General features: G+C 35.7%; 7 protein-coding genes across 12 annotated transcripts in view; 2 read left to right on the forward strand and 5 right to left on the reverse strand.

The window, feature by feature from the left end:
- Positions 1 to 6,117, reverse strand: part of LOC112511277 (protein PAF1 homolog) — a 12,165-nt gene extending 6,048 nt beyond the window's left edge. For all 5 annotated transcript variants that reach the window (XR_003069079.1, XR_003069080.1, XM_025116841.1 and 2 more), the window contains exons 1-8: positions 5,904 to 6,117; positions 4,567 to 5,785; positions 4,227 to 4,295; positions 2,000 to 2,107; positions 1,714 to 1,897; positions 865 to 938; positions 652 to 771; positions 425 to 530 (exon numbers count right to left, since the gene is read on the reverse strand). Coding sequence is in view for 3 of the 5 variants with exons in the window: in XM_025116841.1 (XP_024972609.1) it covers positions 425 to 530; positions 652 to 771; positions 865 to 938; positions 1,714 to 1,897; positions 2,000 to 2,107; positions 4,227 to 4,295; positions 4,567 to 5,501 (1,596 nt within the window). In the remaining 2 variants the exon portion in view is untranslated. The remainder of the gene's footprint in view (positions 1 to 424; positions 531 to 651; positions 772 to 864; positions 939 to 1,713; positions 1,898 to 1,999; positions 2,108 to 4,226; positions 4,296 to 4,566; positions 5,786 to 5,903) is intronic.
- Positions 6,118 to 9,171: 3,054 nt separating this feature from the next.
- Positions 9,172 to 19,516, forward strand: LOC112511000. The gene is made up of 12 exons (XM_025116353.1): positions 9,172 to 9,669; positions 9,751 to 9,866; positions 11,964 to 12,674; positions 13,721 to 14,508; positions 14,550 to 14,604; positions 14,714 to 14,842; positions 16,146 to 16,377; positions 16,470 to 16,782; positions 17,814 to 18,061; positions 18,146 to 18,415; positions 18,494 to 18,729; positions 19,499 to 19,516. The coding sequence occupies exons 1-12, from the start codon at positions 9,516 to 9,518 to the stop codon at positions 19,514 to 19,516; spliced, it is 3,270 nt and encodes a 1,089-aa protein (XP_024972121.1). The 5' UTR covers positions 9,172 to 9,515.
- Positions 19,517 to 27,231: 7,715 nt separating this feature from the next.
- On the reverse strand, positions 27,232 to 29,005 carry LOC112511001 (transcription factor bHLH87-like). Its single transcript, XM_025116354.1, has 2 exons — positions 28,432 to 29,005; positions 27,232 to 27,725 (listed from the first exon to the last, which is right to left on the reverse strand). Exons 1-2 carry the CDS (start codon positions 29,003 to 29,005, stop codon positions 27,232 to 27,234), a joined length of 1,068 nt encoding a protein of 355 aa, XP_024972122.1.
- Positions 29,006 to 37,454: 8,449 nt separating this feature from the next.
- LOC112511739 (uncharacterized RNA methyltransferase CT0009) lies at positions 37,455 to 47,466 on the reverse strand. Its single transcript, XM_025117467.1, has 10 exons — positions 46,933 to 47,466; positions 45,883 to 46,125; positions 44,588 to 44,749; positions 43,650 to 43,759; positions 42,322 to 42,430; positions 41,377 to 41,532; positions 39,412 to 39,527; positions 39,159 to 39,325; positions 37,938 to 38,068; positions 37,455 to 37,862 (listed from the first exon to the last, which is right to left on the reverse strand). Exons 1-10 carry the CDS (start codon positions 47,359 to 47,361, stop codon positions 37,755 to 37,757), a joined length of 1,731 nt encoding a protein of 576 aa, XP_024973235.1. The 5' UTR covers positions 47,362 to 47,466; the 3' UTR covers positions 37,455 to 37,754.
- Positions 47,467 to 48,761: 1,295 nt separating this feature from the next.
- On the forward strand, positions 48,762 to 53,097 carry LOC112511667. Its single transcript, XM_025117373.1, has 2 exons — positions 48,762 to 49,690; positions 52,188 to 53,097. Exons 1-2 carry the CDS (start codon positions 49,181 to 49,183, stop codon positions 52,824 to 52,826), a joined length of 1,149 nt encoding a protein of 382 aa, XP_024973141.1. The 5' UTR covers positions 48,762 to 49,180; the 3' UTR covers positions 52,827 to 53,097.
- Positions 53,098 to 54,042: 945 nt separating this feature from the next.
- LOC112511265 (IAA-amino acid hydrolase ILR1-like 4) lies at positions 54,043 to 59,882 on the reverse strand. Of its 2 annotated transcripts, XM_025116813.1 has the most exons (6): positions 59,546 to 59,882; positions 59,382 to 59,464; positions 58,064 to 58,189; positions 56,434 to 56,748; positions 55,501 to 55,629; positions 54,043 to 54,663 (listed from the first exon to the last, which is right to left on the reverse strand). In XM_025116813.1, exons 1-6 carry the CDS (start codon positions 59,715 to 59,717, stop codon positions 54,262 to 54,264), a joined length of 1,227 nt encoding a protein of 408 aa, XP_024972581.1. In that variant the 5' UTR covers positions 59,718 to 59,882; the 3' UTR covers positions 54,043 to 54,261. The 2 variants fall into 2 exon arrangements, with proteins under 2 accessions (XP_024972581.1, XP_024972580.1); XM_025116812.1 differs by having other exon boundaries at positions 59,382 to 59,881.
- Positions 59,883 to 66,951: 7,069 nt separating this feature from the next.
- On the reverse strand, positions 66,952 to 67,861 carry LOC112511723 (ESCRT-related protein CHMP1B-like). The gene has a single exon (XM_025117441.1). The coding sequence runs from the start codon at positions 67,740 to 67,742 to the stop codon at positions 67,131 to 67,133; it is 612 nt and encodes a 203-aa protein (XP_024973209.1). The 5' UTR covers positions 67,743 to 67,861; the 3' UTR covers positions 66,952 to 67,130.
- Between the last annotated feature and the right edge of the window lie 811 nt (positions 67,862 to 68,672).

Here is a 68,672-nt window from a genome sequence, read left to right on the forward strand (position 1 = left end):
CATAAACTTTTTATTTTGGTGTTCATTTTAATAGTCTTGACAAGAACTTTCGGGTTATATATTTTGTTATAAAAAAACTTATTATATTATAATTTAATAAATTACATGAGTTAATCAAAATATAAAAAAATATATATAAACAACTCATTAAGGGTAAATTGGTCATTTTATCTGTCCAGTCCTGTCATATGATCCTGTCTTACCAAACGGCAAACAACTTTTATGTCTTGTCCTGTCATATCCTCTATGGATGCCAAACGCACCCTAAGAGATGTCTATCACCCTAATAGCTTTCAGGTCTCAACAATTCAACTACTTAAATCTTCAGTTATCTACTTTCCCTTTTTCAAAGCTGCCACTTTATAGGACTTAAAATAACATTTTTCACCAACTATCCACAACATCGTGTCCAAGCAGATCATACCTGAGCTTCATGAGCATCTCTAACGGATTTGTCCATTTTATTGTAGCTTTCTGAATCTACGGTAGGAGGACCATCAAAGGTCGCAACAACAAATTGATCATCCCACCTGCAAACACAATCAGAAATTAGCAAAAGATGAAGGATAGACAATTTCCCTTCAAAATAGAGGAATACTGATATAGAATATATTTACAAGAGTAAATGAAAATAAAATATTTAGCGATTACCGTTCAAAATCAGGAAATAATGGCAAAATCTCAACAGGCTGTAGTTTTTTGTTAGTTGCATGAACAGGATGTGACTTGCAAGCCTCAAATGAAGCCTGAATGTCCTGAATTTTCCTTTCCCTGATTAAAGTGAATGGCAATTGTCACAAAAGTTAGGCAATGAAATACAGCATGTGGTTTCTTCATATAGAATTGGAAACGGATATTGTATACCTACTATTGAGGTTATCTAGTATGTTGTTCCCGCGTCTTTCCCGTAAATCTTTTGCTTGTTTTTCAGTCAAAGACTGCAAGTTGGATTGAAGAAAAACGACTTGTTGTTTAACCAAACAAACACAAATTTGAAGTTTTGCACATAGTGATGTGTACCCACAAGTCCACGACTTAGGGTGCGTTTGCTACACCAGACAGCACAGAACAGGGATCCCTGTTACACTTCTGGTAGAACTTTTATGTGGAACATACAGAAACAGAGTGAAACAAGCATGCTCCAACCCCCATGGAACAAGGTGGAACAAGGTGGAACAAACCTATATTTTACCAATATAACCTCAAAAAAACCTAATTCTTTTCTAAAACATCAAATATGCATCACTCTTTACATATTATTCATTCTTTACATTTTACTTATTGTATTTTATGTTCTTTAAACTTTCACTTTTACTATCCTCAAAATATTATTTTTATACCGGTTTTTATTTTTTGATTAATTTATGTAATTTATTAAATATTAGTAATAGAAAAATATAGAAAAGGTACAAAATAAAAGTTGAAAATTATATTAACTTTTTATTTTGGTGTCAATTTAATCGTCTTGACGAAAACTTTCTAATGATATATTTTGTTATGAAGATATTTATTTTATTATAATTTAATAAATTACATAAATTGATCAAAATATATAAAATATATAAACAACTCATTTGGGGTAAATTGGTAATTATATCTGTTTTGTCTTATTCAATTATGTCTTACCAAACGTTGAAGAGTTATTCTGTCTTGTCCTGTCCTATCTTGTCTGAATACCAAACGCACCCTTAGAAACAAAAGCATTATATTAACCTGTCTTGTTGCCTCCATGCTAAGAGGAGATATATATTGCGTCTTGACCAGCCAAGAAACACCTTTATCCGTAGGGCGTTCCTTCCTCTTTAACCCGTCTTTTTTTATCGGGGTCACAGAGACATCCTCCTGCAGCAGCCTCTCATCTTCAGGAGCAACATGTAGTATTTCATCTTTGGGAGCACTAATCCATGAAGGAAACAAGTTGTACTGAGTTAATTGACTTGATTACAAGAAAAGGCAGACAATTTATTAAAGAAAGAACGATGATAAAATGAGTTAATACTTGTATACACTGAGATCAAGTAGGTCAAGCGGTATCCCAAGGTCTGGCTCGACATACAATTGAGGCTTGTGCACCTTCTCCAATGAAGTGACGGAATACCTAGCAGCTCTGCGAAGATTATTTGTAAGATTTAATGCTGGTTATACGCATAAACCATAGATATTACAGCTCATGGCTAGTCGGGTGATAGTGCACTACCCATCATATTATAAAGAACTGAATTCATTTCACCCGTTTTCTAACTTTCTTAGAACAAAGAATTCATCCTTACCCAACAAGCACTACAACAAAATCGAGTTTAGGACGCCAATAGGACTTAAGTTTATAGAACCAAACAATTGTGCGTCATGTGCAAAAGTGTTACAATAAGTTTATACGGTGCTTTGAGGCATCTTAACAAGTTTTTTAGGACAATTTTGAAATAAAACGCCCTAATAATTTTTAATACGACATTATTTGAAAAAAAATGTATAGGTGGCCTGTATATGTGTTCATAGACCATTTCTCAAAAGTTTCCTAACAAAATGCCACCATAACACTTTATATCTGATAAAACTTGTTAAAGATGCCCGAGAACTATCATATGAACTTACCAAAGGGCCTTTGGCCTAGCGGTATCGTAGCCCTTGGCCTTCTAGGAGGTCAGGGGTTCAAACCTCACCATAGGTGAGTTTATTTGTTGCATTTGCCGTATATAAATATTATATACTTCAAAAAAAAAACTATCATATGAACTTATTATAACACCTATTAAATATAAGAACACACAATTGTTTGGTACTAATGTACTATAAACTTAAGTCCTATTGATTTCATTTATCAAATAGAAAATCATGAAGTGCAATTTACATCATGAAGTGTAAGATCCTGCCATGCCTTCTGCATGGTGACAACTGACAAGCCCGTCATGAAGTGTAATTTACATGTGTATTTCATTTACTTGAAAAGTACACAACGAGCAGTAATTGCAAAAACTTGAAAATAGGTGTTGTGCCTAAGCTGTAATACATAAATATAACACTCTCATGTTGTTGTGATATCTATAATAATATACTAGTAGTACTGCAACGAACTTGGTCATCTAAAATTTATGAAGAAATATTGCAGTCAGAGATTAATAAATAATAATCATCTTCAAAATCATATATATGAATTGTGATACACAAATTTTCACATCAAATACCCCCAATGTGTTGTCCCTGTAACAATACTGACTACATGCAACTTTGTCAGGCTACACACTTGCACATGGCATGCAAGAGAGCCTGTAGAGCAAAGTGTGAGATGGCAATTACTATAGCCACGGAAATTATATAAAGAACACTGAAGCTGAAGATGGGGAAAATATCTCTGCCTCTCTTCTTCCTGTTCATTCATTTGATTAGTGTTTTTTGTTTCAGATTTTGCATTGCTTTAAACTCAGATTTGCATTAGTTTGGATCATTGGGCTTCAAACTGATTTTTTTATCCACAGCTTTGTTCAGAAAGCAAAATTTTCACAACCATGTCCATTATGACGAGGCAAGCATTTTGCCATAAGTTCCACAGTGATGCATCAACAGGCAGTTGCAGACTGCCAAGACGCCTAGTTGCCCATGACAACTATGTTATTAACAACTTCTACTGAATAGAGTGGCATGTTCCTTTCTAAAGTATACATGAGTGAGCTTGGAATTTTCATTGCTGAGAAGTATGCTCTAACATTTTATGATATCTATATGTGGTTGTTTTCAAAAGCTTGTATGACAATCATAACCCACATCAGGTGGAATAATAAAAGATCCACTGGAGCTGGACTAATGATCTATCTACCCATTAGTTTTTAGTTTGATTGATAGTTTGGAACACGACTACACGAGATCAAACTACGCAGTCTCAGATTTTCAATTTGGAAAACCGTTTTCAGGCCTAAAGTGGAAAAGCCTTGCCCTGCGGATTCATCCTATTAGCCTTCTGAAGAAGCAACCGCCATGTACCTTCCATCGTCTCTACTTCTGACATTTGATGAGAGCACGTTACAACTTACAACAAGACACTGATGAATACATCATTTTTCGGTATTCTATTTGGCAGTCTCAAATAATAAGCATTCGCCACCAACTAGTCTCTACCCATGGCAAGCAGCATGTGTAGCTAGGAAAATTTTGTACAGCACACATATGTGTAGGATAAGTTTGAAGCTAAAACAAATAGCAGTGCAAAAGATCATGAGAGTAAGATTGCATACCGATATTTGTCTCTCCTTATAGACAGAAGCTTTGGTTGGGATGTCGAATCCGGTAACTCATCCCGGAATCTTCAAAGAGCACAAAAGTGTAAAGAACATTCAGGATCAAATAACTATATTAGAAAAAATAAATAGGTTGCATCAGCCATCAGGTAACAGTATTATCACGAATATGCTGGGGTGCCATATCATGAAGTCAATAGAGTTAAAAAGAACCTCAATCAAAACAAAGCAACAAATGAGCACCAATGCAACAATGCTTTGCAACATAAATAGTAAGAGGTGGTATAAGGCAAAGGGTTAGAAAGAGATATAAAACTTAGTGTCGTAACATACTTACTTCAGCTTGCAAAGAAAGGTTGTCGGCTTCTTCAATCGATTTTCAATCCTTTCACCACTCAAAAATGGGTTAGCCCTCCTATCACCCATATGGGAGCCACTAACTGAACCATGTGGCTTGATCCCTGAAGATAAAATTTGGGTCTTTTGGAGGACTTTATTCTGAGACTCCTTCAACTGCTGCCTATGTTTCTCTTCTTGCCTTTGCTTTTCCATTTCTCTCTTCTTGAACAACCTCCTCTCTTCTTCAGTCTCAACCCTGCCAGGAGGACCGCCATTCGATTTTCTTGCTGGCACAGGAGGTAAACTGGATGGCTTAGAATGCTGTCTAGAAGGACCGGCATGATGGGAATGCGACGGATTACGCCATTTAGAAGCCTCCGGGTCATTGGAAGGCCTTTTGTAACCTTCGTGTCTGTTTTCCTTGGCTTGATCTTTTGTGGGAACGGTAGTAGGAGGTGGAGGAGGCGATGGTGGTTGTAGTGGTGGGGGAGGAGGCGGGGGCGCTGAAGAACTCGGAGGAGAGGAAGGTGGAGGTGGTGGTGGTGGCGGTTGCAGCAGTGGTTGTATAGGCTGATTATGTAACTGAGCATGCTGAGAAGATGGGAAATACATTTGTCCCCGTGGTGCAGGCTGGGAAGGGGGCGGTGGTGGTGGTGGATATGAAGACTCCGGTGGTGGTGGGGGCGGATATGATGCAAATTGTTGTTGTTGTTGATTGGGAACAGAGGTTCCTGGTGGAGGCGCATAACTACCCTGTTGAAAACTCGAATTGGGATAGCCCCAATTCTGAGAATACTGATTTCCTCTTGGTTGGGGCGGAGGGGCAAGTGGTGGAGGTGGAAGAGTAGTGTGATTGGGCAGCGGAGGTGGTGGCCGGCCAAAATTTGATTGAGGTGGTGGTGGTGGTTGAGGGAATGGTCTGTACGACGCCATCCCTTCAGAATTTGACTCTACGAACCACTGCTCAACTATTTTACTAAAACCCTAGCAGACCGATGGATATTACGACAAAAAATCGCAAGCGTATTGCTTCAAGAATCTAAACGAAGAATGTGTATGGATTCCTTTTTCCTAACAGGAGAGGTAATATGAAATTGAACTCACGGATTTCAATCTCTTCGATATATTCCACCCGAAAAACATTCAAACCAGCACCTCGTCTTTACAATAAGTATCACCGTTTCCCAAATAATATAAACAGACCGAATTTCAAAACCCTAGAACCAAAAAATCCGTCAAAACTCCATTGTTTTAAGAATTACTAGATTCAAAGCCATGAGAAACAGGAAACGAAATCAAATTCCTATTAAGATCGAACTAATGAAACAAACTCACAAATATATAAACGCTGGCGTCGCAATCAATCTGCTGCGCACATAATGTGTCTCAGCAGATGATTCAAGAGTTCGACGTTGATCAGTAGAGATAAATAGGCGTATCAGATTGAAGAATCTGCATCGATAAATAGAGATGGAGTGTATGTGTATGTGTTCGGATGGGGAAAGTGGCCGGAAAAGTGATCGGAGATGCAAAACCTGAAGGCGGCGAAGCTATTCATACGGTAGTACGCTACCAGGGGAAAAGAGGATGGTTCTGTTTATAAATCTAATCAACTAATCTTGTGATTAAAAATCATTATAGCTGTGGAACCGAAAAATTACATGAAAAAAAAACATATTTTAATTTGATTTATATTTTGGGTAACACGTCAGTAAATAATATTGAGTTGGATACTACATCACTCATCACATCAATATGATAACTGATTAATGTTTCAATCAGGTACTTAAATGTTTAAAATTTGACATCTTATGTACCAAAATAAAAAATTTAAAAGTACGTTACCTAAAATAAGAATCAAGTTAAAGTACGTTATTTTTTATACAATTTACCCTCAAATATAATATACAAATGGTATTGCAGTTTATTGGGAAATTACCAAAATACCCTATCTCTCCCGTCAAACTCACTTTTAAGTTTTTTCTCAATTGAATTTTCATTTTAGCCAGAGTTTATGTAAATGCCTAAACTCGATTTTCAGATTTATAAAGAAAATTTGTACGGAAGTCTGTGTAAGGATTCATATTTGCATATAAAAAAAACCTGTTCTTTTTTAATCTGAAAATAGGTTATATATTAATGTGTAAAGCATTAGTTGGCTTCTAATATGAATTTAGTTCCAAAGGTAACTAAAAGTGAATTTAATTGGGGAGGTTGACTACATTGGTCAATTTTCGAAGTTTATTGAGTGTATTCTGGTCTATGCAGTGTAAGGTTTTTTTAGATTAGACCGTAAGTGATAGGGATGGCAAAAAAAAAAAAAAAAACAGATGGTGAAAATTGAAAACCAGAATTTTTTGATCGGATTCGGGGACATCTTATCAAGGACGGGGCGGTGATCGGGGACTTTACCGGGGATGGGGGCGGTGGTCACCGGCATGGCCTGGTCTGATATGTGTATAAATATTAATTTTAATTTGTATACATACATGTCTATATATTTTTGAGATCACGTGAGACCAGCATGTTTTCATGAGACCCGTAAGACCAATTTTTACACTTGAAACTTCACAGCGTTTTTGCTGTGAAGGTTCAGTTTTTTTTTTTTTAACCTTCACATCGTTTTGTTGTGAAGTTTCAAGTGTAAAAAAATAGTCTCAGGGTCTCACGTGAACCTAAAGCATGTCTATCTATCTATTCATCCATCTCTCTCTCTCTCTCTCTCTATATATATATATATATATATATATATATATATATCACTAAAAGAAAATAATAACATTAATGTTTAAAAGACTTTTATTCAATTTACCTCAGCACCCCAAGGTAAGATTTCTAAATTCCACCAGAGGCATAACATAATCATAAGTAAAAGTAAGTTATCCAACCACTCGAAATTAACTGCACAATAAGAGGCATAATAAAGATCGAGAATCTTACTCGGTAAGTTATGAGCAAAGCTATTTCCGTTAGTGCTTATTGGACAAGAGACGCTTATATCAACTACCCAGTATGATGATCAAGAATATCACTTGATAAGGTAAATAAGGACAGTAACTTTTACCAGTAAGCACTTACCCGCTAAACGTCTGAGTAAACGACTCATCAATTAAGAAGTTAAATTCATTTTTGATGGTTTTCATGCTATTTCTGAATCGCTAAAACATCAACATATTGTTTTGATTTATCAAATAACTGTAAAAACTGTATAATTAGAAAAATAATAATTACAGATAACTTTTCCGCTATTTCGTCTAAAACAAAAGGAATAATCATAAATGACTTGTTTTTCATTGTCAGCTATTATTGTTGTTAAAGTGACAAGAAAACGGCGGAACACGCGGTTTTAAGCAATTTTATGACAATTATGTAAACATTTAAACACGTATTTACTTATTTGCCTATTGACAATTATTGATGTTTTTTTAATTAACTTGGATATCCAACCCGTTATACGAGCCGACTAATCTCATGACGACCAACTACTTTACGGGTGGCCAGGAGTCACCGCATTTGAACCTCCGTAACCACACGGTGATTTTTATTCCTCTTTGGATTTAAACCTGGGACCTCCAGACACTTTTGATATTTGGAGTCCAAGCTCAAACCAATCAGACATCACCTTTGTGGTTTATTGATGTGTTTAAGTTAATCAATCAAAAGCTACGGGCTTAATTGGAAGTCAAACACGTTAATGAAAGTTGTAAGGGAGGCAACGGTTGGCCCCAATCGGGACTGATGGGCCGAAATTGATCCCAAATTTCAAGCTAAAGGTGGTTAGAATTGGAATCGAACTTTGAACAAGTTCAACCGTTTGTTCACCTTGACAATTTTGCACAAATCCCATAAATTAGAGGTCGATATCATGTATACCGAACAAGAAATCAACTCACTAAGATCTGTGTATAAAAACACTTAGGGCAATTTGCATAGGAAAGTAACGTACTTTAACTTGATTATTATTTTGAGTAACGTATTTTCAAAACATTCATTTCAAAACCGAGTTGGATACCACATCGTTCGGCACATCAGTACGATAACTGGTTAATCTTTCAATCATTTAAGTACCCGGTTTAGATATAAAAAGAAGATTGATTTTAGATTAAAAAGATCTATGTCACTAACCACGTTAACAAATAATAATGAGTTGGATACCACATAACTCACCGCTCAACATGATAACCGGTTATCCGAGTATTTAAATGTTTAAAACTTTACAACTTAGACATCAAAATGGAAGTTTTGGAAGTATGCTACCCAAATAAAAATCAAGTTAAAGTACGTTACTTTTTTCATGCAATTTGCTTTTTTGTAACAAATAAAAAAAATATATACACTAGAGTTATTTTTTAAAATTAATTTCTTAAAATAAAAGCTGTTCAAATTTGAAATTTAATTTTAAAACTATTTTCATATATTTATTAGTTTAAAGAAACTTTTCAAGAAATGCCAAAAAGCAAAAGAAAAAAAAGCCACGAGATCAGACAAAAACACCAAGCCCTGAATCCTTTGAATTAATTCATTAAATTAACCACCAATGACATCGACGAACACGCAATTCACATGCGTATTCATATGTGAATCCTACTCCCAAAATCAAAATCAAAACCCAAAAAGTGTTTAATTCTTCCCCCATGAATTGATTCTCCATTCAAAATCAATCCTACATTCTTAAGAATCACTTCTCCACACGTAAGTGCTTCTCCAAGAATCAAAAGCACATACGTATTCATATCGAAAACCAATCACGGGTTTTCGTAATCTGTTCGTTTTTTTCACATGGATCATGTTCGTAATTCTGGTTTTAGGTCAAATTGATGGCTGAAGAAGAACAAGAAGACGACAACGACGAAGAGGATTCGCCAAATTCAGGGGTTGATTTTGTGATCTGTTTATTTCAAGGATGTAATCGGGATTAGGGTTTTCGATTTGATTTGAATTTGAAAAATGGAAAGAGGGAAACCAGATATAAACCCAATGGTTTTGAAATTTGGGCTTGCTGTAGCTGTTTCTCTTGGTGGGATGATTTATAGTTTTCTTAGAAACAAAAGGATCAAAAAACCAACAAAACCTCCATCTGATTGTTTGAAATCTCCTTCAGGTTTGAATTTTTGCCCTAATCTTTTCATCTGTTTTAGATTTTGAACGATTGATGTTTTTTATGATGATTTCGTGTGTTTAGATTGCAATAACCAGGGGATTTCAGTGAAGGAATCATGGGGTTCAAGAAGTGATCATTGTGGATTAAATGTAACATCAAATTCTTGCCGATTTGATCCTTTGGCAACTGATAAACATGTAAGATGCTTGATGCTTTTTTTAGATTTTTGATTGGTGTTATTATGGCAATTTTACCTTTCTAATAGCTTAATTATCATCTAACCACATGGCTTATTTGAATTTATAATTCTTGTATGCAAAAAAAGGTATAGAATTTGAGGAAAAGGTTGAATATTGGCCCTATTTGGGACCTGCCCCCAAAGAACCACATGTGAGCAGACACTTTAGCATTGACTTAGAGGATGAGGCCGAGGGATTACGATTCGGGATTTTACATAAAACCAAACACGAAATTGGTATGAAATCCAATTCCAAATCCTATGAAATCTAACAAAGCAAACAGGCCCTTAAATGGTACAAAACCAATAGGTGGAATAAAGATAAGGAAGATGGGACAAAAATGGTAAATTACTGAAGTACCCTTGTAAAATTAAAACTCTAAAATGCTACACTATTATTTCACCCGTCTACCTCGCTCTTGGCCGTCCAGTGATGCTTTCGTTAGGTTTTTGATTGGTGTTATTATGGTAATTTCCCTTTGCTAATGGCTTAATTTCCCATCTACCCACATGATTTATTCGAATTTATAACTCATTGTATGCAAAAAAAAAAGCTTTAGAATTTGAGGAAAAGGTTGAGTACCGGCAATCCCGCGCAACCCCACATAAAACCGTCTCCTAGGAACCACATGTGAGGAGACATTTTAGAGTTGACTTAGCGGTTAAGGCTGTGGGATTACAATTCGGGAATTTACATAAAATCAAACACGAGATTGGAATGAAATGCAATTCCAAATTCTATGAAATATAGCAAAGCAAACGGGCCCTTAAATGGTACAAAATAAATAGGTGGTACAAAAATAAGGGAGATGGGACAAAAATAGTAAATTACTAAAGTACCCTTGTAAATTATTAAAACCCTAAAACCCTGCACAATTACTTCACCTGCCTATCTCACTCTTGGCCGTCCTATGATATCATTATGCGTCAAATAGAACATCAAATCCTTGCAATTTGATCCTTTGGCAATAGATAAACATGTAACATTCTTGATGCTTTCTCTAGGTTCTCGATTGGTGTTATTATGGTAAATCCCCCTTTCTAATGGCTTAATTTCCATCTACCCACATGATTTGTTTGAATTTATAATTATTGTATGCAAAACAAGCCTTAGAATTTGAGGAAAAGGTTGAATACTGGCAATTCTGAGCGGCCCCACATAGAACCATCTCCCTAGGAACCACATGTGAGAAGACATTTTAGAGCTGACTTAGCAGTTGAGGCTGTGGGATTGCAATTTGGGATTTTACATAAAACCAAACACGAGATTGGAATGAAATGCAATTCCAAATTCCATGAAATCTAGCAAAGCAAACGGGCCCTTAAATGGTACAAAATAAATAGGTGGAATAGAAAGAAGGGAGATGGGACATAAATGGTAAATTACTAAACTATCCTTGTAAAATTAAAACCTTGCCTAGTTATTTCACACGCCTACCTCATTCTCCCCCGTCTAGTCTTGTCTATATACCAAACGCACCCTTACTGAAGTTACATGATTATCGGAATCTAAAAAACACATGTTCATTAAAGCCAGAATCACTCAAAATTGCAAAATAGGAACAAAAAAACTAAGGGCAAAACTCAAACCTGAAGATTTAGAAGGATCAGGTGGAGATTGGGAGGTGTGTTTCAGTCTTTGGTACGCAGACAGGACTAGATAAGACAAAAAAAAAACTTACCATAACACTTTTGGTGTGACGTATAGACTGTGACAGGACAAGACTGATTGGAACAAAAATGCACCATAATCGGTGGAACAAAAATCAGGGAGACATAACAAGATTGGTAAATTACTAAAATACTCTTATCCAATTAAAAACCTAAAACCTTGCACAATTGTTTCACATGCCTACATCACTCGAGTGCAACAAAAATGCACCAAAATAGGTGGAACAAAAATAAGGGAGGCATGACAAGATTGATAAATTACTAAAATACCCTTGTTCAATTAAAACCCTAAAACCTTGCACAATTCTTTTTAACCCGCATAGTCTTGTCCCGTGCCGTCCCGTTGAGTGTTATCTTTGACCAGTTTGTATGTTTCCTGTTGCAGGACCAGTTGCATAACTCCATGCCTGATCTTTCTCCAAATAGTAGGTCTAATACAGATAAAGACTCCTATCTTCTGCCCGAATTCAATGATCTAGTGAAAGAATTCGATATGACTGCCATGAAAACCAACAAGGAGCTTCCAATATCAGAAGCAGAATCACCCGCGAAAGAGATCAAGAATCTAGTAAACACGGTCAAAACCCTCAAAGAACGAGAAAGGAATCTAGAGATTCAATTACTCGAATACTATGGTCTCAAAGAACAGCAAGCCGCAGTCATGGAGCTTCAAAACCGTCTTAAACTCAACAATTTGGAAGCGGAGCTTTTCACACTCAAGATCGAGGCCTTACAGACCGATAACAAGCGATTACAGACACAAATGGCGGATTATGCGAAAGTGGTAACGGATCTTGAAGCTGCAAAAGCCAAAATCAAAGTTCTTAAGAAGAAACTTCGATCGGAAGCTGTACAGAATAAGGAACAGATCTTGGATCTTCAACAAAGAGTTGAAAAGATGCAGGAAGATGAACACAAGGGTGTTGCGAAGATTGATCCGAAGGACGAACTAAACCTTCGTAAATTGAAGGATTTGGAAGCCGAAGTCGAGGAATTGAGAAAGTCGAATTATAGTTTGGAGATTGAAAAATCAGAGTTGGGTCAGAGGTTGGAAGATGTTCAAATCCTCGCGACTTCTGTCTTGGAAGACGATGAAGTAAGATGATTTATTCATTTCTTGCATTTTCATAAACTGGGGGTCTTCATGGAAACAACTGGTTTACTCTTTGGGGTAGAGGTTAGGTTTGCGTACATCTCACCTTCCCGAGACCCCACCTCTGGGCGGGATATACCGGGCCTTTTTTGGTAACCATGGGTGTCCAGGCGAGCTTGCGCACACCTCTACGTAACCGTGGGGACCTGAAGATAACAGTCGGGAAAATAAATCCCGAGTGGCCCTAACAATGTGTTCTCCAAACCTTTTTTTAAGGAAAAGAAAAAGAAAGCGAGGGAAAGGAGGGGAAAAACCCGTGTGTTCTCTAAATCCTTTAGAGAACGGAAAGAAAAAATAGGAGGGAAAGAAAATCTGAAAGGAGTATGAGGTCCTTTATGACAAAAATACCCTCATACAGAAAAGTGAGAAAAACAAATACAAAGGGTATATATGTAAAAATGGCGTATTTCCTTTCCTTTCTCGTCCGATTCAAGAACATCGAAAATCCTTTTTTCAGTTTCTTTCCTTTTTAAGAACCCAAATTAGAAAAGAAGAGTAAATTACCTTTTTCGTCCTTGTGGTTTGTTGAAAATTGCTATGTTCGTCCCTGTACTTTTTAAATTACGATTTTCATCTTTATGATTACAATTTATTGTTGTTTTTGTCCTTATGGTTTACAACTTCATATATGTTTTCTCCCTCTTGACTCGTACTTAAAGGTAGGAAATTTGCCTTAGGGACGAAAATAACAATGAATTACAGTTACAAACCAAAGGGTGGAAAATCACAATTTCGAAACTACAGGGAGGAAAGTCATAATTTTTAACAAACCATAGGGACAAAAAACGTAATTTACTCCAAAAAAACATGATATTTTTTTCTTTCCCTGCCCTTTCTTTTCTAAAAACTCAGATAACTGAGAGACTCAAACTGGCGACCTACGGAAGCGAGCCTTTAGGGCCCAACATGTTTTTGTCCGTTTAGCTCACCCTCAAGGTTTATATCGGGCATTTTTTTTGGTTTGGTTCATTCGTTATCATCATTTGCAGACGGAAAAGCTTAAAGAAGAACTCGAGCGTTTAAAGAAAGAAAACGAAGATTTAACCAAAGAAATCGAGCGACTTCAAGCCGACAGATGTGGCGATGTTGAAGAACTCGTGTATCTTCGATGGATTAATGCATGCTTAAGGTATGAACTTCGGAATCATCAGGCGGGGCCCGGTAAAACAATGGCTCGAGACCTCAGTAAAACATTAAGCCCAAAATCAGAGGAGAAAGCTAAACAGCTGATCGTTGAATACGCTGATAAAGAAGGGGTGACCGAAAAGGGTATAAATGTCCACGAACTCGATTTCGATCAATGGTCGAGTTCTCAGGCGTCTAATCTTACGGATTCCGGCGAACTCGATGAATCTTTTATCAGTTATCCATCACCTCAAAAGACCAACAAGAAGTTCTTTGGGAAGCTTGTGAAACTGTTAAGAGGGAAAGACAGCGGCAGCAGCCATGGCGGCAGCCGCCACCACCACCACCACCGCCGCCCCCCTAGTAAAAACTTGTCTTTAGAAAGAACAGAAGACGACATGAATTCTTATAGCGATTATTCATTCGGGAATGTAGGAAATTCTTCTAAACATTCTATGGATTCTCAAAGATCGTTTCATAGGCATAGCGATATAGGAGTTCATAAACGGATTGATTCCATTGCAGAAGACAGTGGCGGCATTGGTGGTGGTTCGGATTCACCATCTTCATCGGACGGTCAGAAATCCGATCTGATGAAATATGCAGAAGTTCTGAAAGACTCTCCGGCTAAATATCGCCGGAGATCGACACTGTTTAGTTCTTTTTGATCTGGGTTTTTCCTTCTTGTTTTAGGTTAATTAGGAAAACCTGCAATTTGATTTTCTTGGCAAATGTTGTATCATATACTGTAACTTGTAAATAGTAAACATAATATGTTGGATCTTGTTTTAATGTTGAACTTGGTACTTGATCAAGATTTCTTATGTAAATTGATCTGCATTTGGTACATGGGACAGGATATGACAGAACGGGACAAAACTCATTGTTTCATGTTTGGCCTAGCGTGGGATAGAATAAGAATTCACTGTCTCACGTTTGGCGGGACAAGAACTGGGACAATGTGGGATAACATGAGACAAAAGAGGGTTTTTCTTGTTCCATTTAAAATAAGTGGAATAAGATGAGACAAGAATGAGACATAAACTAAAATATTACTGATCTACCCTAGTTTGATACATAACCTGTTTTAATGGTAACTTGTCTAGTTCTGTCTCGTCGAGTCTTAGTCGTACTAAACATCAGATATGCACTTGTTCTGTCCAGTCCCGTCAAGTCCTATCCTCTTGTCCTGTCCAGTTATGTCCAATAATGTTTGCGTACTAAATGCTATATAAACGTTTGGCCTTAAAAGTCGTCATTTTTAGTTATAGATTCTCGACCATCGAAATTGATAAACATCTTTTACCTAATAAGCGCTTACCATGTAAAAATCTTCTCTCTTACTTACTGGTTAAGATTCTCCTTGTTCTTGTTATGTCTCTTACCGGGTAAGATTCTAGGTCTTTGTCATGTTCACCCGTCATCTAGAAGGTAAGTGACATGCAATAAGTATTTGATAAACGACCACTGAGCGTCTAACTTTTATAATCAAGTGTCAACTTTTTTGTTCTACTCTCAGGGTCTGTTTGACAGTTGCTGAATGGTTTGGTGCATAATAATTCAGTGGCCAAAATGCTCAAGAGACTCTTATAATATAGTGCAAAATGAAATACAATTGTTTGATGATTATTCGGAATGAAATTAGGGTGCTGAATGGTTAAGGGAGATCCAAGATACAAAATCATTCAAATGGTTTTAGAATTATTAAGAGGCAGATTTTTTTTTTCCAAACAAGATTCACCTCTTAGCAATTCAGAAGCTTTCTCTTAATGGAACTATTAAGAAGTAAACAAATAACCCCTTAATTATTAAGTGAGAAAACTTTATATCTATTATTAAAGATAAAAATATACGCAAGAATACATCAAGATACGCCAAAGGGCCTTTGCCTAATGGTAAGTGAGTCTTTAGCCTCCTAATAGGTCAGGGGTTCAAAATTCACTAAAGATGAGGAGGGTGTGTGCGTTTATTTGTTCTATTTTGCCATTATAAATATTATATACTTCACAAAAGGATACATAATACTACGTCGTTTTGACTTGAAGAATTGTTCCGTACGGTTTCCGTCCGTCTCCATCGAAAGATTTGTGGATCGCCGGAAAAAAGAATACCGGTTGATAACAGACTTAACCGTCTCTCTCTCTCTCTCTCTCTACATAACATATATATACAGACTATATGTATATATACCGAATATTCTTCACATCTTCAGAATCCAGACGCCATTGATACTCTGAGTTACCTTTCTTCCACTCATCTCTCTGATTTCCTTCCATTATGGCAATGCAGATTGTTCTTCCAACACCACCACCACCTCCGCCGCTGCTACCACCACCACCACCACCTACTGAACACAGGTCAGCACTCTACGTCGGCGACCTTCACCCCGAGACCACCGATAATGATCTCCACATCCTTTTCAACATGATTGGCCCACTGCGTTCTGTTCGTATCTGCAGAGACCGTCTCTCACACAAATCACTCTGCTATGCCTACATCAATTTCTATCTTCCTTCTCACGGTAATCATGAAATAATCGTATCGATTACTTATGTTTTGTTCGATTGAATCGTTTTCGTTTGTGATTTTTGATTTGATTGAGAAATTGAACAGCGACTATGGCGTTATCGCGATTAAACCACACTTTATTGAGGGGAAAACCAATGAGGATAATGTGGTGTGAGCGAGATCCGGTTGGAAGGAGGACTGGAATTGCGAATTTGTTTGTGAATAATCTCGATTCGATGGTGACAGATGCGAAATTGGAGCAGGTTTTTGAGAAATTTGGGAGGATTCTTTCGTGTAAGACTGCGAAGGATGATTACGGAAAGAGCAAGGGTTTTGGATTTGTTCAATTTGCTTCAGAGGAATCGGCTAACAATGCAATTGATGCCCTAGATGGAACTACCATTGATGAGAAGATTATGTATGTCTCTTAATGCTTCAAATTTCTGTTCTTATTTGATGCAATTTGTTGGTTTTGATTGAATTCTATCTTCATATTTTGATTCATGTTCATGGGGTTTAAGTAAATTTTGGGGGTCTTCATCTCATATTATAACTACACTTGATGAGAAGATTATGTATGCCTCTTAATTCTTCAATTTCTGTTCTTATTTGCTGCAATTTTTTTGGTTCTGATTGTATCCCATCTTCATATTTTGATTCATGTTCATGGGGTTTCAGTAATTTCTGGGGGTTTTCATCTCACATTATAACTATACTTGAGGAGAAGGTTATGCATGTCTCTTAATGCTTCAATTTCTGTTCTTATTTGCTGCAATTTGTGGTTTTGATTGAATTCTATCTTCATATTTTGATTCATGTTCATGGGGTTTAAGTAAATTTTGGGGGTTTTCATCTCATATTATAACTACACTTGATGAGAAGATTATGTATGCCTCTTAATTCTTCAATTTCTGTTCTTATTTGCTGCAATTTTTTTAATTTCGATTGTATCCCATCTTCATATTTTGATTCATGTTCATGGGGTTTCAGTAATTTCTGGAGGTTTTCATCTTAATTATACTTGATGAGAAGATTATGTATGCTCTTAATTCTCCAATTTCTGTTCTTATTTGCTGCAATTCCTTGGTTTTGATTCAATCCCATCTTCATATTTAGATTCATGTTCAAGGGGTTTCAGTAATTTTTGGGGTTTTTTTTAATCTCATATTATAAGAATCTTTGCATGATCTTATCAATGAAAAGATTATGTATTTCTCTTAATTATTCATTCTATTCTTATTTGTTGCAATTTCTTGGTTTTGATTGAATCCCGTCTTCATATCTCGATTCATGTTCATGGGTTTTAAGTAATTCTGGGGGGTTTTATCTCAAATTATAAGAATCTTTGCATGATCAAATCAATTTGTGACCATTTTCTTGATAAACAGTTGTTCACAGCATTCGTCTTCATGTTCTAATGACGTTTAAAACAATGGTTTTCTTGTCAAGATCCGTGGCGAAGTTTCTGAAGAAAAGCCAGAGGAACGAACCCGAATTCACGAACGTTTATGTGAAGAATCTTGATCCGGATTTCACCGAAAGTCTCTTGAGAGAGAAGTTTTCCGAGCATGGAAATGTCACGAGTGCCGTGATCATGAACGACGCTGATGGGAAATCAAGAGGTTTTGGGTTCGTCAACTTTGAGTCACACGATAGTGCCAAAAAGGCCATCGAGGCCTTAAATGGTTCAGTAATCGGTATGAAAAGATCATAACTTGTTTATTTTTTGCATTTTTATGCTTTCTAGGCTTTAGAGCATTCAAATTTGTGTTTAAAAACAGGTTCTAAAGAATGGTTTGTTGGAAAAGCTATGAAGAAAGCCGAAAGAGAGGGGTTTTTACGGAAAAAAGACAAGACGAACGCTTCGAATCTTTTTGTAAAGAATCTTGCTCCATCCGTGGATGAAGCAGCTCTTGAAGAAACATTTCGTGTTTTTGGAAAAGTCATTTTAACGAAAGTGGTACGCCATAAGAACGGCATTAGCAAAGGGTTTGGTTTCGTGTGTTTCTCGACACCAGAAGAAGCACGGAAAGCTCGTGATTCACTCGATGGTGGGTTCCATCGTGTGTTCTTTGTCTTTTTCATCGTTAATACTCTCAATTAACTCGATTTTGGTTGAACTTGAACAGGAAACGATTACCGTGGAAAGAAATTAAATGTTTCTTTGGCTCTGAGTAAAGAAGAATGTTCCCGAAAATTGCAGGCTCGTTTTGGACCACAACTGAGTATCGATAACCATCGATATCTACCATCTTTTTACAGTAATCAGTCATTTGTTCGGTCTCCCGTCTACGATGGGCCATACTGGCAGCCAAACTTCTACAGACGTATGCAGAATCTTAAACCCAAGAGTCATCATTATCAGGTAAATCAAACCATACCGACCTAATAAATCCCAATTGAGTGTTGGTTTTAAGAATAAAGTTCAATTTTGGTCTCTAACGATTGTAATTTTCACCGAATAAACTTTAAAATTTGAACATTTAGGGACAGATGTCCTTTGAAAATTAGAATGGTAGGGACCAAAACTGAAGTTTAGTGTTTTAAGGACTAAAAGAAAGTATGATGATATTATCAGGAGCAAAAAGGAAAGGTGAAGTGGGATGGTTCATGTTTCTTGAAAGGGTCATTAGGTTGGGTATAAACCCCTGAGCCAGTTTTCAATGGTGGACTAGTGTGTGTGTGTGAATAGTGGTAGCCATGTACACGACAAGTAAAGTAGTAGGGGAATTAGATGGTTTTTGTGTCAATAGAATTGAGAGGGTAACCAAGAGATCTTCTTCTTGTAAAGACATGTCTTGATTTGTTGACTAATGATGATGCTTTTTTGTTGTTGTTGTTGTTAAACATGGGTTTTCGACTAATTCAATTGGATGGATACCAGAAAAATCTCGTCTTTAGAGAGATTTGAAGGTGATTCGTGACCTTCATTCCAACGTATTCTGTCTTTGTGAATCAATTAATAAAAATGCTCATATATGATATTCCTTAAGTAACAAAAAAGTGTACAAAATTTGATATCCGTGGATTAATCCCCCAATTCAAGAAAAAGAAGTTTAAATAGTGAATAGAGACATGTTGAGAACCAAGTATTCATAATGAATATGATAAATATTCCTCAAATGAAAATGCAGGATATTCATGGTGAATAGTTAGTTCTCAAAATATTTATCGTTCCTATATATGAACTTTTCCGTTATGAACATTAAGTTGGTAGCTTTTCCTCGCATATATATGAATTGGTTTGTGGTCTGTTCGGGTGTCCAAAGAGACACGTCACTTAAATTATGATTTTAGTCCCCTATGGTATGTTAATAATTTCTATTTTCATCCACGGGGGTTACAAATTTTGATTTTTGTTTCTACAGTTTACAATTTACTGTTATTTTTGTTCTTGTAATAATTCATACCTTTAAAGTACAAGGGACCAAAACAATAAACCGTAGGGACTAAAATAATAATAAATTATAAATCATAAGGATGAAAATAATAATGAATTACAAACTATAGAGACGAAAATCATAATTCCTAAATCATAAAGAACTAAACTGCAAATTTAATAAATACTAATTTATATATTAAAACAATTAAAAATTTATGTATATATATATAAGTTTTTTTTAATAATGGCGAATACATAATTTTTCTAAATTTTAATTGTTTTAATATATAAATTATATATATGTATACACACACATATAAGGTTGGGTTCATGTGAAACCAACCTGTTTTCGTGAGACTCGCAAGAATACTTTTCTACACTTGCAACTTCATAGTAAAACGCTGTGAATGTAAAAAAAAGTTGAACCTTCACAGCAAAAACATTGTGACGTTTCAAATGTAAAAAAATGGTCTCACGAAAACAGGCTGGTCTTATGTGATCCCAAATCATTATATATATATATATATATATATATATATATATATATAAAGAGAGAGAGACAGACAGAAAAATGGTTTCATCAGTTAGACCGCCCAAAAAAATGTTAAGCTGCATATCGAACCAAGCCACCTAATTTGACAATTTCCTAGACCGGAGTCATGTAAGATCTCACATCAGTTGGTATAAGGAACTGTATACCTTCTTTACCAGATGCGTTTTAAATACGCGAATCTAAATATGGATAAAATGAACAATATATGGTACGATTAGTCTAAGATATTACACGCCAAACCGTCAAAAATGGTATGGTTTAGTTCAATCGAATTGGTTATCACATGCCATTAGTTTTTTTTAACACCCCTATCAACCGATTTTACAAATAACTTATAATAACTACTCACACATAAAAATAGTAATTTTGATTGCTAAAATAAAAGGAAATTATGTTTTTTATACTTTTGTATAAAATTTAAATTCATAAGCCTTGTTTGTTTTTTATAAAATAGTTCTTATTAGCCTCTTATGTTTGATTCATTAAGAGGTAAGGTCATTCAGACTGTTGTTTTTTCCAATTTTTCAGAAGCACTTATGTCTTATTGTCCTCTTATCTGGTAAGAGCCGGTAAACCAATCTCTTATTTGCCTCTTATTGTTCTTCAAATCCTCAACAACGGTGTTTCTCAATCGAGTAACCTTAATCAATCATTTCTCTCAATTAATCCTTACCAAATCAATCCTTACACCTCTCAATTGATGTATTTTTTTAATAGAATTTAAATGTGTTAAATACGTTAACGACATATTTTCGTTTAAATGAATGTTAATTATAATTTAAATGTAAATTTTATAATGATTATGAATAAATATGTGAAATTGTATAAATTTTATTTATAAATTCAACGATATAATTTTTTTGGTGGGTAAAATAGACAATTTAAATAAATTTAGACATTTATCAGTTTACAAAAACAAATTGTCTTACTGGTAAGTCAACACCATCTCTTATAAATTAGAAGTGAAATAAGACTTCAAATTTCAACACCTCTTAAAGAACAAACGCCACCAGAGTCTTTAAATCATCTGAAAAAATTTCCCACGTTGTGTGTGGTTTTTTAAGTCTTTAATTTTATTTTCTAAAATTAGGTACAAATTAAATGCATGTACGCAAAGAAAAAAAACACTACGGGAGGAAAAATTTGTATATCGTAAATATTTAAAACAAACACGTTTATATACGATTCTGTTTCTATTTAACAACCAAAGAAAAGTCAGACTGTAATATTACATACAATATTAGGAATTATGTTAGTTGTCACTGACATCACAGTTCTGTTACATTATTAAACCGATGATCAAACATTTGGATCTCTTTATTACGTCATTCTGACAAATCCTCTTCTTTCGTTATTAAAAAATAACAAAAAACCGTAATCAGAAGATAGAGTTCGAACAAGTTGACATTAGTCTGTTATCATAATCTTGTCTTATCATTGTTATCAACAAAAAAGTCAAAGTATTTACGTGTTATGCCAAAACCCCATATATATAGGGTTCGGTTTTGGTGAGAAATGTGAGAAGTATAAGAAAAGATCTCCATCATTGTAATTGAATATCAACAGTAATGAGATGCACTAGATCAAAGGTTCGGATCTCTTCTTACGTTTCTCAACATAACTTTGCTTCTCACATGATCCTTCACATATATATATATATATATATACATGTACGAAGAATCGTGTGAGAAAGATAGTTAATGTGATAACTGTAAGAAGGAATTTGGATTATTGATTACCTTTAATCTCAAACTCACTCATGAATCACGCTTGATATATGGATTGATCCGGTGCATCTCATCTTAATGTGCATCCATGAGTGGAAATCACTTCTTACGTTTCTCACCTTAACTCTTTTTCTTAACGGCACCCAATTCTATATATATTTGGGAATTTTAAATACAAACTCTCTAATTGGTACAAACCATATAGACCAATCAAATGATAAATTTTATGGAAATGACGAGACTTATTTATTATAATTTGGATATTCATGTAAGATGATCACAGTTTATTCATTATAATTAACGTTTTAGATCAGTAAACAATCGAGATATTTATGAAACCAAATATTCATAAATTAGACTAAATGAACGATCGAGATTGGTTTGTATGGTTTGTATATGGAACTCCATACATATATATATATATATATATATATATGTGTGTGTGTGTGTGTGTGTGTGCGCGCGCGCGCACGCTAATCATTTGAGAACCCACAAAAAGTTTTCGTGAGATCATCTTTTTACATTTGAAACTTCACAGTAAAACGTTGTGAAGGTAAAAAAAACCGAACATTCACAACAAAAACACTGTGAAGGTTACCTTTTGCTGTGAAGTTTTAATTATAAAAAATGGTCTCACGAAAACAGACCGTTGTTACTCAATTCCAAGTCTATAATTTATGTTACATTATACAAATTTGTATTATTGTCAAGTTGGAGTAATAAAAGGCAAGTGTATATTTCATTTCTAAATTGGGAAATAAAATGAATAAAAGGTTAGCGAGAAATCCGGGTCATGTACACAAACAGAACTTTCTAAAAATAGTAATCAAACCCCAACTGATTTCCAAACATTCAATCATGACAATGCCAAGACAAATGTCAAATTTCGTCATTGGAATTTGATATTAATAATTTTATCTAATATTTTCTACCATAATAATAATTATAGTTTAAAATATGATAAATTACATGAAAAAGTAACGTACTTTAACTTAATTTTTAGTTTTTAAATTTTCATTTTGGTACCTAAAGGTGTAAAGCTTTAAATATTTAAATACCAGGATAACCGGTTGAAACATTAACCGGTTACCATTCTGATGTGGCGAGTGATGAAATGAAGTTGGATTGAATAGCAAATAATACTGAGTTGAATACCACATCATTCGTCACATCAACATGGTAACTGGTTAATGCTTCAACCTGTTACCCGCGTACTTAAATGTTTAAAATTTTACATCTTAGGAACCAAAATGAAAGTTTTGAAAGTACGTTAACCAAAATAGGTATTAAGTTAAAATACGTTACTTTTTCATGCAATTTGCCATTAAAAGTATTATAGTCATAGAACATGAAAATAACTACCAAATGGCTTTTTGCCTAGCGGTTATACGCACCTTTGGCCTTTCAGAAGGTTATGTTTGTACAAAACATGAATAGTCCGAAACACAACACGGTGTTTGTGCAAAACCAAATGCCCTGAAAATCCGAATTTTTGAGGGATGTTTGGGTTAGGACTGGGATTGGTTTTTGGCCACCGACCCGTCTAAAATATTATATATATATATATATATATATATATATATAAAGAGAGAGATGTGAGTTATTATTCAACCATTTACATTTGTACAACCAATACAACTCAATCTCAATTTTCCATTTAATTTGATAAATATGTGATTTCATAAAAGTTTTGATTGTTTCCTAATATAAAATATTAATCATAATTAATGAACTATAGTCATCTTCCATAAATATTCAAATCATAATAAATGAACTTTTATCATTTCCATAAATATCTCAATTAATTGGGTTGCATTGGTTGTAAAATGGACATAGTTGCATTTGAAATATATCATATATATATATAAAATTGTTAATAGAATGGAGATTTACTCCTCTTGCTGAGAAAGAATGGTTTTCTCCAGCCCATAAGCATAATTTTAAGTTCAACTACTGGGATTATATCCAGAGTTTTTCTAATGTATTGCTTTACGAAAATGAGAACAAAAGACATTCATTAATTATATAATTATATTTATATATTTAACTATCTTTTGAAAATTCTAAATCATAGTCGATTGTAATTTTTTTCCCGATTTATGAACTTCTTTATCGATTTCATCATGATCAATTGAATTCATCCTTAAAATTGATTAAATATATGTTTTTTGCATTTAACTATACATGAACCTGACTGACGACCCCCAACCGAAAACTCGACCAACCCGAATTCGAAGCAATCCAAATTATCCGAAACCCAATTAAAATTTTGGTTTGTCCACCCGAATCTGCCCTACCCGCAGATGCACACCCCTAGTTAGAGTCATGTTTAGAAACCATAAGCTGGTTAAACTTTTTTTTTGAAGTATATAAAATTTATATACGGTAAATAGAACAAATAAACTTACACACATTCTTCACATTTGGTGAGGTTTGAACCCTTGACTTCTCAGGAAGCCAATGATTCACATACCATTAGGCCAAAGGCCCTTTGGTATCCGGTTAAACTTATTGGCGGGACGTAATCAAATGATAATTCCATATAACTCAGTATTATTTGCCGACATAGATATATTAATCTAAAATTAGTTTTTTTGTATTGTGGTTTATTAGAAGAAATAGTTAATCTTTCAACCGGTTACTTAAATGTTTAAAACTTACATCTTAAGTATCAAAATTGAAGTTTTGAAAATACATTACCCAAAATATAAATCGAGTTAACATATGTTATTTTTTTATGTAATTTGCCGACAGATTAAGAAGATGTTTAGTTGGAAGTATTAAAATAGTAATCAAGTAAATATAAATATTTATATTAAATTAATATATTAAATTAATAGATTATTTAATAAAAATAAAAAATAAAAAGAATTAAAAAAGTAAAAAATAAAAAACATGTGGTAGGCATATTATAGGAAAGGGTCAAAAGAGAGGGATGATTTTCGAGGGGCACGCCTTGGATTGAATCAAGGAGACAGGACCCACTCACCGCCACATGGTTTACTTTTTCTTTTTATTTTATTATTATTATTATTATAATATTATAAATACATTAAAAAATTAATTTAATTTAATTTAATTTAATTTTTATTAATAATTGGTTAAATTTAGGAAATGAAAGATAGTAATTGGATTTTTACGGATGATTTTCATTACAAGTTACACTCACAATTAGGGATGGTGATTTCATCCGATCTGAAAGGGGGATGGTGATTCTCCGGTAAAATAGGGCTCAGGGTCGGGATCATCGATAGACTCAAACTAACGAATATTATTCATGAGGTTTGACGAAGTTTGACAGGGGTTTGATCAACCCAACTTAATCCAACACGAAATAACTTAACCTAAAGTAATCTGATGTCTAATCGAGTTGTATAATTGTCAAACCGTAGGTATTGGATTGCTATTATTTGAACCCAACCCAATCCGATGAACCCGATATCATTTTATTTCTTGGATTTAATATGATTGTTGAATTTATATTAATATGTACATTAGACAATTACACTATCATGTATGCTTTTCATATACACATATTTTCATTTTTCAATCTATTCACATCTTTATATAACTTATTCGTATATATGTTCAGTAACTGTGAACATATATATGTAAATTGAAAAAATTAACTAAATGTGATATACGTAAGAAGTATGAATAAGTTGTATCAAATGGTTGATGATGAAAAAGAAATTATGAGTAGAGATTAACATATTCTAGGTTAGAAGAGTATTTTAATGTACCAAAGTATCAACCCGACCAACCCGTACAAGTTGGGTTGGGTTGCACTTTGGTTCGGGTTGAGTTGAGTTAAGATTTTTCAAACCGCAAGCATTGGTTGAGTTGTTCAAATGTCTTTAACCCGATCAACTCAACCCGTGAACACCCCTAATACGTTCTATAATGACCAACCCTTCTTAAAAAACACTGATAAAATAACCTTAACTTGTTTAATCGTGCAATAAGATGATCAGTAATAGAGTCGGAAAATCTCTGTTATATATATAAAAAATTACTATTTTAACCCTAGAACTTTTTCTTTAAAATACTCAGAAGACAATGTATCATGGCATACTTTTGTTTTATGTATATGTCTATTGATAAAAAGTTTGTACTTTCTTTCAGATTATTAAACTATAAATCTGATCTGAAATTCTTATATTATTCTGAGAGGATCACAATAAAATTACTTTTTAACTTCTTTCAATTGGTTATATATATTGTTTTAAATTATTTGTATCTTATTAAATTACCGTACTGTATTTATTTTTAGAAAGTTTGTAATTTATTCATGTTTATATCAGAGTACGTTTCTACAAAATAGCAAGGTTTCAAATGGTGTGAAGCATGATGTGACGGTAAAGCCAAGTCTCAAGTTCTTAGAAGCCATGATTGGTTTGTAATTATTAGTTCCATTAAGAGACAACATCTGAATCGTTGAGAGATGAATCCTGTTTGAACAAAAAACAAAGTATGTCTCTTAATAGTTTCAAAACCCTATGAATGATTTTGTATCTTGATTCTCCCTTAACCATTCAACGCCCTAATTTCACTGTAAACAATTACAAAACAATTATATTTCATTTTGCACTATATCATGAGAGTCTCTTAATTAATCATTCTCACCACTTAATCATTTCACACGAAATTATTCAGCAACTACCAAACAGTCGAAACGCCATAGTTCTCTAAGAAGCTGGCCGTGGAGGGATACCTCCATATAACTAGTTAGCAGGTTGAGGTCTCGTTCGTTAATGAAATTGTTTTTGGGTCGGGATTTTTCCAGAGCCGAGCCAGGGGAAGCCAGGACACCTCCGGTTTTTCACATAATCAATAATTACAGTATCAAACAACTTAATATCCACGTCATCTATAATCATGAAATTTACCCTAAAATAACTAGATTTTTATTACATAAATTGAAAAAAAAAAACCCATCATATTATTACATAATTAAATATAAACTAAACCAAATTTCCATTTTGACCTAATCAAACAAGTAATGAGTGTCATCATTATCATCATAACAATCAAAAGTACAAATGATGAGACCAATAATCACCAAATTCTTTAAATAAAAAAAAAGGGTTTTTCTAGGGTTTTATCATCATCATCATGATGATGATCATCATCATTCTTGATGATTTCATAATGATTACCATGGTTTCTTGGGGTTAGCTAACTAGGGTTTCTTCCTACATCTCCTCATGATGATGATGGATCATTAGGGTACAAATTTTCATAACAAATTTGATGAAAATGGGTTTGCATGGAAAATGGGTTATGATCAAAAGGTACAGCCATTGAAGCACCAAAAAGATTCTTGTTTGTGTTGATTGGATTTGTACCATTTGCATTGATTGTTGTGCTGCTGCTATTTTGCCCTAATTGCTCCAATGCCTTCACTTGTGACCTCAAGAACTTGAGATAGTTTGCAGCTTCATCAAGCATGGAGGCTGTATCCATCTTGTTTCCACCAGGAACCAGTTTCTGCAAAACCCTAATTCTTTCACTAACCCTCTCCCGCCGCTGCCGTGCCGCCACCGTTTGTGGGTCGTTCGATATCCTCACGTTCTTTCGTTTAGGTTTATCCACCACTGTCGTCTCCGCCGTGAAACTCACCGGCCGAAAAGCTGCTTCTCTGTATATCATCTCCTTCATCTGCGCAATCGCCTCCATATCAGTTTCAGATGGATTACCTGCAGGACCATCTATTAGCATGTTAAATTTCGTTTTTGAACAAGGACCTCAAAAATTTGGGGCCCATTTTTACTTCTACTTGGAGAAAACAAATGATTTTTACCCACAAAAGTAGTTCTAGGGAAATTTCCATCAGTGATTACCTACGGATCACCCAGAAAAATACTGACTCTTCTGTAGAATCTGATGTTTTTCAAGAAAATACCACGGGATCACTCAGAAAGGGCAATCTGTTACTGATTTGAACTACCCACCAACTTTTATGCGGTTTTGTGAGGAATCATTATTTACGACGGATTTCCCAGAGGAAAAATCCGTAAGTAAAAGTCTTACATTTAGTAGTGTGATTTATGTAACCCAACGTGTAAACTCGCCTCAATAAAGACCTATTTAATTTCTTTCAAGATCAAAAGCAGCTATCTGCAAGGTGAGCAGGTGGTCATACTGGGATTAGTCGGCTCGCATAGCAGGTTGGATATCCAGGTTAATAAAAAAAAGCAGCTAATTAGTTTCGGAATTTGTCGATCAAAAACAAAAACGGCTCATTGATATTCTTTTCAACTGTCATTTTAAACATTTTTGTTGTTATAGTTTGTAAGATTTTAAATATAATATGAAATTTTATATTTTATTTTCTTTATTACTCATTTTATACGATCTATAGTTCTGATGCACGTGTAACATGACTCCGGGCGACCCGATTACCTGGTTGTTGGAAGTTGATATTTGATGAAATGGGTCGACCCGAATTCGATCTGGATCTCTTCGGTTTTGACGGGTTATTATTCTCTGAAACTCCGGTCCCCGACACGCTGGTGATCGGTCTTTTTCCCGATGAGCATTGAGAAACACCGTCGTCTATTTCTTTCGTGACGGAGTCACCAGAGGAGAGGCCACTGACATTATTATTTCCGATGATAACGTTGTTCTTCGGCCATAAGCTTTTGCAATCAGAGAAAATCACAGAAATCCTGTCTGATGCGTCGGTGGTGCTATTGGTGCCGGAAAGTAAGCAGTCCAGCGATTCCGTGGCGGTGACGGTGGCAGTGGCGGCGGTGGTAGTTGAGATGGAGATCACATTCTTTGTTTCTTGGAATCCATTAATGCAAGCTAAATTGTCAGCAGCAGCAGCAGCCATGGCGGGATCATGATCAATCCAAACGGTGGGTGGTAACTGGTGGATTAATGGATTCAGGAACATATTTTCTGAATCAAAATCCAAGCTTTGTTGATCATGATGATGATGATGGTTGTAGCATTGGAATGGCAAATCATCCATGATTGGTTAGAAACCAACTGATGGATGGATGATGGATGATGAAGAAGATGAGATGGAAACTGTTTTGTTGCAAATTAGAAGCTGATAAAATTATATGGAGACATTTTCTTTGTTAGCATATTCATATGATGTTATATATAGTAGCTTTTATATACATGCATGTATGTATATATATATATAGATATAGATATAGATATAGATATAGATATAGAGATATAGATATAGAGAGAGAAAGGGAGGAGAGAGAGAGGCACATGTAGACGCATACGCATTGGCACACGCACGCACAAGATGGAGAGAAGTACAACAAATGTTCAGTTTGAAACAAAAGTTGAAGTTGAAAGGTGGGGTTTCAAAGAGATAAGGTCCCAATCCAATGGATATTTTTAATGTAATTAAGTTATATATGTATATATATACACACTTGGAATCATGTGACACCAATATGTTTTCGTGAGATTCATGAGATCATTTTTTTATATTTGAAACTTTAAAGTCATGAGATTTTTTGATTTTATAACTCCCAATTAATGATATGGGCGTTACATAAAAAAGAAAATTACATATTTACCATTGTCATTAAATTATAAAATGAATATGAACTTATATATAAGATGGATTGTCATTGGTTGAAAATGGTTAACAAAGTTAACACAATAAATTTGGTTAACATTTGAATCTGACTCTATCTCTCTCTCTCTCTCTATATATATATATATATATATATGAAAGAAGGTATGTGAAAATTCGTAAAGAATACTGAATCTAAATATGAAGGTAGATGAAATCACGAGGTCATGAAGATAAATGAAGGTCTGCTTTTTCTATAAACAATCAGATAAAATAAACTAAATTCATTTGTTTTCGTATCATGTCAAAGAAAAATATATTTAATGATTACAATATACAGTAACGGCTTCCGTTTTGATGATTTAACATTTCGAAGAAAAAAAAAACCATTGTTTTATATGGTGCATGTCGTGAAGAAAAAATAAATAAAGAAGTAATTCTGTATCAATTTTCATGATATGCGGAGAACTGATATCAGGCATAAAAAATATCAAGAATGTGAGCTGTCATCATTTTGTACCTGCTGCAGTTAACCGGTTACCAGTCAAAATATGTATAATATAGAAAAAATGAAATATAATTAGACAGATTAATTGAGAAAAAACCGTCATCACTAAATAGAAATCAAAACAAACTTCACTTTATTTTGGTACATCTGGACCTGTGAATTTACAGACATTTTATAATATCAATTGTTAGCGTGAAAATAGATAACTTTGTAATTAATTCTATATTAAATCAAGATTGTTTAATTAAACATGTTTCGATGAATGTGGTTGTAAGTAGGGGTGCTCATAGGTTGGGTTGATCGGGTTGAAGACATTTGAACAACCTAACTCAATGTTTACAGTTTAAAAAATCTTAATTCAACCCAACCTAAACCAAAGTGCAACTCAACCCAACCCAACCCAACCCAAACCGTAGGGGTTAGTCAGGTTAGTCGGGTTGATACCTTGGTACATTAAAATATATATTCTTTAACTTTGAATATGTTACTTCTCTACTCATAATTTCTTTTTCATCATCAACCATTTGATATAACTTATTCATACTTCTTAAATCTTACGAACATCACTTTCAATTAATTATCTCAATTTGCATACATATGTTCACAGTTACTGAACATATATACAAATGAGTTATATAGAAATAGAGAAAATATTGAAAATATGTGTATATGAAGAAGATACATGATAATGTAATTGTCTAATGTACATATTAATAAAAACTCAACAATCATATTAAATTCAATAAATAAAAGGATATCGGGTTCATCGGATTGAGTTGAGTTCAAATAATAGTAACCCAATATCAACCAATACGTACAGTTTGAAAATTTTACAATTCGATTAGACATTGAATTGCTTCGGGTTGAATTATTTCGTGTTGGGTTGATCGGGTTTTTAAGCATCCCTAGTCGTAAGCTCCTAAATCGAGTTGAAACCTTCCTCGAGTGAAAGTTCAAGCTTGCATCAACAAAGTTGATTATCGAGCTCAAACGAGGTTCAAGGTTAACAATTAACACGACTAAACCAAGTTTGAGCTCGGTTCATCCCGTTCACAACCCTATATATATATATATATATATATATATATATATATGTTGTTACCAGCTACTCATTCATCTCTCTCTCTCTCTCTCTCTCTCTCTCTCTCTCTTTCCGAGAATAATTAAAACTAAAACCACAAAAGACTAAGAACCAAGAAAACTGATAATCATATACGTGAAAAATACAGTATTATTTCATGATATGATTAATTTAAATGTATCTTTTTATTTCACATTATGAAACAATACTATAAACAACAGTATTTTTTTCACTATTCTCCACACACGCGCATACACACACACACACACACACATATATATATATATATATACATATATATATATATATACACACACACACATATATATATATATACACATATATATATACACACACATATATATATACACATATATATATATATACACACACATATATAGGGTTGGGTTCACGTGAGACCAGCCTGTTTTCGTGAGACCCGTGAGACCATATTTTTACACGTAACCTTCACAGCAAAAACACTGTGAAGATTTAAAAAAAGTCGAACCTTTACAGCAAAAACACTGTGAAATATATATATATATATATATATATGTGGACTTGGGATCATGTGAGACCAGCCTGTTTTCGTGAGACCCGTGAGACCAACATTTTACACTTGAAACTTCACAGCAAAATGCTGTGAATGTGACTTTTTAAAACCTTCACAGTGTTTTTGCTGTGAAGGTTCGACTTTTTTTTAAATCTTCACAGTGTTTTTGCTGTGAAGGTTACGTGTAAAAATATGGTCTCATGGGTCTCACGAAAACAGGCTGGTCTCACGTGAACCCAACTCAACCCTATATTATATATATATATATATATATATATATATATATATGCAGATGGATGTATAATAATTAAGTATAAAAAAAATGTGTGGAATTAAAAGCTGCAAAACTGGTGTTCGGTGGTGTATTTCATGCGGTCTGCAAGTTTAAGAGTTGAGCACTCACCAGAATCCACTTTCTCATCTCCCCTTTTAATCATACTTTCATCATAACCAATTTTCATTCATTATTTACTCATTTCTTAAATATTTTATTTCATATATTATTTTTTATTGCTAATATACATATATACGGTCGGTAGGGTTCACGAAATACCAACATCTTTTCGGAAAACCACTTTTTTACATTTGAAAAGTTATAGCAAAACGCTATGAAATAAACTTTCACAGTGGTTTTTTTTTAATACATTTACAGTGTTTTGCTGTGAAGTTTCAAGTGTAAAAAAGTGGTTTCACATGTCTTACGAAAACATACTGGTCTCACGTGAACTCAACCCTATGTATATGTATATGTATATGTATATGTATATGTATATGTATATGTATATTGAGTGCACATGCAGCCCATGACTACAGCTCAAATGAATGGGTTTCCATTTGAAAATTGCAACTTCAAATTCTTGATTGTCAACTCCCTTTTTGTTTTCTTTTGTATTCCAAAGGCCAAATAACTTTGTTTCCACCTTCGCCTTTTTATTTAAATCATTTCATAGATATATTTTTTATGTTTAAAATAACATATGTTTTGCTGTTTTCTTTTTTGAAGTATATAATATTTATAAACAGTAAATAGAACCAATAAACTCACACATCCCCTTTACTTGTGGTAAGGTTTAAACTCTTGACTTTCTAGGAGGCCAATGACTCACATACCGCTAAGCCAAAGACCCTCTGATTATTGTTTTCTTCTATATTTTTATATAAACAACTTTATGGCTACTACCCAAATGTAGCAGTTGGCCCAATATTTTTGTTGAGCGGGTGCATTTTTAAGGTTGATCAAATATATATGTTGAACACCCAATCGCTATTGTGTTATGATTATTCCTTCTCTGTGATAAATGTGTGATAGGGTAACGATTTATCGATTTTCCTTATGATAATCACACGGTGATAAATCTGTGACAGCCAAACAGGGTAACAATTTCTTGATTTTACTCTAAGCATGTGATACCACACAACTGTGATAAAGAAGGGAAATGAGCATATATTACTAATTCAGGGTCTAATTTCTCAATTTCTCCTTACAATTATGACACCGTGATAAATCTGTGATGCCCAAACAGAATAACGACTTCTTGATTTTGCCCTAATCGTGTGATGCACACTCTGTGATATCGTGTGATATAGAAGGAGTCATTGATTGTATATGTTGTGTATATGATAAAGATGTGATACGTAACACATACCTCTTAGAAATCCCCTTCCTCTTCTTCGTCTACGCCTCCAAAGTCGACTGATTTCTTTCTCCTTAAAACCATCGACCCTATTATGTAATATAATCTGATCATGTTATTTTATTTTATATTCCTATTTTCAGTTTTACCCATCCACGTCTTTCTTATTTTTCTCGTTTGAACCCTTATATATATATATAGACTTGGCATCATGTGAGACCAAGGGTTTTTTGTGAGACCCGTAAGACCAATTCTCAACCCTTGGATTAGATCTACAATCTGAACATTCATAATCACAAAATTGCCACGAGACTTCTTAATAATCACAAAATTGTCACCATACAACTTTAAACCATTAGATCATTAGCTTATAAAGTTGATCAATGAATATAAATTGGTCTTACAAGTCTTACAAAAAATCTTTGGTCTCATATGAACCCAACCCTATATATGTATATGTATGTGTGTGTGTGTGTTAAAAAAAAAAGATAAACAAAGGACAAAAATATGGAGAAAGAAACATAAGAGGAAACCATATATGGGTGTCAATGTCTTCATAAATGATGCGCGCGTGTGCTTATTACGATTATCACTTTCTTACATCATCCTTCGTGGCACGTGAACACCATCAGCTTCCTCACACGTGGCTTAAAAATATTGGTTGGAATACAAACAACCAAAATATACGTGGCACATTATGTGGACGCCTAACTTTCGACAATACCAACCGTTTGATCGGAGCATTGCCTCAATGTCGTTCAACGTTAAACAATATCATAATTCTTTTAGATACTTAAACAAAATCATATCATCAATTTTTTAGGTTGGATTTACGTTTTATTTTTCTTCATGAAACAATATTTTTACACTTGAAACTTAACAACAAAATGTTATGAAGATAAAAAAGTCAAACTTTCACAGCAAAAACATTGTGAAGGTTTATTTCACAATGTTTTGCTATAAAGTTTCAAGTGTAAAAATGTTGTCTCACATGATCCCAAACCTCAACCTTTAACGTCGTAAAAAATTAGTACTCCTTTTGTTTCAAAATAAGTCTCAATATTTTTATTTTAGTTTGTCTCAAATTTAAGTATCCATTTTCAAAAGTATCTAATTGTTATGTTTAATTATTTAATTTACATATATATTTCAAATTAATATATTTATTGCTACGATTTAAAGTTACGATAATGATAATAATTGTCAAACATTCAAATATTTAAGGTGTCGTTTACCTAAACACTTTACTCAGTAAGTGTTTATCGGTAAGATTCAACACTATCACTTATCTTATCGAACATGATTTTAGTCTATCAAAATAACATCGTATAAAACAATTTACCTAATAAACGCTAACTAGGTAAGAGTTGTCACCTTCACTTACAGTTACAGGATAAGACTCTCGATCCTTGTCATCTTCTTATCGGATAAGATTCTTAATCATTTTTGTGTTCATTCGATAAAGTAAAGTAACCCAATAAGCACTTATCGGGTAAGCTAATAGGTTAATCGACATTGATTACAAGAAAATAGAGGAGAGTTGGGATGATGTGCTAGTCATGGGGAGGGGTGTTCAAAAAAATTGTGGGAGAGGTCAAATCAAGTTAAACCATAACATTTTTGATGGTTTGAGCGATTTGGCAGGTGAGATCTGGTCTGAAAAATTATACAAAAACCTCTTGGTTCGGTCTGCTCTGTTGCAGTTTGAACGTTTTTTTGAACAGTCTGAACCGAGTCTGGACCAAACTGACCACCAAAAATACATATATATTAGTTATATCTAGTTCATGTTCTAGATCAGAATTAAAAAAAAAAATAGGTTCAAGACATTATTTTTTAGTTTTCATTTCAAATCGTCCTTCAACTTGCTCAATATTTATCCAAAATTTCAACTATTGTTATTGGATTTGTTTAACATTTTTTCAACTTGCTCTGTGCTCTTTTGGTTATAGAGATAGACGTATATTTTATAATTCAATATCCTATTTTTTAATAATATATATATGTAGAAATTTTATGTTGATGTTATGTTTTTCTAAGTTGAAGCAGACCCAAACCGATTAAATCGGTTAAACTAGACCGCCTTTTTATGGTCGGTTTGACCGGTTCGGTCACTTGCTAACCGGTGGGTTTGAGAAATTTTATGAACCGCAACTACCGTTTGGTTTATAGTTTGGGGGGTTAAAGTTAAACCGTCCAAACCGGACCGCAAACGCCCCTAGTCATGGTCCATCAATTGCCAAGTCCCCCACCTCTATCAAAATCTCTCTTGGTAATTTTGTCGAACACCTTGTCTACAATACCATTGACAACAACAAAATGAAGACAAATTCCAAGAAACAAAGAGATTTAAAACAGATTTACCATAAAGAAACAGCTCACAGTTGCCAGTCCGATTTTAATAGATCTCGTCATTGTAGGGGACCCCGATGGAAAACCCACCCTTATCTTCTTTCAGAAATGATCGATATTCGGTCACCATCGCCAACAAGATTCCATTTCCATCCCTAACGAGCTTTCTGGAACTTGCAGATGAATCCCATACGTACAGATGCTAAAATCCCTCTAGATTTGTAAATTAATGATTGGGGTGTCGTATATGAATGCAAGATTCATCGTTCTTGATATGATCATCGGTTCATCGCCACCATAATCGAAAGAAGTTTCTTGTTAATCGTTAATTAAATGGGCCTGGATTTAGAGGAATTGGGCTGAAGAATGAAGCTTGATAAAGAAAGGCCCATATATAAATAGGGGAAAAAAGAGCACAATGATGGTCAATAAATCGGTTTTGGTATCAAATCGGTCCCTTAAAAGTTATAATGTTTTTATAATTATGATTTGACGAAAAAATAATGTACTTTAACTTGATTCTTATTTTGGGTAACGTGCTTTTAAAACTTTCATTTTTTTACCTAAAATGTAAAGTTTTAAACATTTAAGTACTCGGATAACCAGTTGATGACTAATTTTAAATTAAAAAAATTATGTTACTAACCACGTTAGCAAATAATACTGAAGGGCCGTTTACCAAATACTTACCCTGTAAGTGCTTACCGGTAAAATTTAACATTATCATATACTTACCGGGTAAGATTTTAGTCCACCAAAACGGTTTTAATTTACCCGGTAAGCGCTTACCGTGATAAGAGTCGTCGCCCTCACCTACCAGGTAAGACTCTTGGTCCTTGTCTCATTCTTACCGGGTAAGATTATTGGTCCTTACTATATTCATGCCCTTACCGTGGTAAGAGTCGTCGCCCTCACTTATCGGGTAAGACTCTTGGTCCTTGTCTCGCTCTTACCGGATAAAATTATTGGTCCTTGTCATATTCATCCGGTAATGTGACTTGGTGTTCACTTATCAAAGTAAGCATTTGGTAAACATCCCCTGAGTCGGATACCACATCAACATGATAATCGGTTAATGCTTCAATCAGTTACCAGGTTACTTAAATATTTAAAACTTTACATCTTAAGTATCAAAATGGAAGTTTTGAAAGTACGTTACCCAAAATATGAATCAAGTTAAAGTACGTTAATTTTTCATGCAATTTGCTCTATAATTTATAACAACTTGGGAGAATTAAAAACTTGGTCCTGCTTAAAACCGGTCCCAGGTCATCAAATCATAATCTGTTCTAATCCGTCTCGAGCTGGATCAAACCTAATTTGGTCATCTCTAGTCCAAACTTCAAAGAGAAAAATGGTTTGAAGCCCAACTTATCACGTTGAAATTCACACACAAAACGATAACGAAATTTGTCTTTAATATTTAGCGTGACAATAAAAAGTTTCCAGTATAGTGTAACAAACGTTTTAATACTTTTTCGATGTTGTACCTAATTTAACCGGTAAACAAGTTTTCAGTACTCAGAAATTACAATATAACTTGACAATTTAACATCTATGTCATCAATTGTTACAAGATATACTGATTATCAGTTAAAATGGATACACAATAGAAAAAACTGGATGTCTTATGATAACTGAGGAAAAAAAATACCACTATACTGAATAAAAACAAACACAAATTTTGCAACATTTTACCCGACAGATTGTAATAGTGATTTTTTGACCACCCAAGTAGTTTGTTTTTTTTTATAGTGTTACATAAAATAGCCATCGGGATTCAAACCTACAACTTGTAATGCTACATGCAATGACACTACCAATATATTGCAATCTGCACCTACACTTTTTTCTCAACTTATGAACGCACAAATCAAATCTTTTAACGCCCCCAAAAAACTTCCATTGTACTGGACAATGGAACGGGTGCACGGGCAAGTCTAAATCCGTCCCATGAATCGTGTCAACGAGCTTGGAAGGTTGGATTTGAAACAAACCCAACCAAACCAAATCAGTAAATCCCACATAGAACAATAAGGGTCGAATAGCAATTAACGAAGCTCCAACAGACAAACACATTCTATATGCGGAGTGTGAGGAAACATGTCGACGGGTTGTACACTTCTTAGTCTGTAACATCCTTGTAATTTTTGTTCCACCTACATAAAACCCCGTAAACACTCAAATATTGATGCAAGGAGTTGAGCAAACTTTGTCGTAAGAGTGGTACTCACCGAACCGTGACAAAGATAATCAAGGTCACGTGCACATGTGGCAGGGTTACATGATACATAAACGATCCGAGGTGCCTTTAGCTTTAGCAAGTATTTGATCAAGTTAGTATGCATGCCGGGTCGGTTTGGATCTGAAGACGGGTACAAAAAACAAGTTAGAAAAAAAAAAGCAAGGTAGAGAGCAAGAAATCTTGCACAGAATCCTACTTTTGACGTCGTGTTCTGAAATATGGGAAGGAAATATGTCAGTTTTACAAATATACCCTAATTTATTTCACAAATATTGTAATTGATGGGTAGATGTGTAATTTTATAAATATTTTTAATTGATATTATTTCTTTTTCCCCTTTCCTCTTACAATTGGGAGAAAAGTTTTGAGAGGAAAGTTGGCATTATTTCATTTCCTTTCCCTTCCCTATAACTCAAAAACACGATATTTTAGTTTAAAAGCACATGTAATTTAGCCGTGTTCATGTTCTCTTATTTGGTTAATGTTATCGTATGAACCTGACTTGTTGTCCATATATAGGGGTGGTTCAAATAAAAAGGCTAAATATTATGAGAAGGTAAGAAGGGATGGTTAAGAGAAGATTCGTATGTGAATCCATTGAAAAAATCTATTTAAAGATGCAAATGTGAACTGAAATTACAGATTATTCATATGGGTTCACATATGCATCCTTCAAATGGAATTTTTTAATGATTCACATATGAACCTTCCTTCAACCTTCCCCTACCTTCTCACGATATCAAGCCTCCTTATTTGAACCTCCCATTATATATATATATATATATATAGGCGAAGGATCGTGTGAGAATGAGAGTTAAGGTGAGAAGCGTAACAAAGGACCTGGACCTACGATCACCTTTAATCTCAAATCCACCCATGAATCGCGCTTGATATGGGATTGATCCGGTGCATCTCATCCTAATGTGCATCCAGGGTGGAGATCCCTTCTTACGCTTCTCACATTGACTCCCTTCTCATCGGGTTGGGTTCCGGTGAGAATCGAAGTTATGGTGAGAAGAGATCTCCACCCTTGGATCAACACTAATCAGATGCATCGGATCAATTCCTGTGATAAGCGCAATTCATGGGTAAGGGTGAGATTAAAAGTGATCAAGGTTCAGATCCCTTCTTACACTTCTCACCATAACTTCCATTCTCACACTACTATATGTGCAAGCCAAGTAAATGTTCATGCACGAAGAGGGACAACCTGATATGACGATGTCTGGTTTCGGAAAATCTTTCCCAAAACTTTCGCTAATTTTATTGAGATCCCCTTGGATAAATGTGGCATTGTGGAGACCATTCAGCTTGGCGTTCCGACGGGCATCAGAGATGGCTTCAGGAACTACCTCATAACCATAAACATGTTTTACCCTGAAATAACAAAATCCAAAGGAGAAAATCTGTTCAGACGCACGCATTCGATACATTCAACCCAAGAGAGAAATAATTGGTCATACTTTTTAGCTAGAGTCAGGCCAATGGTTCCAGTTCCACAAAAGAGATCGAGAACTATTTCCGAGCCATCTCCTTTGAGACCGGCAGAATCTTCTACTAGCTTGTATAGAATCTCGGCCTGCACGATAAATCGACAAAGTAGTCATTATCGTTACTACTGAGGGTAGCATAAGTGTATAACCAAATGAACCTATTAAGGGGCTGTTTGGTTGGTTTTCCATTAAGTCCTGTATGGATAAATCTATCCATGTGGATTAATTTGTTTTTTAGTACAGATTAAAATGGATAAAAAAAATGAGTTCAAAAGTAAATTTCATCAGTTTTATTACAAGTTATCGAACCTCTGAATCTATGCACTCTTTTTTAATCTGAAATACTTATACAAAAAAATGCGGGAGAGATAAAAAAGATGCAGGGTCATTTGTCAGAAATGTCTCCACCTGCTGCCAACAGTCTTTCTTCGGTAGGTCGGTGGCTACCTAAGGAAACTCCGATTCGATCCGCCCCCCGGCTGGGAGGCATCTACCTCATCCCGATCACAAGGAGAGGTTCACTATGATGGGGGGTACTTCTTTTTTTCCCTTCCGGAAAGAGACTTTTGAATTGCGAGGTACCATTACGAGCTCAATATATACGAGTGTTATTCCGTGAAATAACTCGAATTTCAAATCATTCACTTGGCCGTTCGATCGAGTCCATCCCTTGAAGTCGTACCCTCCCAGGATGCATGAGTCTTCCGCCGATTGACAGAAATGCCGTTACGGTCTCAAGGCAGCACTTCCATCCGAGTACACACTAATATATCTATCTCTATCCGCATTAGCGGAATCTAAATCCAATGGGCAGGATCTCTCTTGTTTGGTTATTCCTAAACGAGTCATGAAGGGTATAACGAACATACCCTGTCTCCACATTTGTCTTTATAGATCGGGAAGGTTTTTGTTTAGGATGGGTTTTTCATAGATGGAAGGAGCATGTTTTTTAATTGGGAGGGACAGGCTTTCTGCAGAAAGCGTCTCACTAGAAGCTTACTGAATAAGCACTTTCTATATCATTATGCCATTACCAAACAGTGAACATATAGCTGACCGAACAAACTATGAATTTCATTAAGCTCATTAAGCTGCAAACAAACCGGTCCTAAATTCCACTTGAAAGTAGGGTCTAGCAGCGGTGGACCCAGGATTTTTGCCAAGCGGATGCACCTTTAAGGTGGATCAAAGTCCCGAACAAAGTCTCTGAATGTGTTTACAGCCGAATGCCATTGTTTCAAGGGATTTTTTATGTTTTTTGGTTGATCTCGAGACTTTTTTGATGTTCTTTGTATTTTCTAATATCCCGAAGCACCCCTCAAAGTTTAGTGGATGCACCTTTCATACCCAAAAGAAAATTCTACTTACGAAAATAAGTTGAGCGGGTGCATGGACCCCACTTTGGGTTTCATAGGTCCTCCCCTAGGGTCTGGGAGGGTTAAGATGTACACAGACCTTACCTCAACCACTAGGATTGGGAGGCTTTTTCCGTGAACCCCCACCCCTGGCGAGACGCAAAGGTGTGTACAAGCAAGCAATAAGATAGGAAATATAATAGGTAATCGGACAAATAACACGTAGATGACGATGCTTGGTGTCGTGCAAGCACACAACAATGGTAAAAAATGTAATACAAGTAGAAACTAATGTATACTCCCCCCATCCCAAAATAAGGGTCTATATTACTATTTTAGTTTGTCCTAATATAAGTGTCCACTTTCAGAAGTAAATGTCTACTTTTCCATTCTACCCTTTATTATGAGATGAAGAAATTTATCTCTCTATAATTAAGGGTAAAATTGTCCTTTTGTTAATGAAAAAGTGTATTAATTATATACTCCTAAAACCGTGTGCCTTTTTTCATTGTGAACATTTATCTTGGGACAGAGGGTACCAAATGATGAAAGTACACTTGATTTCTATTTCAATACATACCTGGTGCGCATTTGTTTGGAAGAAAGAGTTCGCTGAAATTTCGAATGCTAATCCTCTTAAGATCTCGGTGATAGTAGCCTTCCCATACAATTTGTACTCTTCCTCTCCAAGAGACATGTTACCAACTTTAGTATTTACATTGTTCATGATGCTTACCTATCCATCATAGTTGTTAAACAAGGGAAAATGATAAATTTACCGAATAAAACGACTGAAGATCCCACCATCAATTCTTCATTAAATGGAACCAAACCAAACCAAACAAGAGCAGTATATCCCACCCGCGCCCCGGGGTAGAGCTGATCACGGGCGGGATGGCCCGCTAGACCCGCCTTGTCCGGCCCACTAGAAAAGTAGGCTTGGACTACCATTCTCGAAGAAATGGGCGGTCCTGGACTAACTTTTTAAAATTAATGGGCAGGCATGGGTGATGCAAAAAAGTTTTTGGGCAGGCCCTCCCGGCCCGTTTATATTTTTATAATAATCAACTTTTATAATTAAAATTTGCAAATAAATAAAATTGAAAATTCTTGATGCTTATCAATTCCTACTCAATTTTTCTAAATTATGTTGTTATGTATTTACTTTTAGTTTTAAGTAGAAAAAATTGTTGTCTATTTTGAATTATTTTACAGAACTTGTGATTTTATATAAGTTTTGTTTTCTTAAAAATATAAAAAGACTTTTAGGCCTGTTAGCTAACAAGCCCTGCCCATTTATGGGGCGGGTAATGGCAAGTTTTCAAGCTCGTAAAAAAGTGCTTGGGTCTGCTATATTAGGCCCGTTGGACAAGAAAAATAGGTTAGGCCGGCCCAAGCCTGCAAATGATCTGCTCTAGGGGGATGTACGCCTATTATGGACATAAGATACCAGGAAATGTGATAAATGTATCATGGAGCATCTTCTTTATGAAAACTAACAGAAAGTATGTGATAATCTACGTACCACTTCTGGGATAACTGCAAGCTTGTCAACAAGGGGCTTCAACAACTCTGGCTTGTAGGAAGACGTCACAAAATTAATCATAAGTTGAGGGAGCCGAGTCTCAACATCTCTGGAAAAAATAGTAGACTTTTAATTTGGCGTATGTTAGGATTGGTCTATGATACTTAAGTATACAAAAAGAGATGAAAACCTATTACTCCCTCCGTCCCAAAAAAATTGTCTACGTTTCTATTTTAGTTTGACCCAAAATAAGTGTCCACCTTAGTAAGTGTTTACTTTCCCATTCTACCCTCAATTATGAGATGGAGAAAGTTTCTCTCTATTATTGAGGGTAAAAGTCTCCTCTAGTTGATTAAAAAGTGTAATAATTACACATTCTTAAACTGTGTCTCATTCTCATTGTGGAAATTTATTTTGGGACGAGGGAGTATAAGTTTTATTGGAGCACAACTAACACTAGTTTGTCTTGTCTAGCATAATATATGTTTAGTGTAGCTAAACTTTGAGGAAAACAAGTATTAGCAAATACATGAAATATGAATTGTTGGTGCGATATTCTATTATGCTTGACGAATATGAACCCTGTGATCATTTGACACATCATCGTTAGGACTTAGGAGCATTGAAAGGTCGGTGAGTGTAACATCTCAGGCCAACCGTACTAAATATTGTCCGCTTTGTCCTCACCTGGACTCACCGTTTTAAAACGCGTCTAATAGAGGAGGTATCCCATCCCTTATAAGGCAAGATTTGTTGCTCTCCCCAACCGATGTGGGATCTTACAGTGAGAGATAACTCTCAGGTTCGCAATATATTTTTGAAGGAATGGAATATGTCAAAGGAATTGGAATAGAATGTTATCAAGTTTGACCAAGCGTTTGGTTGGCAGGAATTGGAATATAATCTGTCAAATGAACTGGAATTTGTCTTTTTAGTTTACGGAGGAATCAGAATGAAATGATGAAAAATGACCAAAATACGCCTCTTTGAATTTTCTTGTTTATTTTTATATTTATTTTTCTTAACTTAAGAAACTTGGTTTAATGGGTAGTTTTGTCATCTTAAGAAATTTGGTTGGAATAGAATTCAATTCCTTTCATACTATAATGAAATGATGAAATCCATGGTTGGTAGAATGTATGGAATTCAACTCCATTTCAGGGGTAAACCAAACGCTGGAAAGGAATTTGGCCAACAGAATTGACCATTCTCATTCCACCAGATTCCAATCCTCCGAACCAAGCACACCCTCATGGTAAAGTGATATCAATAGACAAAAATCGGGCATCAACTCAACATTTCACAAAAAAATGAAACAATATTAGTACCTTCCGCTTCTTATCATTAGGTGTTTCAGAAATCCGGCATGAGAGTGGCAATCATATGGTGACAATCCTAGTTCTTGATTCCTCCAACAATCTTGAACAGCTGCAAGAACCTATACATCAGAAATGCAACTTAAATAGAAAGTATGCTAAAGGATTGCACAATTGTACTGGTTATTTCCGTATAGAGGATTACTTGAATCAAACACACCATCAACATCGCTAACAATAAGAAGATCCCATGATTTACCCTTCTCTTACATTCTCTCTACACGTTTGTTGGTTGGATCTATGTATATCCAAATCCTGGGGGCAGACCCACTCTATTTCATACGGTGGCACGGGCTACCGTTCGTTCCTCCATCGTATTGTAAAAAATATAGGGTAGTGAAAGGTGCCACCGTATCATTTTGTTATGTGTAACCATATATATTTTGAAACTACAATGATGACACAAGTTTCCTTTGGTAGAGTTGGTTTGTATGGCTTTTCTCGCACGCCAGGCGCAGGTCTGAATCCCACTTATGTCATTTTTTTATCTTTTTATTATGTTTCTGAAATTTGTTGCAATAAAAGACTAGAATACATGACCTCACATACGAAAAGAAAGGAACCAACCAACAAACCAATGATTATTTTGTAAAAAATATCTATATCTTCGTTTTTTTAGTAAAATGGTGCAACCACTTGAAAAAACTCCTAGGTCCGCCTTTGTCCAAATCAATGGACAACCAAATTCGAATACATGTGTCCCTGCATGTATACTTATCCACCATATATGCATAATTGTCTAATAGTGTCAAATAAGGGTTGGGTTCAGGGGGAAACCACAAAAAAAATGGAAAACCGAAGAACGTCCTAATAAACAATTCATATGTACTGTATGCACAGGTATATAGAAGTAATTAAAAATGGTTCCATAGAAGCCAAAATATTATTACCTTATTCGCCGGTTCACTTTGTAAAAAGCACTTGTCGACATTTAACACCTTATCAAAAAAACCAGGAGCATGCAATCCCAAAGCATAGACATTAGCATCTTCGCTTCTCTCATGTAATTGTTCTTTGGGCAGCCATCTTTTGGGACCAAAGGAAAATTCCATCTGCATAACAACAAACCGTTCCTTCAGTATTTCTTCTCTTCAACACGAGAAGATAACATACAACTTCTTGCTTGTATTAAATAACAGAACACGGGAGATATAATCACACATGTGAACACACTATGAGGCAAACTAGCATGTGATAGACTGCTTCATTCCTACATATATATGACTGGTGAGAAGATGTGATTTTTAGATCCAAGGCATTTCATCACACATGCAAAATTATAGTTCGCAATCGAATTGCAATCGTCCTCCACAACATAAGAGCTCAAGAGAGGTGATGATGCTAGGATAAGAACGACCATGTGAGATCCCACATCAGTTGGGAAGGGGAATACCAGATACCTCCTCTATCAGACGCGTTTTAAAACCGTGGGTCTAAGTGTGGATAAAGCGGACAATATCTAACACCTGGTGCGGTTGGCCAGGGATGTTACAAATGGTATCAGAGCCGCGAACCGAACTGGTGTGCCAGCGACAACGGTGGGCTCCCTGAGGGGGGTGGATTATGAGATCACACATCGGATCAGAGGGGAACAAAGGTTTCTTTATACAAGACTGAATACGTCCTCTATCATCGCGTTTTAAAACCGCGAGTCCAGGTGTGAATAAAGCGGACAATATCTAACACCTGGTACGGTTGGCCGGGGATGTTACAAATGGTATAAGAGCCACGAACCGGACTGGTGTGCCATCGAGAACGTTGGGCTCCCTGAAGGGGTGGATTGTGAGATCACACATCAGTTGGGGAGGGGAACAGAGGTTTCTTTATACGGGACTGAATACGTCCTCTATAATCGCGTTTTAAGACCGTGAGTCCAGGTGTGAATAAAGCGGACAATATCTAGCACGGTTGGTCGGGGATGTTACAAACCAAGACTTGCTCGGGAAGAGAAAATTGAATAAGATGGCGGTTGTCAATTTGCAAGAAAATTTGATCATATGATTACGTGTTCATATTATATGTAATCATGTATGATCTTGGAACTTCTCACTTTCTTGCAAATTGATCAACTTCTAGCATGATCCTCCCTCTTACTAGGTATATGTGTATGCACAAAGAGAAATAGCAGTTTGACAACAAATAAATACATGAAAATGTGGGGAAGCGGCTTTGAGTCTTTACTGACCTTGTTTCGGTAGTGAAATTGCATATCACATGGAACAATGGCCTTCATTACATTATCAAATTCTGGGTCCTTAAAAGAGAATTTTCCAACATGTACCACCAAATCCCGGACTTGATCTTCCTTAGCTCTAACCTGAGCTTCATATAGTAGACTTTGTGTCTTACAACCTCCACAATGTGAAGCATATTCACACGGTGCTTCCACCATATCCATATGAGGACTTAGTGTCTTCAGTTTAGTCACCTGCACTTCTAACAAGGCCCATACAGCATCAAACTTCAAATTTAACATAAGCAAATGGTGCAGGCTATATAATCAAATTTTGTTTATTTACTCGGCATTTTAAGAAAAATCCTTGCCATCTGTAGGGTTGTAAGGTCAGAGTTGTAAGCAGCATTTCTTGTCAAACACCAAATACATGGAAAAACTCACTAACAACCGTTACAAAACAGCAGATTTTGCTGGTCTTAGCCTTCTTTTAATCAAATCAGAAGCAAATCAACTAATCAAGCAAACATATAAGCAAACTGATAAACAAAATTAGAAGCAAGAACAGAAATCAATGGCCGAAAAACTCACAAATTCTACTTTAAATGAGTTTTATAGCCGGTAATTTCTATTTTTATTATTGCTTCTAGTTTTGTTTATCGATAACAAAACTAGAACAAAACTAGAAGCAATAACATAAATCATTGGCCGAAAACTCACAAATTTTACTTTAAATGGATTTTACGGCCAGTGATTTCCGTTATTGCTTCTACTTTTGTTTATCAATTTGCTTATGTGTTTTGCTTCGAATTTGATTCAAAAAAAGGTGAAACTCAGCAAAATCCACTATTGCAAAGGCATAAAAACCCATTTAATTTCGCCTAGAACATCCTAACATTCACGGTTGATGATTGATTGGCAGCGTAAATGAACTTGCTTATGGAACAGAAAACTACACGAGCCCTAACCAATTGCAGAAATAGCAAAACATCCTAAATTTCATTGAAATTGAGCAATAATGACTTCTATAGAGCAATGTAGTAGGACAAAAAATTAACGAACCTCGGAGTAATTGTTCTTTTTGCGAGTAACTCGACCAATAAATCGTTCACCAGGAAGAGCACGATCGCACATAACTACATAACCAGTATCTTCCACCTTACACAGACCTTTTCCTTTAAAAGCTATCGACTCGCATACAAGTTCCAATGTCTCGCCTCGCTTTGGAAAAAGCGGCTTAGTTTTTCTGTTCTTATTTCTGTTATTTGGTTCTTCAATGGCGGTGGAGAATGTATCAATATCCAATTTAGGTTCCTCTGAGTCTTCAATTGAAGAAGAAGAGATGGCGGAAGAAACATCAAGAGGTAAAGCCATGGAAGAAGAAGAACGGCGAAGGTATGGCAGCGGAGGCGGCGGCGGAGAAAGAGCTGAACGGAACTTGTTAAGCCATGGAAGTTGCCGTAGACTGAAAGTCGGCATGATGGCCGCCATTGACCACCGTTACCTCACCGGAAAATATCGGAGGTAATGGACGCCGAGGGTAAACTTTGGGTAAGGATAGGGATTAACTCGAAATGGAACAAATTTTGCAAACGCAATTTGCCCTTCAAAACAATTTTTAAATTTCAAATACAATACGGTTGTTTGTTAGCGGCTCCTTGGGTTTATTAGTTACTGAATGGTTTGATCAAGAATAATTAAGTAGTCAAAATGATTTAGGTGATTTTTATGATATAATAAAAAATAAAATATAATTGTTTGGTAATTGTTTATAATAAAATTATGATGTTGAATGGTTAAGGGATACCCAAATAACCAATTTTACTAAAAAAACGCATTTTCTTTTTGCTTTTTTCATCCTTGGACCTAGGGTGTTTATGGGTTGAGTTGATCGGGTTAAAGATATTTGAACAACCCAACCCAATACTTACGGTTTGGTAAAATTTTAACTCAACCCAACCCGTACGGGTTGGTCGGGTTGATACTTTGGTATATTAAAATATTCTTCTAACATTGAATATGTTATTTCTCTACTCATAATTTCTTTTTCATCATCAGCAATTTGATGCAACTTATTCATATTTCTTACGTATATCACATTCAGTTAATTTTCTCAATTTACATATATATGTTCACAGTTACTGAACATATATATGAATGAATTATATATGGATATGAATAAATTGAAAATATATGTATATGAAGAGCATACATGATAGTGTAGACGAGTCGAGCTTTTAACGAGCTTAATAATTATCGAACTCGAGTCGATCTTGAAGACAAAATAAAGATGGCATAACTTAACGAATCGAGCTCCATAACACCACTGTTAAACTCGACTTATTTGAAAACCCGATTAAACTTTACTAACCAAGGCCAAACTATTCAAGCATAAACTTTTCCGAGCCAAACATATTTATATGTTCACAAATCATCGAGTTTGAGTAAATAAACGAGTTAATGAGTCTCGAATTCGAGCTCATAAACGAGCATCGAGCATGAGCCCAAACATTAAAAAATATTCGAGCTCGAGATAGAGTCCGACTTTGAAAAAGTTGTTCAAGCTCGAAAGCTCAAATAACCTGCTACTCGACTCGTTTACACCTCTACCATTAACCAAGCACATTGTTTGGACTTTATTACGAAAAACAAAAAAACGCATCAAAATAAAAAGACAAAAATACCCTTATCTTTAACGAAAATAGTGATAGGTCCACTGATCCAAGGGTAAAAATACGCTTAACACGGCTTTTGATTTAGATACCAAAACCGTAACTTTAACGCATCAAAAGGACCAAATCCATAATTTATCACAAAATTTATGGTTTACTCTTGATTTAACGACAAGTAATAAACTTATTGAAAAACTTTCCTTAAATTGGTCGTTCTTTTGATGTTTCTTGCCTGTCTCTCTTTGCACATTCACCGACACTCGCCCTCATCGATTACACTGCAAATTACACACTCCCAACTACTGTTTCTTTCATCACACCACACCCATGTTCCTTGCTGATTCTTTCCCAAGAAAATCAACCTAGATATTTGGAAGAAGAAATAATTGTTTATTTCGTCTTGTTATTTTTAACCTACAGTGAAAAATCGCATGGGGGTTTTGATTTTCTTCACATGGGTATAGATTTCTTTTCAAACGGATTCCAATTATCATGGCAGAAGTATGAAAACTTTACATGATTGTAAGGTTCGTGTCGGATTTTCTTTTGGGGTTTGTGTGTTCTTAATCGACAGCGTGCACTGAAGGTGTTTGTGAAATTGTCTCTTAGAACAAATCTGCGTTTTTTTGCCCTAAAAGATGCAGTCGAGGTTAGTGACAATGGAGGAAGGCAAAGACCCCACCACCAACTCAATTAGAACAAATCAATCTAGGGTTTTGCCATTAAGATTACTTAGGTTCATGGTGTTTGTTCTAGGTGTGGGCATTGTTCTATCGATCATTAGTGTGCGCATTAACAGAAATTTAGGCATTCGGAATATTGTTCCAGGAGCACAACCTTGTTTTGAAGAACCCATTAGTTTACAGAATTTGATTAAGCCTCCATCGAATTATCTGCATATTATGAATGATAGCGAGCTGTTATGGAGAGCTTCACTTGTTCCCCAAATTAAAGAATATCCCTTCAAAAGACTACCCAAGATTGCATTCATGTTCTTGACAAGAGGACCGCTGCCACTTTCGCCATTGTGGGAGAAGTTTTTCGAAGGAAACGAGGGACTTTATTCCATTTATGTTCATTCTCTGCCTTCATATAAACCAAACTTTTCGACATCTTCAGTCTTTTACAGGAGGCAAATTCCTGGTCAGGTGAGCAAGATTTATCTTCTTTGTTCTTTTCTTACATTATATATCTATTCCTGAAATTGTCACAAAATGATTGACTGATTGTTGTTGTATAGGATTAAAAATTATACTACTTGACTTTAAGTTGTATATGAAATCTTATGAAACTCGTTAAAGAGACCGAAAAACCATATTGAAATGAACATAAATAGAAAAGTACATTTTAGCTTAAGTACATATCCCTCTTTGTTTTCATGTGTTATGATCATGGTTATACCTGCTTAAATTAAGTTTTTGCATCATTGGTAAAGTTCTGGATGCTAAATTGAAGCCAGTTTTCTCATTTCTGATATATTTGGTACGAGATGGCGCACATTGAAAGTGAAACAATTCGTTCAAAAATCTTTTAGGTATTAAGGTATGACTTCTTATGGTAAATCTTGAGGAACCCATGTCCATGCTAGCAATCATATACATGGATGTTGATCCGTCTTTGATCTCTCTTTTTGTTGGTGCTTAGAAACAGATGTAATTACTAAATGTGCATGTTTTCCATTTCTTGGAAGATTGGAAAAACGGAATAGTTTTGTGTCAGGTTCAGCTCACAAGCTCTTGAATGTGTGACCTCAAAAAAAAATGGTTCTGCTAGCAAGAAGGTAGGTTAACATAAGAGGGTATATTCAGTCTTTATGAGAGCATTATAGAATCACAAAGGTAAAAATCCTCTCACCTGTCCACAATCTCTGTTCCCCCATTATTTTTGTGTTTGTAGAGGCTAGATACTACATCTATTAGGTTTTAGTGTAGATCTCTAACAGCACTGATACGTTGATCGTATTCAAAGTAGCTACTTGACTTGCCATTTCCTGAATAGTGGTGAATAAATGAATGGGCAAGAGCTCATCCATTTGAAGCTGCTATAAAGTTGGAGTCCTAACGCTACAACTTATCAACTTCTCTTCCTATGCGAGACAGTTATCCCAAACAGTCTTGGATGGTTAAACTCCAACTTTGAGCTCAAAGTAGAGTAATAACAGTTCTCTAAGCTGGATATAATATTAGGGGCAGGTTCATTTAGGAATCTTAAATATTTTAGGAACCCATGAACCACCTATTTTGTGAGTATTCATGATGAATATTATTCATCATAATATCTGCCACGTTATTCATCATGAATATTTTATCACGTTATTCATCATGAATACTCACAAAAAGGGTAACCTAACCAGTGAACCACTGGCAAGAGTATCCTCAAATGGTAACCTAACCGCTATATGGCTTTGTGCTACACATCCTACTCCATTTGGCCAAGATAAATTCAATTTTTGCCCTTTTGGTGAAGTTACAACTATGAATCATTACAAAATCGATTCTGGTCCATAATATTTCCATGTCATTCTTAGGGTAACGCAGGTATTTGACTAATACTAGAATACATTTATTAGATAAATATTATGTGTTAAGCTAAATGTTGCCTTTTATTTTGGGATCAAGGGCAGATTTCATGACCTTTTGAGAGAGAAACCACAAACACTCAACATATAGCGACACCACTTCTATATCATATAAAAAGAGTTCTTTAATAACTTTTATATATATATATATATATATATATATATTGACATATATATTACACTTCTATATCATATAAATTGACATGAGACCCATCATCACTTGTGTAAAACCAAAGTAGAAAATAGCAGCATCAAAATGGTCATACCATTTTTGTGCTTGTTTGGAACAATAAAGTAACTACCAATTTGCATATTTTAGTCTTTTGGCTCAAGAATAATGAACCTCAGGTTGTTCTATGTATCCTTATTGTATTTGGATTGTCTTTCACAAACTTAGTTATGATATCCATATGATATACATAAAGATAGGTCAAGGTTGCAAGTGCAATCATGGTCGCAATGGAAGTGAAATGCCTGATTATTGCATATGTGTCTAAGAAGTTCACACCATTTGTTTTCCTGTATCCTTCAATAACTAATCTTGCCTTAAAAGCAGCCAGCGGGATCTCAAAATCGTACATTATCCTAAATATCCACTTGCACACAATGAGTTTGAATCACAAGGCGGATATACTAATACCCAAATGTTTTTTTCTGGTGTATATAATATTTTATATACGTCAAATACTCACACACTCCTCACTCTTGTGAGGTTTGAACCCTTGCGCTCCTAGGAGGTTGGGCTCTACCGGTACCCCAGGTACTGCTTGGTCAATGACCCTCTGGTAAACACTAATGCACACATGTTATCACCAATAATGGGACCCACGTCATTATTTAAACTCTAAACTATCCATGTCAAATTAAAACCCTAAAACCTTCACAGTTCTTTCACCAACCTGTCTCACTCTTGTTGTCCTGTCCTCCAATCCCCTCCAGTCCTGTCCTCCAGCCCTGTCCTTTCCAGTCCAGGCCTGGCCAGTCTCTGTACCAAACGCACCCTCAATATTCGAATACACTTCCTGTATAAAGAACCTAAACAAGCACTTCTACTTGATTCTATACAGATGGTGGAATGGGGAAGAATGAGCATGTGTGATGCCGAAAGAAGACTTCTAGCCAACGCATTGCTAGATATCTCAAACGAGTGGTTTGTACTCTTATCTGAGGCCTGCATAGCCCTTCACAATTTCAGCATAATTTATCGCTACATTTCAAGATCCAGGTTCAGTTTCATGGGTGCATTCGATGAGCCCGGCCCATATGGTAGGGGTCGATATAACGATAACATGTTACCAGAAGTCAACATCACCCAATGGCGAAAAGGGTCTCAATGGTTCGAAACCCACAGAAATCTTGCAGTTGATATCGTTAAAGATACCAAATTTTACCCCAAATTCGAGCAATTCTGCAGACCTGCATGTTACGTTGACGAACACTATTTCCCTACTATGCTCACTATTCAATCTCCAAATCTGTTGGCAAACCGGAGCCTTACGTACGTAGATTGGTCAAGGGGCGGTGCTCATCCAGCTACTTTTGGGAAGAACGATATCACGAAGAACTTTTTCAAGAAAATCCTCGAAGATCAAACGTGCATTTATAATAATCAGCCAACTTCAGTTTGCTTTCTGTTTGCAAGAAAGTTCGCCCCCAGTGCTCTAGAGGCATTGTTACAACATTCTTCGGAATTCTTTGGCTTCTAATTGACTCATAGCCCGATGGTCGTAGTAGAAGCGTGAAAACCGGTGGATTTTTATCGCACATCACCACGTTGGCACTCGGAAGCCGGATTCTTTTCGTAGTTACAGAATAGAAACCTTAGATGGCATTATTGAATAATAAGTTTATATCCCATTATTGATGTAGTTTTGAAAGTTGTGTGATACAAAAATGGGGAGTGTGTAGGGTTTTTGTTGAAAAGTTGTATTCTAACATCAAATCTCTGCTACTTTATGCAACTAATTGCCATGAAAATGCGTGAAGCAGTGTATAAACGAGTCTGAGTAGCAGGTTGTTCGAGTTCAGCTCGAAAAGATTATAATAGCCTCGAGTTTGAACAACTTTTTTCAAAGTGGAGCTTGAGCTCAAGCTTGAATAGTTTTTGAATGTTCGAGTTCAAACTCAGAGATCATTTAGGGTGCATTTGGTACACAAGACATAACAAGTATCACTATTCCACGTTTGGTAGGACTTTACGTGGACCAAACGTGTTCTACTCTTTGGGGTAGAGGGCTCGACTGCATACCTTTCAGGGGTTATTTAAAAATGACCTAAAATGAGTTTTTCATTAAATCCGTAGCAAAAAACTTGCTTCATACTCATGAGAAGGTTATTGATTTAATTAAAATTTCATTTAAGGTTACATACCCAAATATACCTTGCAGATGCTTGTTACATTGGTCAGGTCAGCCCATTGACAGATCCATTTTTTTTTTTCAAAAGTGTTTGTCCACACCTATTTTTCTAACGCTTATATATAGAAGTCAGCTGAAATCAACCAAGTTTTATAGTTGGCAACATCAATTGTTTATCAGGGTTGATGTCTTACAGTCGGCTTTAATCAGAGCTGATGTCTTACTGTTACAGTCGTTTTTGTCATGATTAGCTTGGGATACGGGATACCCTTCCAAGTAAAAAATCAGCTATAAATTGTCTGAAAAATTAGGTCATATGATAGATAGCTAAACGAGCTCTTGACAAGAGACCTAGGACCTATCTGTTAGCAGCTTAACGAGCTTAATGGGACTCGCACTTTATTTGATTAGCTATACATGATTATTTGATAGTGGCTTAATAATATAGAAAGTGACTTATTTAGTAAGCTTCTAGGGTATGTTTTATGCAGAAAGCCAAGTTTTTTCAGAACCTGTCGCTCCAAATTAAAAAAATGTTCCTTCCATCTATGAAAAAACCTGACAAACAAAAACTTTTTCAATTTATAAAAACAGATTAATCCACACATACAACTTTATCCCTACAGAACTTGATGGAAAATCAACTAAACAACCTCTTATACGTATTATTGTGTAAACAATTGACATTCTTCAGTTAAGTTGTCGTATTCTCAAAACCTGTCAGAAAGTCGTGAATTTAAAAAAACCTATAAGGTCATTTAACCCAAGGACTCGAGAGAACACTTCACAATTCGTCACGGTCCCTGGATGCAGGAGTTCCCGGATGTTGGTTTTCAAGGTACGTTACAGCCAAAGCCGACTGCATTGCAGCACCGTAAGGAAGAACATCTTCATTAAGCTCAAAAAATGGGGAATGAAGTGATGCGGGATTTCCGTTTTTTTCATTTTTCATTCCGATAAAGTAGAAATAGCCGGGCATAACCTCTTGGTAAAACGAAAAGTCCTCCGCTCCCATAAATGGCGGCATTTCTTTGACGTTTTCGACACCAAGAACGTCTCCGGCAACCTTTTGGAAGTGGCCATGCAAGCCTTTGTCATTTATGGTCGCCGGGAAGAACGGTTTCGCTTTTGTGGAGAACTCCACGGTTGCATTACACCTATGAACGGTAGCTTGCGCGATAATAACCTGTTTTTGAAATTAATTAGTTTCCATATATAAACACGGAAGAAAATCCTGTAAAACATCTAAATGGTTTCTATCAATAAAAAAGGTTTGCATGGAAACAAGTGTTTTACTTTTTCGAGTAGAGGTCAGGTATGTTTATATCTTATCCCCATACCCCATCTTCGGATGGGATATATTAGACACGTTTGGTTTGGTTTAGTTTAGTTATCTACCATCTATGAAATAATTTGAGGTTCTATTCATTCACATCATTTTCGATCATTCACAATTGTCATTCTTGTGGGTCCGATATTCATTTCCTCGCATCCACTAAACAAGAGAGGTTGTTTGGTTGGTTTTTCATTAAGTTCTACGTGGATAAAGCTGTCCGGTATGGATTAATCTGTCCGTATAAAGTTGGAAGATTTTTGTTTAGGAGGGTTTTTCATAGACGGAATAAGCATGTTTTTTTAAATGAGATGCATGTTTGGAAGAAAAAAAATATGGCTTTCTGCATTAAGCCCCTCAAGAAACTTACTGAATTAGTCACTTTCTATATCATTAAACCACTACCAAACAGTCATCTATAGTTGACCGAATAAACCAAGCCCATTAAGCTGCTAACAACAAATCTTAATTCGTTCTTACCAAACCAAACCAGCGAAGTATATCCCACCCGGAGGTGGGGTCCAAGAGGGGTTAAGATATACACAAACCTAACTTCTATTTTTGTGAATATCCCCGACTAGTGAAAAATGTGTGAAAGTGAGAAATACAGATATGAATAAGCAATAGCAATATGATCAGAAAAAAAGAGACAAATATGTTCATTTTGTGTTATTACATATGTGTATGTACCTCCTCTATACGTTCCCTGAGTTGCGTGAAACTTCCTTTAGAAAAAGCTCTAAAGGTTCCGCCAATGGTGACGGAATCCGGGATAACATTGAAAGCACCACCTCCATGAAACTTAGCAACCGTAACGACCTGAATGGGTACCACAAAACAATTTCACTATATGTTTATTCTAAAACCAAACCAAACAAACCCAATAATCCCACCTGGAGGTGGGTCCCCCAGAATAGAGTTGTTCATGGGGGACGGCCTGCTCGAACCGCCCTGTCCAGCCCATTAGAAAAGCAGGAATGGAATACCATTCTCGAAGAAATGGGATGGCCCGCACTGACTTGTTAAAATTAATGAGCGGGTATGAGACGATGCAGAAAAATTGGGCAGACCCACCCAACCTGTTAATACTTTTATAATTAATTAAAATCTACAAAAAATTGAAAATTCTTGGTACTTATCGATCCCACTTAATTATGACTCATGATAATAACATGATTTAGAAATGTAAGCCTCAATTGATCAATTCCTATTATCTCATTTGGTCATTTCCTTTATTGATGTTCGATATTATGGGAAATAATTTTTTTATATAAATTATGCACATTTTTATGTGTTTGCATCTAGAAAAATTGTTATGTAATTTGTATTAGAACTGTAAAAAGATTTTTAGACCCGTTAGCCCGTAGGCAAGCCCGGCCAGTTCATAAAGCGGGTAAGGGCAAATTTTCAAGCACGTAAAAAAGGGCTTGCGTTTGCTATATTAGGTCCGTTGAACTAGAAAAATAAGTTAGGTCTGGCCCAAGCCCCCAAATGATTGGTCTACTCCAGAGGGGGGTATGCACGCAGACCAAACCTCTACCCCGAAGGTAGAACAGTTGTTTTCCGTATACATCTTTGCTCAAGATGTGGAAATAGAAAAATAAGAACTTGATCTGAAGTTACCTGAGAATCAAGAGGATCGGCTTCTCTTGATACAAGATGTTGTAAGCTAACGACAACATTTGATGCCGCTAAAATAGGGTCTATCGAGTGCTGAGGAATGGCGGCATGGCCTCCTTTTCCGGTAATGATGGCTTCAAAAGAGCCACTCCCAGCCAAAATAGCACCAGATCGGGAGAACACTTGACCAACCGGGTGCCCCGGAGAAACATGTAAACCAAATATGGCTTTCACGTTCTCGAGAGATCCACTATCTACGACTTGTTTTGCCCCTCCGCCACCTTCCTCCGCCGGTTGAAAAACCAGAACCACCGTTCCCTACGAACGATAACAAATAGACACATTTTTATGTAAGAATACACAAAATGTCGGATAAAAATACACATAAGCAGAGAGAGAAAGTAAAATGTATTAAATAAGTTTAAAATAAATAAAAATTTGATGGGTCTTGATTTCATTGGTGGGACATAAGTGTCCAATTTTGAAAGTAAATGTCTATTTTCCAGTTCTATCCTTAATTATGAGATGAGAATTTTTTACTCGATCATCATCAGGGGTAAAAATGTCTTTTAGTTAATTAAAAGGTATAATTGATTACAATTCCTAAAACCGTGCCTTTTTCATTGTGTTAGGGACAAGTGCTACGATATATTCCTTGAAACTACAATAATAACACAAGTTTCTCTTGGTAGAGTTGGTTTGCATGGTCTTTTCTCCCCTTCTGGTCGCGGGTGCGAGTCCCATTTGTATTATTCTCTTAGTCTTTTAGCTTTTAGGTTGCGTTTGTTTTTTAAGAGGTGCTTAAGTCAGAAGTCTGAATTCACTTCTGAATTTTAAGAGGTGGTGTTGAAGTCTGAAATCTGAATCAGTCAGACTGTTTGTTTTTACGTCTGAAATCTGAAATCTAAATCATTGAAATCTAGGCTTTCTTTGCAAGCATTGGAAGCTCTAAAAGCAATTAAGAGGTTTTAAGTGAAAATATTACCTCTAAATAATTCAGACATAATCAGAGCTTTTAAGCTCTTAATTGAAAAAAAAACAAACACACTTAATACCCTAAGGTCTGACCGATTCAGACATAAGAGGGTATTAAGTGCTTTTTAGATAAAAACAAACAAGGCCTTAATTTCAGGTTTATTATGTTTTTGAAGAAAACTTGGGAAAAAAACTCAAACACAGTACCTTAGATACAAAAAACAAGGAACTAACCAACAGACCAATGATGATCATGTGAAAAATATACAAACTTTTTTGTTTTTTATAGTCAAATGGCGCCACCACTTGAAAATTTCCAAGCTCCGCCTCTTAATATGTGTATATATATAGAAGGGGGGGGGGTTCATGGAGAACCCCAAAAAATTTGAAAAACTGAGGAACACTCAGGTAACCATTCATATGGACAGTATGCACATGTGCAACCAAGTAATTGAAGTTGTTTTTTGGTTTTTATGCACGTGTGCATGTTATGCACGTTACTTATATGCACATGTGCATACTGTACAGTGAACCGTTACCAGGGTGTTCCTCAGTTTTTCGTTTTTTTTACGTTTTTCCACTGAACCTGACCCTATACATGACATATATGATGAATATTCAAAATGAAGCAGTCAGGTAAGAAACAAAAGGAACATACCTTCAAAAGATGGCTATGCTTTTTGAGAATCTTGGCTGCCCCAAGAAGCATGGTGACATGACCATCATGACCACATGCATGCATCTTTCCAGGAACTTTACTCTTGTGGTTCCACTCCACCATTTCCTTATCAAGAAAACACAACCCCATCAATAGAATTAATATACAACTTCAACAAAAATCAATGTTCAAATTACATAACAAGAGAATTTTATAACCAAAATCCAAAAGTCAAACCGTAAAACCACTTGGGTGAGATTTTTATAACCAGAATCCAAAAGTCAAACCGTAAAACCACTTGGGTTGTGGCACACTAGTGGGGATGTAATGGAAAATCTCATCTACCCTGGGTTCGAATCTAGGCACTGCCATAGCCCTTGTGGCCGTGGACATTCACCTGTAAGGACTCTAGGCCATTTGTGGTCACCCAGGGGATTAGCCGGTGCACGTAAGTTGGGCCGGAAACCCACTGCTACTCCCTCCCCCCAACAAAAAAAAACCTCAAACCGTGAGAATATGGGGAACCCCATTTTATTGCTCTTGAATCGAGGAGAGAAGAGAGGTTCCAACATATATAGAGAAGAAATGGTCCAAGTCTAGTTGATGTGGGACTTTAACACTCACCATCCAAAAGAGGCTACTGTAGATTGCCCCAGAGCATCGAGACCCTATAGTGGTCGACTTTCCTTCTAACACCATGTGAGAATATATAGAACCTCATTATATTACTATCCAAACGAGCCTTCAAGGAAAGGAGGGACGTTCCAACATATAGAGAGAGGAAATGGTCAAAGTCTAGCCAATGTCGGACTTCAACACTCTCCCTCCGACAGAGGCTGGTACAGATTTCCCCAGAGTTCCGAGTCTCTGTTTGTTAGTGGTATGTGAGAATATTGTAGAACCCCATTAGGTTACTCTCCAAAAGAGCCTAACTGGACCTATGCGAGAATATCTAGAACCCCGTTAGATTACTCTCCAAAAGTTGGAGAGCCTAATTAGAAGGGAGATATCAACGTATACACAGGAGAATTTGTTCAAATCTAGCCTATCTATGACTCTAAACAGCCACAAATTGTCTCAAAGTGTCGAGAGGGGGCAAGATGATAACAAATTAAGCCAGATTTTTGAATCCCTAGAGCAGTAGACCTTTAACTTATGTGGAACCCATTAAAAGAAAGAAGGAAGGTTCAACATATATATAACACAAACACAAGTGAAAGAGTCTCTAAAAAAATTCAACTTCAAATATTGTAGACAATTACTAGAAACTAATTCAACAAAATAAGCATAAACTTAAAGCTTAAAAAAAACAGAAAACCTGCATGGAGAGAGCATCCATATCCGCCCTTAAACCAACAAACGGTGGCTCGCCGGAGCCGATGAATCCAACAACACCGGTACCTGCAATTGGATGTTTATAAGAAATCCCCAATTTATCCAATTCTTCCCTGATTACTTTACTCGTTTCGAATTCTTCATAACCTAACTCTGGATTCTCGTGTATCTTCCTCCTAATCCCCACCATCCAATCGAAAACCTCATCCTTCTTCGCAAAATCGAGAAATTCCTTCGAGAGATCAGAAACCCCAATTGAGATTTGGGGTTTTAGAAGGGAAACAATCAAAATCGTAAATATCCATTTCGAAATGTTCATTTCTTCGATGTTAGCAACTGATAATAGTAATAATGATCAATACGATTCTAAGAATGAGTTTGTGATGGTATAAATTGATAAATCGGTGAAGACGAAGACGATGAAGACAAGTGTAAGTGTGTGTGTGTGTGAAAGGAAAATAAGGTCAAAGCCAAGAAGAAAAGGTTGAATTGAAGGGGGATTAAATAAGAAGAATGGTGAATAAAAATGGCATCGAGATCACCGGGCGGTGGTCGTCTCCGCCGTTGATTGGCCACCGGCACTTAAATTTCACCACGTGCGCTTATAGTCGGTGGTAGCGATGGCCCACCACTCAGAGAGCTAACTTATCTATTTTGATATTTGTGCATGTGATTCGTAACTTGTCAACATTTTAGGAAGGTGATTTGTCCGGATCCGGTGAGGAATCCGGCCATTCGATCCGAACAGAGACGGAGATTCTCCGTTAAAACGGGTCCCAGGCTTGGGATCCCCAATGGACAAGTAGGCTCAAACCGGGACCGGGTCGGGGATTCTCAGTAGATTCAAACTAACGGGTATTCTTCATGGGGTTTGATCGGGGACAGAATGTTAATCCTCGTACACACCTGGGACTGGGGATTACAAAACCCGTTTCAACTCCACCTCGTTGCCATGCCTATTAAAATTGCAACGAATTTTCTATAATCTATACTATATTATAAAACATTTGACAAAAAATCTTAAAAACTATTTTTTTTTTATGAAATACCTGTTTATTGATACATATTACTTAAAATTCAAGATTACAAGTAAATTGTGCATATGTACAACTTATTAAAGCTCTATGTTTGAATTCGTGTAACTACATGTAGATAAACATAACCAAATACTGGATAGGTATATCATTTTAAATAAAAAATTCTAAAATATATTTAGAATAATCATTGAATTCTAACAAAATACTAATTATTATCTTTATAAAAAAAACTATATTGTTATAAACTAAAAATAAATGATCTCGTTATTAATTTAAATTAAATCATAACAAAAAACTGAATTAAAAAAATTACACAAAAAACAAAAACTTTTAAATATTTAATTTGACACTAAAATCGATATATATTTTTTTCAAAAATTTATTATAAGTTCAAATTTATATTTTATTCAAAAATAAAAACATTATCGCTTTCAATACCACATGAAATCGTATTATAACATCGGCGAAGACAGTATAAAACGAAACATTAAAATCGAGATTATCTCGCTACATTGTGCGAGTATCATTCTAGTTATATAAAAATATATGTAAAAAAGGGGATTGTATTTGCACCCCTATATATATTAAAAAAGATTCAAATCGTACATTGAAAATGTAAAAAAAAACGTATTTTTGGCGTTGATGTGTAAAAAGGATATCAACATTGTAGGGGTTTGGCTCTAAACGAATATGTGAAAAATAAGTATTCACGTTAATGTGTGCAAAAAGGAATTTAGTAGGTAGGTGTGCCTTTAGCTTACCTCTTGTAACTGGTAACTCTTATGTTACGTTTATTTTTTAAGAGATGCTGAAGTCTGAAATCTTATTTCACTTTGATTTATAAGATGTGGTGCTGAAGTCTGAAATCAGAATCAATAAGATCATTTGTTTTTGTATACTGATAAACGTCTGAATTGTTTAAATTATTTTTTTTACCATTAAAAATTATAGTGTTGAATTTACATCCTATTAAAGTATGTTAATTGAGAGTGGTGAGAATTGATTTAGTAAGGATCATATGAGAGAAATGGTCGATTAAGGTTAATCGATTGAGAAACGTCGTTGTTGAGGATGTGAAGAACAATAAGAGGCAAATAAGAGATTGGTTTACCTCTTATCAGATAAGAGGAAAATAAGACATAAGTGTCTCTAAAAAAAAAAAAAAAAAAACACAAGCAGTCTGAATGGCTTTGGCTCTAAACAAATCAGACATAAGGAGCTGATAAGAGCTTTTTTTATGAAAAACAAACAAGTTCTTAGTCTGTCAATTATGTATATGTGAAAGTTAAGTCAAGAACACAATAACTTGTTAGCTGGTTGGCATACGACAAATACCCAGAGAAATTTTTACAATTCTCAAACCATCGATTGTCAAATTTGAACTATTATTTGTTTCTACAAATATTTCGTCATGAAATCAATTACGCTACACTTTCTAGACGTCTACAAAGATGATGTTCATTAAATAAATTTGAGTCGTTTGTTTTTTGTTCGGTTTTTCGAACAAAGTTAATCTTAATTTACCAAAGGGCAATTGACCTAGCGGTATCGGAGTCTTCGTCCTCCTAGGAGGTCAGGGATTCAAACCTCATCAAGAGTGAGGAGGGTGTGTAAGTTTATTTGTTACATTTGTCATATATAAATATTATATACTTCAAAAAAAAGTTAATCTTAATTTTCTTTTAGTGGATGGTTTAAAGTCGTTTTCAAGCGGGTTTAGAAACTTATCTGAATATCAAAAAAGGTTTAAAACGAAAACCAAACCAATTAATTGAAACTTCACTTTAAATAACTTGATTTGGAATATTTTTAAACCAGTTTGATTCTCGATGAAGTTGCTTAAACATCCAAATTATCGAACAACTTGAAACATGTACGTTCTAAGATAACTCTTTTAATAACGATCTAACATATTTTTTAGTGAATTGTAAATGATCCCTGGATTATTTATAAATTGTCATTGTTAGTCCATCATCTTTTAATTTTATAGTTTAAGTCCTCTAACTTTTTTTTGAAGTATATAATATTTACATACGACAAATGAACAAATAAACTCACACACCATTCTCATCTTTGATGAGGTTTGATCATTTGACCTCCTAGGAGGCCAAAAACTACGATATCATTGGGCCAAAGACCATTTGGTTAAGTCATCTGACTTTGGCTCCTTGTTTTATTCCATCCTCACTTCCACTCAAGCAATTAGGGGTGCTCAAGAGTTGGGTTGATCGGGTTGAAGACATTTGAACAACCCAATCTAATGCTTACAGTTTGAAAAATCTTAACCCAACCCAAACCATACGGGTTGGCCGAGTTGATACCTTGATACATTAAAATATTCTTCTAACTTTGAATATGTTATTTCTCTACTCATAATTTCTTTTTTATCATCAATCATTTGATACAACTTATCCATACTTCTTCCTTATACCGCATTCAGTTAATTTTCTCAATTTATATATATACGTTCACAGTTAATGAACATATATACGAATGAGTTATATAGAGATATGAATAAATTGAAAATATGTGTATATGAATAGCGTATATGATAGTGTAATTGTCTAACATATATATTTATAGAAATTCAACAATCATATTAAATCCAATAAATAAAATGATATCGGGTTCATCGGGTTGGATTAGGTTCAAACAATAGTAACTCAATATCTACGGTTTAAGAAATTTACAACTCGATTAAACAGCGGGTTGCTTCGATTGAGTTATTCCGCGTCGAGTTGGGTTGGGTTGATCGAGTTTTTGAACACCCCTACAAGTAATTGGTGTTAATTTCCAACAAATCATATAGGAAGAGAGCAGATAGTCAAAAGCCTAATTACACCTAATCATCTATCTTTTAGGTCATGTAATGTTACTAACTGACTTTTTGGGTTATGCACTATATAACGTCAGTTTTCAAACGTCTCAAACAAACAAACTTTTGGAACTGTTTAATCCAGACGTCCAAATTGTATTAATTGGTATTCCGTACTTCTGTTAGAAAGTTCAAAATGAGACATCATCTTAATTCTGTTGGGTTTAATGTCATAATAGCTTTTGTTATTCCTATTGGTAGTAAGAACTACCCTCATAAACCACAAGGGTGGTGCCTGATTGGTTTGAGCTTGGCTCCAAAGATCAAAAGTACTGAAGGTCCCAAGTTCAAATCCAAAACCCCCTTGTGGCCACGGAGGTTCAAATGCGGTGACTCTGAACTATCTGCAAAGTAGGTAGTCGTCCTGGAATTAGTCGACTCGCATAACGGGTCGGATGTCCAGGTTAATAAAAAAAAGAACTACCCTCATACGACTAATTGAACCCTTTAATCATTGATACCAAATAGCAAGGGAAAACATTTTACATTTTGGAATAAGTTTAAAAGCTAAAAGTATATATTGCAGAATAGTCTAGGGACCATTTGTGTAATTACTCTATTTCTGAATAATTATAATTAGAAATCAACAAAAATCAAATCATTAACCAACCACTACCTTAATTCAATGGCTTATCTATACTATATTATAAAGTATCTTACAAGAACTCATAAAAGTCATTTTTTATCCCTTCGGATCATCCATTGGATATCCAATAAAAGTATTCATTGATGGAACCGATCCAATCATCCATTGGATCGGATCGGATCGGTTGGCAAAATCCAACATCGAATGGATGATCGGATTGGATTGGATCGGATCGGTTCGGTTCGATTCCCCTCACATCCAACGGATGCCAACCGATGAACAGGCCTACCCTCTACCTCTCGTCTGCTAGGGTAGCAGATATCATAGGCTAAATTTTTTGTTGTCCATCTACCGACACAATTCATTAGAATTTAGATGATTCTCTCAAGTAGGGGCATAATCATATGAGAACCACTGATCTTGTGTTGTTTCACATTGTAAAACAATGCATGTGAATGTACAATATTGTTTCACCTATAGTAAAAAAGAACATCTTAAAAAGTTGCTAGTGTTACAAGGCACCACAGACTCTTTTATCTGCTTGCTCAATGAGAATGATAACAAAAGAAGTGAGAGCAGTCATGAAAACTCACACATACATGAAGGAGAAAGAAACTGATATAATTCTGGAACCTGTGATCTTCTTATAATAACTATCTTAAGAGAATCAGCTTTTAACAGAGACCAAAATGTATGAAACATGGATACCCAGCAAGGCTTAAAGGCAGTAAACAAAATTTTTAGGCCTACATGACACATGAGTCAGCAGCAAACAGAATTAACATAGGTAAACATAACACAAACAAGCATGAAAGTCAACAAAACCAAGAAGCAAATTTGAACCTAGTTAAGCTGTTAACTAGTCAAAATGAATCAACAATCGTAGAGTAAAAACCAGATTATAAGATCTATGTGACAGTAGACACAATTGGTAGCAATGCATAAAAAAGTTAGTGTCGTAGTAGCCTTATATGAGCATGAAACATGTCCAGGACCTGTACCTTGAGGGTGCGTTTGGTATACGGACACGATTGGACAAGACCGAGAGTGAAGTTGATAGGTGAAAGGAATCATGGAAGGTTTCAACTTAAGATTAGTAGTTTAGTAATTTACTTATCTTGTCTTTCTCCCGACAAAAGTATTGCATTTTTGTCTCACTCAGTCCTAGCCTGTCCCGATCTAGTTGTTGGACCAAATGTGTGACAACCAAGTTTTATTATGTCCCGTCCAGTGTACCAAACGCACCTTCCGCAATTTTGGTATTACCATGATCTAATTCAGAGCACATGAGCATATAGTTAAACCCAAAGACTCTAGTCATTTACACTAGACAAAAATTAAACTAATTCACCATGAAATTCATTGACAGGGAAGAAAGATGGTAACGTATGCCGAAGTAATCATAATTGAGCAAACCATGTAATACCAAGAGTTCTAACATATAATCCAACCCAATACATACGTCCAAGTATGACATAATTATAACATTATATATATATATATATATATATATATATATATATAGGGTGGTAATCATTTGACAACTCGGTTTTTTGTGAGAACTGTGAGATCCAACTACATGCATGGGTTCAGTGAAATACCATGTCTAGGCTTAATGTTTGAAACATAAAACACTCATGCTTTGGATCAATGGTATTAATGGTATGATTCAACATTTTGAGTTTAATGTTTGAAATAGAGAACACATTGGTTTGGGTTCCATAAGGGTGCGTTTGGTGCGCAGACAGGACAGGACGGGACGGGACGGGACAGGACAGGACAGCTGTTCAGCGTTTGGTAAGACAGGACAGGACAGGACTGGACTGGTTAAAATGACCGATTTACCCCTAACGTTATTTTGCTTCTATACTAAGTTAAAACATATGCAAAAACAGTTTCCATCTAGGATTCTAGGATGAAATTAGATATGTTAACATCTGAATTGAAGAGATGAGAAGACCAAATTCACACAAAACACCAATGTAATTGTAAGTAATCAACATTCTTCTGATCTCCACAAAGGTTTCAAATAAGAAGGGATATATAGACAAATTGAGAGCCAAACTCAAATCAAACTGAATTCAGAAGGCGATTAACTCTCACTCGGTGGAATCTGTTCGAAATTGAGTGATCGTTATACACATACTATAGAATCATGGAAATAAACAACAGTTTCAGTCCGTGTGAATTTTGAACAGAGACGCATACACACAGATACCTGAAAATTTTGAGTCTGAAGAAGAAACCACCCCCCCCAAAAGGAATCTTCATGAAAATGCAAGTACAAGAGGATAACGAAAAACCAGAAAACACAGCCGGAATTAAACTTCAAATGAACACATAGATTGAGCAGCGAAGGAATTTTAGGAAGGAAGGAAGTAAATATGAATAATACCATCGTATCTCTCGGCTTGCTCTGCAATTCTAGCAAAGTAAACATGGCGATCTCGCTCCTTCTCCGTATCCATGGTGTCTGCAAAAACCCTATTTTGTGCCCGTCGCCGTCGAGATGGAGAAGAAAGATTGTCGCCGTCGAGAAGGGAACTCCCGTCGCCGTCGAGAAGGTGCGATGGAGTGTGCAGGGTCTTTGGCAGGTGCAGGGGCGTCGATGCAGGTGCGATGAGTGTGCAGGGGCGCCGATTGAGGGTGCGATGTGGGGAAGAAAGGGGGATTGAGGGTGCGATGTGGGGAAGAAAGGGGGAAGAAAGGGGGAAGGGTATTCTAAGTAAAAATGTCTCTGTTCCACTTAGTTCCAGGGGTAAGGAGAGAACACCCGTGTCCCATGCTTGTCCAACTTAGTTCCACTTAGTTCCACATTTAGCCACACCAAACGTAGGACAAATGTGTTCTGTCCTGTCCTGTCCCACCCTGTCCAGCGTACCAAACGCACCCTAAGTAATCACAGTGTGAATTACCATGTACGGGTTCAACATGTGTGGTTGTGAATGGATCTCACAGTTCTCACCGAATGCAGAGTTCTTTCATGAATAACACCCCCCCCCCAAATATATATAGTATGGTGATGATACGCATTGTTATCAGGAAAACAACCAGTGACAACGAAAGCATCATGCTGTGTGCCATCAAATTATATGTGCATGGATCGGATTGAAGCAGTATAACAGTCAGAGATACAACCAAATCAAAACTCAGGCAAATGTACAGACTTATTCAGGTAGCAGATAGTATGCCAAATATATAAAGAGTATTCACAACTCCTCTGACGATTTTCAGTTACCCACGGGCTTTTAGCTCTGCTAGACGCCTAGAAAGGTCATCTTCATCAACCTTCTCGGCGTTCTTCGTTGGCACAGCGTGCGCAGCAGGTTGTGGCAAACCCACCGACACCTCTAGACCATAATCATCTGCCACTTGCTGCATCAAGCTGTTAACCTCTCCTTCCGGAGTCGAGAGAGAAGTGCTTCCAGCCATAGAACTCTCCATGAACTCCGCCTGCACCTCCATATTCACAAACTGTCGCTCAAACTGATCCATCGTCTCCGACATCTTCTGCAAGTTACCCGTCGCTAAGGTTGATTCAAGAGATTTGACTATCGATCCCATAGACTTGCTGATCGTATTCATCTTCGCTTGTGTTTCAAGCCTCGCGACAACGGCGTCGAGGCGAGAGGCTAAACGAAGGTAATTCATCTGTTCGTTACGCTTACGGATCGCGTTTTCGGCGTAAATTCTTGCTCCATCCATGTTACCTTTCTCGATTGCCTTCTTGACTTTGAGTTTCTCGGATTTCTCGTCTTTCTCGCACTTTCTTGCCTGTCGTTGGAGGCTCTTCGCGGTGAACTTCAGTTCCATGATCTGGTTCATCAATTTCTCCGCTTGCCCCATTCTTCTAGGTTCTAGGGTTTCGATTTCGAGAGATCGGAGAAACTGCTAAAATTTGCCCCCTTTTGTGATCTAGGGTTTGGTCTCTTCAATTCTTGGCGATTTTGGCGTATGTCCCGGTGACCGTTATGATTTGTGGTCCGATATGCACCTTGTATACTTTGCGACCAAATTAACAAAAACCGACAACCATTACCATTTCAGGGTCGGATGGGTAGTAGCTTAATGGTTTGGTGCAAAATGATTAAGTAGTCAAAATGATTAAGTGACTTATGATTAAGTAACTCTTATGATATAATGCAAAATGAATTATAACGGTTTGATAATTGTTTACAATGAAATTATGGTGTGAAATGGTTAAGGGTTTTAGAACTATTAGAGACAAATTTTTATGCAAAACAAGATTCACTTCTTAACGATTCAGATGTTGCATCTTAATATAATTATTAAGAAATAAACAAACAGCCTTAGTCTATTTGGTTGTTACTCACAATCAAGTCTCGTTATTTTAAAATAATTGCATTTTTGGTTACTGTGTTTGTCAACTTGTTACACTTTTAATCACTATGAATGGTTTTTATTAAAAAACTTTGTTTAACTCGGGGGCATTTTGCTCATTTATCATTTCGTTATTTTTAATTAAAAATAAAAATAAAAATTATTATGACCAAAGCGTCCATGTGTCTCTTTAACGAAAGGTAGTTAAAAGGACCAAAAGTGTAACAGAATTCCAATCTATACTATCTTATAAAGTATTTGGCTAAAACTCTTAAACTCGTTCATCCCTATCCGATTTCATCCCATATCTGAATTCGTGTAACTAACTGCAGATAAATACAATCAAATACAGGATAAACATCTCATTTTAAATATAAAAAATCTAAAATATAATTACAATAATCATTGAGTTCTAACAGAATACTTAATTATTAT

Source organism: Cynara cardunculus, assembly GCF_001531365.2.
Source record: "Cynara cardunculus var. scolymus isolate 2C chromosome LG 4, CcrdV1, whole genome shotgun sequence".
Lineage (NCBI taxonomy): Eukaryota > Viridiplantae > Streptophyta > Magnoliopsida > Asterales > Asteraceae > Cynara > Cynara cardunculus.

Excerpts from the sequence above, each read along its gene's own strand:
- LOC112511265 (XM_025116812.1), bottom strand. The coding sequence starts at position 59,717 with ATGAACATTTCGAAATGGATATTTACGATTTTGATTGTTTCCCTTCTA. Across the intron at positions 58,190-59,381 it reads TGGATGCTCTCTCCATGCAG|GAAATGGTGGAGTGGAACCA; the intron begins GTTTTCTGTTTT and ends TTTCTTGATAAG. Across the intron at positions 56,749-58,063 it reads AGCATAGCCATCTTTTGAAG|GGAACGGTGGTTCTGGTTTT; the intron begins GTATGTTCCTTT and ends TATCGTTCGTAG.
- LOC112511000 (XM_025116353.1), top strand. The coding sequence starts at position 9,516 with ATGGAAAGAGGGAAACCAGATATAAACCCAATGGTTTTGAAATTTGGG. Across the intron at positions 14,509-14,549 it reads TATCGCCGGAGATCGACACT|GTTAATTAGGAAAACCTGCA; the intron begins GTTTAGTTCTTT and ends TTCTTGTTTTAG. Across the intron at positions 18,416-18,493 it reads AGCTCGTGATTCACTCGATG|GAAACGATTACCGTGGAAAG; the intron begins GTGGGTTCCATC and ends GAACTTGAACAG.
- LOC112511001 (XM_025116354.1), bottom strand. The coding sequence starts at position 29,005 with ATGGATGATTTGCCATTCCAATGCTACAACCATCATCATCATCATGAT. Across the intron at positions 27,726-28,431 it reads TATCAACTTCCAACAACCAG|GTAATCCATCTGAAACTGAT; the intron begins GTAATCGGGTCG and ends ATGGTCCTGCAG.
- LOC112511723 (XM_025117441.1), bottom strand. The coding sequence starts at position 67,742 with ATGGGGCAAGCGGAGAAATTGATGAACCAGATCATGGAACTGAAGTTC.
- LOC112511667 (XM_025117373.1), top strand. The coding sequence starts at position 49,181 with ATGCAGTCGAGGTTAGTGACAATGGAGGAAGGCAAAGACCCCACCACC. Across the intron at positions 49,691-52,187 it reads GGAGGCAAATTCCTGGTCAG|ATGGTGGAATGGGGAAGAAT; the intron begins GTGAGCAAGATT and ends GATTCTATACAG.
- LOC112511739 (XM_025117467.1), bottom strand. The coding sequence starts at position 47,361 with ATGGCGGCCATCATGCCGACTTTCAGTCTACGGCAACTTCCATGGCTT. Across the intron at positions 42,431-43,649 it reads CTAATGATAAGAAGCGGAAG|AGATGTTGAGACTCGGCTCC; the intron begins GTACTAATATTG and ends TATTTTTTCCAG. Across the intron at positions 39,326-39,411 it reads GGCCTGACTCTAGCTAAAAA|GGTAAAACATGTTTATGGTT; the intron begins GTATGACCAATT and ends TTGTTATTTCAG.